Source organism: Lissotriton vulgaris, chromosome 7, assembly GCF_964263255.1.
Source record: "Lissotriton vulgaris chromosome 7, aLisVul1.2, whole genome shotgun sequence".
Classification (NCBI taxonomy): domain Eukaryota; kingdom Metazoa; phylum Chordata; class Amphibia; order Caudata; family Salamandridae; genus Lissotriton; species Lissotriton vulgaris.
Window position 1 is genome coordinate 947,266,644 of NC_141695.1, and position 72,089 is coordinate 947,338,732.

At 44.8% G+C, this 72,089-nt stretch overlaps 1 protein-coding gene across 1 annotated transcript; it reads left to right on the plus strand.

Annotated features, from left to right (window-relative positions):
* Positions 1-23,524: 23,524 nt before the first annotated feature.
* CD14 (CD14 molecule) lies at positions 23,525-50,175 on the plus strand. The gene is made up of 2 exons (XM_086931387.1): positions 23,525-23,728; positions 48,473-50,175. Exon 2 carries the CDS (start codon positions 48,486-48,488, stop codon positions 49,890-49,892), a length of 1,407 nt encoding a protein of 468 aa, XP_086787513.1. The 5' UTR covers positions 23,525-23,728; positions 48,473-48,485; the 3' UTR covers positions 49,893-50,175.
* The last annotated feature ends 21,914 nt before the right edge of the window (positions 50,176-72,089 follow it).

Here is a 72,089-nt window from a genome sequence, read left to right on the forward strand (position 1 = left end):
AATTAATGTAGCAACTAACTTGTTTATACTAATGGAGGCATATCCAGTGTTATTTCTGAAGCAGCGATTGATACTTGGCAGTGCACTTTGCTGACATCTTGGGTGCAACTTGCCAGACATTTGAGTACAGGGCTATTGTATCTATCCTTTTAGTATTTTTACACTCGGTAAAGTTATTGCCTTTGCTGACTGAAAATGCAAAACTTATTGTAAAAGCTTAACCTGTATGTCTCCAAAAGATGGAACATTTGTTGATGCTGCTGTTTAATGGGAAGGCAACATTTGGAGGCTGAAGATCCACCTCCCTAGAGACTGTCCAGATTTAACCACCATCAGAGAAAGTGCAAGCCAATGATTGTGGACTGAAATGAATAGGCTGTAGTCCTGTGAAACTGGGTTACAACATGACAACATATGTTGCACCACTGATTTCAGGTGCTCTCTGTGCCAGAGCGCCGCAATCACACAGACTGAAGCTTATGGCAATCTGGAACCACAAGTCAACTACAAAGGCTTCTCAAAGTCATCTCAATTTCACTAACCTGGAGGGTGGATACAAAACCCTTTCATCTGCAGTCTGGAATAGGAATCTGAGGAATTCCTTTTTCTGGCAGGGAACTGCTTTGGCATCTTGGAATACAGCCCCATCTGAACGAATAAAAGACAGGATAACTCCTTCAAGTAGGAAGTACTTTCAGATAGACCACTCATAGCAATGGACCATCTCCTAGACCCTTTGAAGACCAAAGGGCTCGCAGCCTGGCACTTGTTCAGTCCTGATTCACAGGCAGAGTCCTGTGTTGACATTTAGTGGGCTACCCTCTCCAGATTACAAGTGTAGGGGTATAATTTGCTCATGGATGGGACCCTGACAGGGGGCCACACTCAAGCAGTACATCTCACGGTTTCGAGGCAGGAACTCGAAACATATCTGATATTCTATATGAACCTGCAGAGCCTCAGACATGATGGATATCTGCTCAGATGTTCCTGGGCTGCCTCACTGCTCACTGGTCTTCCATCAAAGAGTAGGTAGAGGCCACCTCTGGGTTTACTGCCACTAAGGAGCAAAGTGGTGACCATGTTCATGGTAACATATAGAAGAGGTATCAATAACTTTGCAAGAATGTGTATAACCGTTAGGATGTGTTTGAGAGGTATCGATGAATTATGTGCTTTCTTGTAAAAGTGACATTTATGTTTAACCATCTGTTCTGTATGGTTCCCGAATATATACTGTGAGGGAATTAGGTTTATTATGGTATGATTGTGTGACCTTAACGTGTAATAAATTCACAAACTAGCCAGTCAGGATTGTTTTCAAGCCCCTCCCTGCGTAGCTGTGGCTTTGAACTGTCAGACTTTGTCAAATAAACAAGTGTAAGTTATTTAGAAGTACCAACACAGTTGAATAAGAAAAAACACAACACCAAGAAAATCCAACACCAATTTATAAAACAAATGTTATTTGTATGAATTTTTAGACACCAAAATGCACACAATCTACTGCAAGGTTCAGAGAATATTATGCAAATCATAAATCACTGCTTTTCATTCAGAATGCAAACAAGCATTGGCAATAACTGCGTTTGGTGGTTACTTTGAAAACTTTTGGAAAGTGGTGTTTGGTTACTCTAGCCCACTTTAGTCGAGAAACTCCATTGGGGAGCAAGTCAATGGGGCCAGTAAGGCTTAGAAGGACAGTTATCTTACAGTCAAATTAGTCTTCAGTCCAGTTCTAGGATGTATGGGCAACTCACCATAGACATCAATGGAGTGGTCCTGATGCAAGGGATACAGGATGCTGAAGATGCTGAAAGATGCTGTGGATGGCAATTTGATTGATGGGATTTTTCTGGGGCCACCCCTCGGTCCGCAAATATTCTGGGGTGACTTTGTCCGCAGAGATCGATGTCCCTCAAAGTCCAGGTGAAATCCAGCCCAAACACTGTTGCCACTGGTCTAATGGTCTCCAGGCAAAGTGAAACCAGAGGTTCCCTTTAACTGTTGCTAGTGCCTGTTTTGGTTGACCAAACTTCACTCCGACAACTCTCCCGGGCCCAGCAGACTCGAGTTCAGCTTTTGAGAATCAAGACTAGCAGTCAGTAGTGATCAAATGTTTGTGACTACCAAATCGCCCAGGCCGGATTCTTCAGCTTTTGTGGCCCTGGAGCTGTAATAGGAAGTCACTGACTCTTGGAGTTCATCTTTTCTGTCTGGGGCTTGGGATGAAGTTTCCATGAGCAGGGTACCACAGGCACAGTAATCTCTTTGCTAGCCCTGGAACAGGAGGTGCAGTTCAGCCTTTGGTGCAGCCTCTCTTTGCCAGGTCCAGGGAACAGCAGGACAGGCCTCCTTAAGTCCTCTTTCCAGTACAGATGTGATCTGAGGTCTGAGTGCCAGGGGTACCACTTTTATGCCCACAACTTGCCCTAGGGGAATATGGAGACTACTAGCCAATGGACTACTAGGTCCCCTCGCACCTGATGATGATCTACTGAAATCTGTGGCTTCTAGCTGTTCCAAAAGTGCAATATTTTGCCCACTACAAAGATGGCAGAACCCTTCCCTCGGTGTGTGGAGCTTGGTAGCCCACCTTAGAGCTGTGGCCACCTGAGATCTGCACGTCCATGGGAAAACTGGTGGGCATTTTAACACAAGAAAAACAACTCACAACCGTATGCCCCTTAATGAATACCACTGTTTTCATTTGACCTGATGACACATGTCAACAGTGAAGATTTGATTCAAAGACTGTTTGGGATGTAATCAGTTGTAAAACTGTAATATGTATTTACAAAGCCTATTCTGATTTATGATAGCCACATCCATTCCTGTATGCAGAATGTTTTTGGACCAAATTATGTGAAAAAAAGTCAATCAGATAAATAAAAATTAAAAAATAAAATAATTTGCTTGAAAAGTGGTCAGCGAGTACACCAAGATGTGAGGAATGGCTTACTTAAGCCATCGGTCCAGCTCTGTGCAAATCTGTGGTGTACCATCAGCACATTAATGATATCTTTACTCTTTTAACTTTCCTTCTTCCTACGGTCCATGCAGAGACCTGAACTAATTGTATTATGAAACTTAGGCCGCTTTATTTTTTCCAGTTGAAAGTTCTTATTCAATGATGCGTGTTCACATATTGTACATGCCCTTTCCTTGTTTTAAGCGATTCCCTCATTGCGTTTTATTTTCTCGCTAAGGGACAGGTGTTCCAAATGCAATAAAAAAATGAACACAATTCAAACCTTTTCATACCAGAATTTCAATGACACACATCAATCCTGTGACTGAATCTGCCCAAGCTTTACCTGCCAGAGGCCATATTATAGATGGGGCACAATCTTCCTGTTTGCGCCACATTGCACCTTTAAATAGGTGCGCCATGTGTAAAGAGGGAAAGTGTTCCCCTTTACAGTGAGTATGCTGCCACAAGTGAAATAGGGAGCCGCTGCTTCATGCATGAGTCTAAGTACCACCCTGGCGAACCACCATATTGACATGTACAATGTGCACATTTCCATGCCCTGTCATGCTAAACATACTTTATTTGTTCTTCCTCGATGGCAGTTTCTTTATTATTTTGTTGGTTTTGAAGTTTAGATGATACATGTCTTATTGGCACCTTCCTTTATCATTTTTCTTTTTTCTTCGCGCAACCCCATAGTGATGTACTGACATGGACACACATTTACAGCTCCTGTGTACGCTAATGCTATGCACGCCATGTAACGATTGACTGGTTTATACTAGCGGTGTTTGCATATTTCACAAGAGTTATTGTATGTAGATTGGGAAATGCAGTGCAGCAGTGTGAACAGGAAATAGCCTGCAACGATTTACCAGCAGAAGCCTATTGAAGAGGCATGTATGCATTACTGTGTATTGTAATTCCACTCCTGTAACACATTGCAGATATGCACAGTATTCTTAATAAGTTGATCTGTATACGTCTGGATAATGCCGCAGATAATTCTGAACTGTTATGCAATTTAAGAAGACAAAAAACAATAAAGATATTTAAACAAAAAATGGAGCCGCTGCTTCAAAGTTGCTCCGTGTTTTACAGTGCAGGCGGCAACCTGCCTGCACTTTAAAGAGGGATTAAAGATCCCTTTACAGTCGGGTGCAGTGAGTGACTGCACCTGCCTCAAAGCGGGTGTGTGGACGATCCATAGGATCCCCTCACTCCTCCAAACGGCTGCCATCAGGGGGCAGACTGAGAGTGCACCATCTTTTTGTGGCACTGTTAGACCGGGTATCATTGGCCTGAGTCTCCCTTCCATTTTTTACAGATTGCCTCCTCTGTGTTTTATATGTTTTGCTGGTTAGATTGGGCACTGTGCCACTGCTATTCAGTGCCACAGTGCAAGTGCTCCCTATGTTAAATTGATGTATTGATTAGTGACTCCATGATTGGGTTGTTTGATTTACTTGTCAGACCCTAGTACAGTGCACCATATGTGCCCATTTGTAAATCAAATGCTGCTGGCGGGCTTGCAGCACTGGTTGTGCCACCCACGGAAGCAGCTTGTAAAGTGTGTCTCAGGCCTGCCATTGCAGAGCCTGTGTGCAGTCTAGTACTGCCATGTCGACTTGGTAAGTGCACCCACTTGCCAGTCCCTAAACCTTCCCTTTTCTTCATATCAGACACCCCTAAGGTAGGCCCAAGGGCAGGGTGCATTATAAATATAAGGTAGGACATGTCCTGGTGTGTGTGGCATGTCATAATAGTAAATTACAGCCATTTTCGTTTTTCACTATTGCAAGGCTACCTGTTCCCCATAGTCCAGGATGGGCAGTTGGATTATAACATCTTATAATCCTAACTGACACAGGGAACTAAGTAGAAATTCTAGTTTAGTATGCCTGAACTCAGAATGATACAATACATATTTTAGTGAAGCTGGTTTTAACATTCTGTGTTTGAAAATTCCACTTTTAGAAAGTAGGTATTTTCTTGCTTAACTATCCAAGCCTGCCTCTGCTAGGTTGTGTATTCCTTGTCTGGAGTTTGACTGACAGGGGCTGGGGGATTCCAGGAGAGAGGGTGAGTCAGTAGAGGGCTGAATAGAGAGATCTGTATTTAGATGGGTGGGAGGAGTTGCACCTGGGACCTGAATAGGGATGTACCTTCGCTCCACAATGCTGGCTCTACCTCCTGTGGTGTTTGATGTCCCTGGCCTGCACTGTGAAAGGAAAGGAGTCTTGTCAACTCCAGGACTGACCAGAACTGATTTGGACTATGCAAAGGCCTCTCTGCCTTCAGAGAACAAAGAGATTATGAGTATAAATATGGGGACCCAGAACCCAAGACTTTAGATCACTTCTGGGAACAAGACCAACCTTTTGCCAAGGAGAAGAACCAAGGAAGCCGCAGGAGTTTGGACTGCCCCCCTGCCAGTGTGCTGTATTGCTGGGTTGGCCTGCAGTGGTTTCTTTATTGCCAAGGAAAGGAGAAGGAACTTTAAAAGAACTTTCATCATCTAGCAGAATATTTCTCCAAGGGCTTGAACTTGTGCTTGCCTCCTGCAGAAGTTTAAGGGACAAAAGACTTCACCACCAGCTCCCCTCTGAATTTCCTTGCTGGAAATTCTATCTGCAGAAGCCTGCATGTCGCTGGGAGCTGGAAGTGCGACGCATCGAGAAGAAGCACGTCGCAGTCAAAGCTGTTGCCGTTGCATCGCCGGAGAAGCATATCGCCACCGCAGAGGTTGCTGCCGAATCACTAGAGAAGCATGCCTTCGTCAAAGCTGTTACCCGACGCATCACCGGAGAAGCGTGTCGCCGCTGCAAGGTCGCCGTCGCATCAGCGGAGAAGCGTGTTGCAGGGCCTTTCACAGCTCCAAAGCTACAGAGTTTGCCTCACTGCCGCCGGGCATGCACGCATCGTCTTCATGTTGTCGCATCAAGGGTGCCATCTTATCGCATCGCACCGGATCGTCGCATTGCATCGAAGCGCCATCTTGTCACATCGCAACCGGAATGCATCACGAGAATCTACGCATCACCTCTTCTCCGGTAAGGACCGAGATGCATTCCCTACTCTGCGCAAGCATTGAGGCGCGACGCATTATCTCCCCCGAAGCAAGGAACCAATGCATCTCCCTTCCTGAAAACCTTTTGTTTGTTTTGCATTACGCATCCAGGTACTTTTGTGAGAACTTTGTCGCATTCAACATCAACTTGAATTAAGTAACTTCTACCATCTTTAAGTCTATTTTAAGTACAGAATTGTGGATTTTTGTCATTTGTGGTCGTGTGTTAAGTCTATATAAAGAATACTTAATTTTATAAAACCTATGTGGTGTCCTTCTGTAGTGTTTTCACTGTATTACTGTGTGTATTCACAAATGCTTAACACACTGCTTCTGAGATAAGCCTGTCTGCTCGTGCCAAGCTACCAAGGGGGTGAGCAGGGGTGATCTAATAGTGTAATCCCCTTTCCCTCACTTAGAAGCAAGGGTCCCTATTTGGTCAAAGGTGTATAACATTGCGAACTAGAGACCCCCAGTTCTAACAGGCACACTTTCAGTGCCCCTCCTGACAGCTTCTTTTCCTTTTTGCCCATGTCCATAATACGGTGCGGGTATAGAGGTAAAGTGATCCCCTCATTTGCATAGAGCCATATCCCCATGAAAATGAGGGCACACCCTCTAATAATAGCGCTACATGTGCACTAGAACTATCTGTATTTCACAAGGGGCGCAAAAGGGTCTGCGGCCCCTTCTGTAATACCCTGGGGACGCACATGACCAATTCCCTGACCCGTGAGTTGGATGCAGGTAACTCAGTAATGCTCGTGCTGTTAGAGCTCTCAGCAACCTTTGACACAGTCTCTCATACGAGGCTGTTGTATAGGCTGTAAGAGACCGGCATACAGTGCTTTGCACTAAAATGGTTCCAGCATTTTATGGAAGAGAGACATCAAATGGTCATCCTGGGCCCATATTCTTCTCGTAAGACAATCCTGGACAAGAGTGTCCCGCAAGGTTCCTGCCTGAGACCTACTCTTTTTAATGTTTACATGCCTCCCCTTGCCAGGAATGCCGAGTGTTCGGCTTTGAAATAATCGCATATGCGGATGACACCCAGCTGATGTTTACATTCGACCAGGACCTTATAGCGGCTAGAAAACATTTTACCCTTGGCATGCTAGCCATCTCTGATTGGATGAACAGAAATTATCTCCAATTAAACACAGATAAGATGGAGATTATGCCGTTTGGGAAAGCTGCCTATATTTGGACAGATGATTGGTGGCCCAACCAACTAGGCGTCACGCCTGTGCCTAATCAAGCCATAAAAAATCTGGGCATAAAAATTGACCAAGCTCTTACAATGAAAGAACCCCTCTTGGCCACCTCAGGAGTATGCTATTAGAACATGTGCCTTCTGCGCAGAATATTCCCCTATCTTCCAACCTCTGCCCGTAAGACTCTAGTACATGCCTTAGTAATAAGTAGATTGGACTACAGCAACACCCTTCTTGCGGATGTCAATGAGACTCTAGTTGCCAGATAGTTCAAAATACAGCAGCCAGACTTGTTCTTAACCACCCATCAGACATGTCCTCAGCTCCGTTGCTAAGAGAATTACACTGGCTTCCAGTGGAAAAAAGGTCTTGTTTTAAGACCTATAGTGCCCTAAAAGGAAAAGGCCCGTTATATTTGCAACACAAAATCAAAACTTACACCCTGGGACGCTCCCTAAGATCTTGTGACAAAGCCTTATTATGTGTGCCTCGCATTCGTCTGACGCGTAGTGGAGAAAAGGCTTTTTCCTATTTTGCTCCTTACTACTGGTACAAGCTGCCACTCCATGTTCGCACCCGAGCTACTGCCAATTTAGGAACCTCTCAAATCCTACCTATTCTAATCTCCTCCCTTCCTCTTCGATCCCTGCTTCTGCACAGCTCCGAGATGCCCCTGAGTGAGTTGCAAGCTATATTAAATACATATAACATAACATAACATAACAAAGCGAGCGCACATGCCCGTTGCACCCCCGGGGCACTCTCTGTAACAGGGCCACAGTTAGAGGCACAAGCCTAACACATTGCTGATTCTGGCTGACCCGGAACCAGCCTTTTAACCCCTTCCCTGCGGGGCTAACTCCCCCACTGTGCTGGGGGCGGGGGCGCGCACAGCGCCCCGGTGCTCGTGACGAGCTCAGCTCGTCACGTAGCACGGTGGCGTTGTGCTCATGACGAGGTGAACTCGTCACGGCCACACCCGTTTCTTTGAAACGCTCAGCACAGCGGGGTAATTAGCCCCGCATGTAAGCGTTGCAGCCGTTATGACGAGCTGAGCTCTTCATGAGCATGGGAGGGGTTAAAGGCACTTGCCTAACATTTCAATAACTTTGCTCCAATCCTGTTGACTTTCTGAAACGTATCTGTTATGACCCAACAGGATCTTAAAGTTTAAATGTTTTTATTGGTGCTTTGCATGTATAAAACAGGGATACAAATCAATGCTCATTACGGACAATGACAGCTATGTAAGATACCAGCAACTTGAATAATATGAAAATAGACAGAACTTGCAAACCCCACCCCCCATCCTAACCCACACCTCATCCATGCCAAATGGTATTCTTCAACTTCTACTGACCATGGCCAAGTTCAACTGGTATTGTGTCGGTCGATGTGCTCGCGAGTCGCAGCACCTGAATGAAGCAAGGGCACGACAGCTCCCGGAACACCTGAGATAAAAGGGAAATTAATGGTTTCCAGAGATCCTGGAAGGATTTCTCCCCTGCGTTAAGGACATTGCAACAGTTTTTCCATACCAAGGACAAACCAGAGGCGGTGGAGCCAACGCAGATGCGTCAGAATGTGTGTAGTACCCCAGTGTGAGAGTATATTCTGCAAGGCCGCCCCCAATGCAATGCTTATCTGCCCACCTCTCAATGATTTCAATGGGTATGTCAAAGGGTTGGTTAAACCTAGTCAAATGTACGCGGGAAACCTTGGGAGCTGCATCTCAAAATGTTTGTCTATCTCGTCTATAATTTGTGGCCAATAATTGCTAATCTGTGGACACTCCCATTATAGATGGGCTAGCGTTCCAGTCTTCCCGCAACCTCTCCAGCAATACGGGCTCTTAGAAATGTCTATCTTGTGTACTCACTCCGGGTGACATACCAGTATGTCACTACTTTCGTCAGTGATTCAGTCAGGGCTGTGTGACGGGATCTATAGCAAATACTCTCCAACTCTTTGTGTGTTAATGACCTCCCCAGTTCTCTCTCCCATCTAGTTTGATTAGCTTTGTGCGTATGAGCTGAACGCTGCACCAGACAGTAATAGAGTGTGGAGATCAGGCCCTTACTGGAAGTGTTTGTGACCAGCCATTTCTCGTGCACTGTGAGATGGCATTGCGTATTAGCTCTGTTGTCCGGGTGGCCAGTGTCTGAGCTGTAGGTATTGCAGGCGCTCTGACTCCCCTAGGTTAAAATTGGATTGCAGTTGCAGGAACTGTATTATCCCGTCGCTATCAATCATGTGGCCCATCGATCGAACCAAGAGGATCTTATAAGAAGTGTAGATGAGTGGACCTCAATGTTAATCAACACTCTCCACCAAATAAGAGCAATCTCTCTCTCTCTCTCTCTCTCTCTCTCTCTCTCTCTCTCTCTCTCTCTCTCCCTCTCCCCCTCCCCCCCCCTCTCTCTCTCGCTCCCTCCCCCCCCCCCCCCCTCTCTCTCTCCCCCTCTCTCCAGAACACTGGTGGTAATGCTCAGGCAAGAGAGACAGCAAGTCTGGATATAACAATTAGCACAGTCAGTTTGAGAGTGAAAATAAGTGTGTATTTTAAACAACACTGAACAAGCTTCATCCCCATATGTTTCACCTGATGCTCCAATAGGTAGGGCTCGTAACAAACCGAGGAAACACCTGGAGACTTTCCCCGAGCTTTGGAGCACTTGGAGACTCTGTTGGTGAGAGCAACGTCTGATTAAATCCAGGAGTAGAAGGCCAAAAGCTGACAAAGGTACCTTCTTCAGAGGAGATGCAGGTAGTGTGAAGAAGCAGGTAAGTGGGAAGAACAATAAAGAAGGTCAAGAAAAACAAAGCAAAGGTACAGGGGACACTAATACGATGAGCACACTGAGCATAGGGGAACAATAACACCATGGTGTTGCGAGGCAACTTGTTCCTGCTATACTGCTGCTTAATTTGCCTTTACCAGATTGTGCAGTGAGGGGTGGGGCAAGGGAGGAGGAGTGCTATGTGCACTCCCTAAGTGCGCAAATGTGTTTGACCAAAACACACATGCGCACTTAGGTTTCTCCAACCCGGCTGCATTGAACAGCCAGGCTGGAGACACACCCACAGACTCCCTGGTCTGAGCAGAGCGTCTTACCAGCCCACTCAGGCCAATCCCAACGCTGTTCTCATTGTATGAGAGCAGCACGGGGATTGCAAAGGGAGTTTGTGCCGCTGCTCCAGTGCTTGATGGGACCATGAAGGATGAGGCGCGACAAGGGAGGCGGGCGGCATCTCCAGGTAAGTCTATACTTTTTTTATATTATTAAACCCCCTCCCCAGTGAATTCATCCCCTCCCGCACTCCCCCACAGCCCCCTACACCCACCACACCACCACCTCCATATTGTATGCTGTAGCTAACTATGCCAATATTTAGAATAATTGATGCATTTCTTTCGGGGAGGCTGTAAATGCCTGCTGTATTCAATGGTTTCTTATTTAACTATCAACGATAAGTTTAAAAAAATTAAACATTTGTAAAAAAGAAAAATGTTGAATCTAGAACTTAACTCTGGAGGAAGAGGGGGTACAGTAGGCTTTCTACAGAGAAATTAAGGGGATATGCACTAGTCAGGGGGGATTTTCCATTGGGTGTACTCAATATGTGTTACCGTCTGAGGCGAGTCTATGACACTCTCTACAACGTACTGTATGGTTATGTCCTCGGGAACATGACCCCTCGCTCCCTCTGTTTGGCTGTAATTAGTTATCTTGGCATTTCCACTTCCCCACTCCCTTCGTCTTCACTATGTATCTGTGATGTGTGTTCCCAGTCAGTTAGCTGTTCCTTCCATTGGTCGCCTATGGGGTGGTGTCTTAGTCCCTGTGCATCTTGCCTTATTAAAGCTCTACTCTTGGCTCCAGCTCAATTAGTATGGTACTTGAAACATGTTTATTTACTTTTATATGGGCAACAGGATACACATAAAGGAGTTTGATCCAATTTATCAAAATGGGGGGAAGGCCAATTTGTTGGAGAATAGTAAAGAGATAGATCCATTCAATTGAATCAAAGGCTTTGGCTGTGTCCAATAGGACTGGCACTGCCTCTAGTCCCAGGTTCAGCTGATGTAGCAGTGCGAAGATTGTTCCAAATTATAGGCTGCTGATCTGGACGGTATATATAAATCCCGACTGGTCGGGCAATAAAATAGTGGTCATAAGTGGCTGCAGCCAGGTCGCAATTATCTTAGCCAAGATCTTTGCGTCCGTGTTTATCAATGAGAGCGGTCTGTAAGAGTCGGCCGTCTCCGGGTTCTTGTCTGGTTTTAACAAAGCCACTATGAGCGCTCCGCGGATGATCGGGGGCAATATTTTGGCATGATAGGCCTCGTCATACATGGCTAGTAAATATGGGCTAATTATTTCTGAATATGCGTTTGTAGAATTCCCCTGTGTAGCCATCTGGGCCTGGAGTTTTATTATTGGGAAGTGCCTTTATCGCTTCCTGCACTTCTTCTATTGTTATTGGTTGCGCCAGGAACTCGCGGTGCTCATCTGATAACCATACTAATACAATATCACTAAGATAATTCAGAATCTCTTGTTCATGCGCTGTGTCCCTGGAAGTATATAAGTTTGTCCATAAACGTTTGTAATATACCAGCTGTATCGTAGTGTTCCCTATGTGTTTCATCCACCATTCGCAAAACAATGTCTTGTTTGTGTTGCATGCATATTTTTTGCACAAGAAGCCGACCTGACCTGCCCCCTTCACCCATCTTACGTGCTGTGTGATGTCTTGTAATGTACTTTATCTCATCTTCTGCTAGCTCCTTGTACCTGCTTATTTAGTTTCCTATATCACTCAATACATCTGCGCTATGCGTGGTATCATATGTTGCCTCCAGGTTTTTAATGCGTGTTTCGCAGTGTGCTAGCTGGGTATGAATATCTTTAAGGATACTAACTGTGGTGCTAATACATACGCCTCATATTGTCACCTTAAAGGCTTCCCACAGGGTGCCCGCACTATCTACCAACGTCTTAGTAGTGGTGAAGTAATCATCTATCGCTGCGCGAAGTGTTTCTTTATATAATGGGTCTAGGAGTGCAGTCGCATTAAAGTGCCAAATAAAAGGTGGAGGAGTATACGTTGGGATATGCAGGATCAACAACACAGGTTTATGATCCTAGAGTGTTTTGGGAAGGTGTTTAACCTCTTGGGTCCACGTACATACAGCGTCCGTGAGAAGCCAATAATATATTCAGAACCAGCTATTGAAGGCGCTAGATGAGTGTGCACTATCATGGGCATGCGGGTTACGTAATCTCCGTATGTCTTGTAGTCCAAATTCCTGCATGCCATATTGGAGGGTTGCAACGGCTCGTGGATGTCGTTCGGTAGTGTTTATGGATCTGTCGCATGTGCTATCCAGGGTTACATTCATATACCCACCCCATATAAATTATATAGTAGGTAACTCTCTTATCACTGCATGAACCGTCAAGAAGAAATTAGGGTTGTCCACATTCGGACCATACGTGTTAATGATACCTACACAAGTGCCTTGCAGTATACCCACAAGTATTACATATCGGCCTTGTGTGTCTGACAGTGTATTTTCAAGGACAAATTGTGGACCTTTGCGTACCAGAGTCATCACTCCGCGTGCATATGCAGAATAGGATGATGAAACCACCAATTCTGCCCATTTCTTCCCAAACGTCTCTGCCTTTTGTTTCAGCAAGTATGTTTCTTGTATCAAGGCTATGTCTACGGTATGCCTATCGAGATAAGCAAAGACATTTCTGATCTTTCTCGGATTGTTAAGACCTCTCACATTCCAGGTTGCTAATTTTAGAGGCCCTACCGGGGTATTGGTGGTGCTAGCCGTGATTCTAGATGAGAGGTAATGCGCACATGGATACTATGGTCTTAGTAGTTGCAATTAGCGGTAGTTGTTGCTTAGGAAGAGACATAATGTAAGCATGTGACGTATCAATGATGTTTAACAGGCTTCTAGTGATGTTATAATGCAATTGAATAGCACTGAAAAGTCGTCCCATCCCTACCCCCACCCAACCCTCCCACTTCGTCAACCCAATTATGACGAAGGCAATCCCTACTAGCAATTGAATCCCCCACCCACTAACCCATCCTGAACAAAAGAAGAAAAATAAACTTTGGTCGTGGTATACACAAACGGGGGCAAGAGCTGCCAGCCGACTACCCTGACAACATCCGTCATCTAGGGGCTCACTGTAACATTACATAACGTATATCCTGACATCAATAACTCGCAAACATCGGGGTCAAGCAACACATTAATCGTACTAGGGGCATTCAACTATAGGAACAAGTTTCTCAAATAGAGCATATCACCCACTGCGTGTTACGCAGAGAAAGTCTACAGCACAAGCATCACACCCCAATAAACTTTAAAAGGATGGTCTCACAGTTTGTTGCTCTCAGCATGTCCTCGCAGATTTCATTGGTCAAACTTATAGTCACTCAACATCGGAAGTCTCAGTTCGTTCTTCTGGATAATTTCTTGGGGATCGTCGGCACGGGGCCGGTGTGCCTTTCTGTTTTAAGTATATAAGAACGTCTTTCGGGTCATTGTAGATCACAGTGCGCCCACCATCAGTGATTTTTAAGCGTGCTGGGTAAAGCATTGCATATGGGATGTTGTATTCTCTAAGTTTCTGTTTTACTGTTACAAACTTTTTCCGTGCCTCCTGGACCTGCGTGGTAAAATCTGGGTATATGGAAAGGTCTAGACCTTGATGATGTAGTTTACCCAGTTCACGTGCTTTACGGAGAGCGGCATCTCTGTCTCTGTAGTTCAGAATTTTTTCAATTATTGGTCGTGGTCTGCACCCGACTGGTGGCGCAGGGCCCAGAGATCTATGAGCCCTCTCAACAATAAATACCTCTGAGAAGGTTTCTCTACCCATAAGTGTAATTGTTCAACATAGCGATCCATGGGGCCCGTATTTGTCATCTCCGCCACTCCTAACAAGCGAATGTTGTTTCGGCGGGAACGCGCTTCAATATCCTCCGCTTTCGCCATCATCACTGTCATTGCTTTATCCAGTTTATATTGTTTAGTTTCCATTTGGCATTGAGTGTCTTCTGCATCTGTGGACGGTGCTCCACCATATCAATCTGCTCAGTCTGGCAGTCCAGGCGCTCAGACATGTGATCCACACGGTACGTGAGATTGTCAATTTTACCGTCTATGTTAGACAAGGCCGTTTGTATTGTGGAAAACATGGCCCGCACCTCTCCTGTAGCGTCCCCACCGGTAGCCAGTGGGGTCGTTGACAAACCACCATGATCTTCCCTGTCAGTGTCTGCCTGCTTCTTCTGCTGATCAAATGACGGTTTGGGCTGACTTTTGTCCGGTTTGCCCATGGTATTGCGAGTTGGTGTGCCCAGGGGCAGCAACTGCCCAGCCACAACACAACACCAAATCACCACTGCGCAAACAGCCACCAAGATGGCTGTATGATGTCCGATGTTGATAAGGAGTGAAGCACTAGGCAATATTACATGTACGACGCTATAAGGTTGACCTCTCAGGATGGGAGAGTGCTGTTAAGTTGGTACCGTCACAGGAGACCGGAGACAAGAGGAAGAAGGTTATCACATTGCTGTACGTCCCACTAATGGGACCGCAATGGCCTCTCAGTTGTTACCTCTGCAGCAGTCACACATGTGCCAGGGCGAACAGATCCAGACAGTGGCAGTACCGCACGGTCCAGTGGGCTTGCCTGTCAGCAGCTCAGTGCCCCGTACCTCGCATTAAAATATGGTGACGCATCGCCATCGGCCGGTATAGATCCAGAGAGTGCTGATGAAAGTGCCCCTGTCTACAGTCACCGCTCAGACGTGAGTCCCAGGCTCTCCACACCACTGGAGTCAAGCTATCCAGGCTGAAGAAGGCTGATAGCCAGAAACCGGTCCTTGGATGCTTGATTCCGGTCTGGGAAAGACATGGCTTGGTAGTTCGGGCTGGATTGTTCCCATGAGGCACAGGGTCGAGGCTGATTTGCATATAGCCATTGTCTGATTTAGGGTGGTGTGGAGTGTAAACAAACGATGGATTTAGGCTCAGATCTTTGTACTGGGGTGAATGTAAGACATTGTTCTGCATTCTGTCCATCAACTGTGTTTTGTGCAATTTTCACCCCGAGTGTGCTGGGTTTGCTCAGACGTGAGTCCCAGGCTCTCCACACCACTGGAGTCAAGCTATCCAGGCTGAAGAAGGCTGATAGCCAGAAACCGGTCCTTGGATGCTTGATTCTGGTCTGGGAAAGACATGGCTTGGTAGTTCGGGCTGGACTGTTCCCATGAGGCACAGGGTCGAGGCTGATTTGCATATAGCCATTGTCTGACCTAGGGTGGTATGGAGTGCAAAAAAACGATGGATTTAGGCCCAGATCTTTGTACTGGGGTGAATGTAAGACATTGTTCTGCATTCTGTCCATCAACTGTATTTTTTACAGTCACCGCTCAGCCAATATTATCCCTTTGCCTTTAGTAGTTCACAGTCCCCGATGTCGGGCTCCGTCAGGTTAAGCGGGCCCAACACGGACCGGGAGTGATGTCTTTGGCAGGGGGTCTGGCGCGCGTCTCACATGGGGCTGGGAAGGCACAGCGCATGAGGGCGGGCAGCCATACGATCCTCCACACTTCTTTCTGGCTAGCAGTGAGGAGGCTTCCCACACGGCCTACCCACCCAAGGGATCCAAAGTATTAGGAATGTTAGGACTGTACATGCGTTACAGGCCGCACCCACCGCCGGCTCCGCGGATGCTCATCGGGCGTACTAGGCGCTGCTCACCTGCAGAGACATTCACGTCAGACGGGCTTCTTGCCGCCACTACGCCACACAGTATTTTCTGCCAGCAATTATGGATGCAGGCATCCACCACAAGCGCAGTCCCGATCTCGTGCCCCCGGCCCAGTACTCCTCAATCAGGAGCTCGCCGGTCACGTCCCCACTGATTTTTTGCCGCCGCTCTTCTCTGGTACCGGAGCACCCTAACACACAGAAGTGCACTCCTCAAAATGCGTAGGGGTTCCGCTTTATGTTTTTTTATAGTTTTATCCCCAACAGCAGAGTCATGATGCAGGATAAATGCAGGATGGTCTGAGCGACTGAAGGAGCTCGCTCAACAAGCAGCCATCTTCAGGCATGGCTAGCCCCGCCCCCCCTCCTGCCCAATTAGTTACATCCTTTTTCCAGGTGTCTATTCTTGGTCCGGTACTGGATTTCCAGGACATTGCTAGCCGCCTTTTGCTAAGGCTAGAGCCAGATCTATAACTCCATTCCCAACTTCACTTTTTGGTGAGCGAGGAAAGAGTCCTAGTAAACATACCTCGATGGAGGCACTCAGCGTTTGCCCTAGTTTGGTGTTTATCTTTAATGTAACTTCATCCAAAAATGGGCGCAGTGTGGTACAGGCCCAAGTCATATGTAAAAAGTCTGCCTCTTCATTGTTACATCGTTACATGTGTCCCATCCATAGGCAATGTGGAGACAGTGAGGGGTCATGTAGGTCGATTGTAAAGTTGAACTGTGTGTATTTCAATCTTGTGTTGCGAGATATCTTCTTGGGGAAGGCCAATACCTTGCCCCATTCCGGGTCACTGAGTACTCTGTTTAGGGTTTGTTCCCATCTGTACTTGAGTGTACTCAGTGGTGTAAGAGATACCTCGATCAGGGCTGCGTAAAAACATTTTACCTGGTGTCCAGCCGCACTTAACGTAAGCAGTGTATTCAGTACTTTATGTTGACCGCTCATATGGACTAATCAGTGCGCAAGATTAGTAACTTGATCTACACACGCTCCACCTTGTTTTTACCTTTCCACATCTCCAAACGATTAAAGACTTTTTTTAACTGGAGACGTAGGTAACTTTAACTCACTTCACCTTAGCACTTTTTTCATCTCTGATCACTACTGTATTACCAGTTGGTCTACCTCCAGGTGGAGGATAGCATACCCACAACAAAACCCAATGATGATGCTGTCACGTTAAAAATAGGCGATAATCAAGATATACCACCCAATTACCTATGTACGTGAATGAGGGTTTTTCTTAAAAAGGGCCACTATTTTATCCCTCTAACTCATCGAGCCCAATCCTTTAATGTTCCATATTAAGAGCTTAAGTGGGTGCGGTGTTGATGTCATAATTAGTGATACGTTTCAGAATTCCTCCAGCATCCGCCACCCCACTGAGAGTATTCCCAGGCAATGCACATTTTCCCCATTCCTGCAGAGGGTGTAACATATTCTATAAAACCAACTTCCATAAACGACACCTCCCGAAACCCAGAGCAGTCCGGCAATGGCCAGCAGCCCAAATCATAGCCAAACTATCAGAATCCAGAACGGATCTAAACCTGTCTGGGTCTTGGTCCATCTAGCGGGAGTAGCCATCATTGAAAAAACCAGTCTCGTGCCATGGTCGCACCAGCCCGATTCTTAATAAAGCCCCAGCAAATCCCAGAGCAGACCAGCAAAATACAGTCCAGTCCAGGGGGGCCTGGTATTATATCTCAGTGTGCCATCTTCAGATAATATCGTCTGATGACCTCGGAGTCACAGGTGGCAGGACAGGACTGCTTCGCCAGGACATGTCTGACCCCCCAGTTCCTCTCACAGAATTGGAACCAGCTTCCGAAAGGGTACCTGTGGCCTGCATAATCTCTGCCACTGCCTGAAGGGCCACAGCTCTTTCCCTCTCAGTCTGGGATGGATTTGGCTTCTTCAGTTGGCCCCGTCAGGGCATCTCCTGTACCTCTTCCCAGGCTCCCCCTTCAGAGGCGCCACCAGTATTCTCTGCCCCGCAGGAGGTACCTCAGTTTTGTAGCTTTCGATCAACTTCCATGCCATCTTGGGGGCTTCACAGAAGTGTATTTCCACTTTTAACATTATGCAGAGGCGTGCAGGGAACATTAGAGAGTATTGTATGTCTTCTTCTCTCAGGGCTCTCTTCACGTCAAGAAAGGAGGCTCATTTCCTCAGGACTTCCAAGGTATAGTCAGGAAGTATGGAGACTTTACAATTCTCTACTGTGAAAGGACCATCTGATCGTGCCTTGCGCAATAACATGTCCCTGTCTTTGTAGTGCAAGAGGCTGCCCCCAACCGGGCATGGAGGGCAACCCGGTGCCTCCGGGACTCAGTGGGCCATTTTGAGTGTGTAGAAAAATGATAAGTCCTCTGGTGCAACCACTGTGAGGAGCCAAGGTTCAAGGTAAGCAATCATGTCCCTGCCTTCCACTCCTTCAGGCAAACCCACCACCCGAATTTTGTTTCTCCTCTTGTGGCCTTCCACATCTTCCGATCTGCCCTCCAGTGTACCGACTTTGTCTGAGAGGTCCGCCACTTGAAGTGTCAGCGCTTTCTGCACTGGGTTCAGTTCAGCTATTAAGGACTCTGCTGTTTTAACTCTTTCTGATAATTTTTGGTGCTGTGCCCTGAGAAGCCCCAGCCCTACTGACGAGGTACTGATGTCTTAATGCAATGTGGACTTAGTATCAGCTATGAACTCCAGGATTTTAGCCAGCTGTACTGGGTCGTCTGTAATCGACAAACTTAAAGCTCCCTGAGGATGCTCCTGGGGATCTTTCTCATGTTCTTGGGGTATCCACGTTGATTTCACTCTGGACTAGCCCATTTCCTCACTCCGTACTGCCCCAGCTCTTGTTGCGTTTCTGTGATGCTCCTTGCTGTGCTTTTTCAGTAGCTGGGGAGGCCCTCTGTTGTCGAAGGATGTGACTACCCTCCGATGCGTCCTCTTCGCTCTTCGAGACTTCATCCCAACGGGTATGATGCTCTCTGCAGTTAGCCCAGGGTGTGCCTAAAGATCTATCACAGCTGATCTGCCATTAGCGGGTCATCACAGAATGAGGGGAAGAGGAGGGAGGGGCTCTTCGTAGGCACCCCACTCAGGTCTGATTCGTACTCTGCCCCCAGCCGATCCAGCTGCAACCAACTAGGTGCCATCAGGTGTCCGCACCCGGGCAAGAACGGGCCTCTGTAATCTTACGCCGGGGAGAGACAAAAGTCTTATGGTACCAGACCACGGCAAGGTTCCAAGTGCATGCCGTTCCCCAGGTGAGTCACCACCATTCTCTTTTCCTCCAAGATATCGCCAGCCCCCGATTACACCCCCCCAAGGGGGCCACGCCCTCTGCCTCTAGTTTGGCTGGGTAGCTAATAGTCGCTGGGCCCAAGGCAACGTGCCAAACAATACTATAAGCCCTGGACTCCGGCAGCACGCATCCCTTGTTGGGCCAGGCTCAGCCCTCTTGTCTCGAATGCCGCCCTCCCCACACTGCCAGTGTAAGGCAAAGATGGGGCCCTGTTCAGGTCAGCTGGCCATCTGCAGGAAGTGCACCAGCTCCCAGCACCCGGGACCTCCCCGGTAATTCATCAGGCCCCAGCTTAGGCCCTGAGTTTCTACTGTTGCTTGGGGAGGGCGACCTCACTCACTGCATCTCTTCCACGTCCTTGGGTCCCGCTGATTGACTATTCAGGCCGCCGTTGTTGCCTTTCCTCAGTGGCTGTGGGCCCCTTTTAGGACAACTGGAGTTTCATCTGTGCTGCACGTGTGGGTCGGAGCAGGCCGTGCCCCAATCTGCGCCAGGCCTCAACCTACCCCCAAAGTTCAAGGTGCCCCAAGTGAGGAGCCACCCTGGCAACTCATGTTGCCTCCAGGGCCAGGTCACCCCCCACACCTCAGTGGAGCTCGCCGAAGCGCCGCTTTTCCTCAGTCCGGCCTTCCTGTCTCCAAGGCCCGCCTTTCTGTAATCAATCCAGGGCCACCACGGCACATGCTGCGGCTGCCTCCCCTAGCCGCTTCAACTCACAGGGGGATAGCGCAGCCCCCACTCTCATGGGGCTGTGTGTCACATACCTGGGGTGGCAAAATCTGCAATTGTTGAGCTTGAGTTCCGGCACAGCAAACTCAAACTTTCACAGTTTGCAGCTGAAAAATGTAGCACCATTAAATTGGTTATATAGCCAGATCTCAAAAAATGTAAATCTTCTTATGCAGCTATATCAATAAGATTCTGGCCAGTTGGTAGGGAAGGTGCATAGGTTATGACTGGAGGAAGGGTACTTCATCTCAATTTCCTTCCACAGAGAAGTACAACTAAATGTTAGCTCATCTTCGCTACTGAATGAGGAGGCTTAATTGCATTAGCTCAGAGATTTGGATATGACTAAATTAGTGGACTACACTTATGTCCTGAGTAAGAAAGGCCCCCCGTTTTAACCAACCAAAACATACCCCAAAACTTTTAAGTCTCAAAGAAGTATAAGATCCAGGGTGAGTCGCATTAATAAATCAATGGAGATTAACTATTTTGGAGGCTGAGAAAGTTTGTGAGACCTTTTGTTTGTTTGAAGGGAGATATGTCCAAGGAGGGGGATGCCCTTCACACAAAGGTGAGCTCAGATTTCAGTGTACTCCTATTTCTGTGGGCACTAGCAGAGAAGGTCCTGATTCAGGGGCGAGCCTTTCTTTAGGTCTCGCCTGACCCAGCACTTGCGCTAGTCTGGCAAGACTTTACGTAAGGGCTTCAAAAGATGCTACCTTCGGCTACAGCTTGCAGTGTATGTGCGCGGGCGCGCGCTTGAGCAGAGGCGCCTTATGGCATTCCATATGCTCATTAAGCCCATCCCTAGCCTTGCGCTTGATCGCAATTGCGATCACTTTCACTTTCGTCACTTTCATTCTGGCTCCTCTGCTCCTCGTATTCCCCCCTCCCTTTTCGTCAGTTTCATTCGGGCTCCTCGCATTCCCCCTCCCTTTTCATCAGTTTCATTCTGGCTCCTCTGCTCCTCGCATTCCCCCCTCCCTTTTCGTCAGTTTCATTCTGGCTCTTCTGCTCCTCGCATTCCCCCCTCCCTTTTCGTCCAGCCCTTTGATGCTCTGCTCGCATCTCCCTTCTCCCTTTTCCTCCTCTTTTTTCGTCACTTGTTTTTTTTGGTCTGCTTGCATCTCCCCCGTCCCATTTTTGTTAGTTTCATGAATGAAGCAGGTGCTGACCATCATTTTGGAGAAGAAATGTCTTCGTCAAACAAAAACCCCAATATTTTTCAGTTTATTAGCAAAGAAGGTTGCGTTTTTCAATGTCGAGTAAAGGGAAACATTTTGTAAATGTGTTCTGCTCTTGAACTAAGCAGGATAAATTATGTCTTCATGCTATTGAACTGACAACAATTATCCTTATAAATGTATTCCATGCATAGGCCTGTGACAAATTGTATCTGCCTGAAGGCTCTCTACCACAATTTAAATACATCGTACTTTCTGAATTAGGGATGCATTAGGGTTGTTTAGTTTGGGGGAAACTAAAATGACAAACTAGCTGTACCCCAGAAGGACCAATTCAAGGCGCACTAGCCTCCAGAATTATTCAGCCTCCAGAATTATTCTAGAATAGGGAAGGGTAATGAATTCCAAGTTATATGCTCATGGGGGCAATCTGGTGTGTTACCCGAAACACTATGTGGACTTATGGTGGTAGGAGGTCTGCTGCATCTGTTCTGAAGTTGTGTCTTTTCACTTGAACTCCTCCTGAAGAGACCAATTGAGGAGTTACAAACCACAGCTGAGGCATTTAACCAGTAGTATATAGCTTTCAGCTTTCGTCACCAGGTACAACTCAGTAGCTCAATCAGCTGCCCTAAATTGAGTTGACAAAATTCTGCCAGCAAAAAACAGACTTTCCCCTCACCGGTCTTCCATTGAAGGCCAGCACTTCCCACTTGGAGCTTTTTACACTGGACTTTCACATTTCACCCCCTCCCTTTTCCTCAGTTTCATTCTGGCTCCTCTGCTCCTCGCATTCCCCCCTCCTTTTCGCCCAGCCCTTTGATGCTCTGCTTGCATCGCCCTCCTCCCTTTTCCTCCTCTTTTTTCGTCACTTGTTTCTTTTGGCTCTGCTCGCATCTCCCCTCTTCCTTTTCGTTAGTTTCATTTACTTATTCAATAATTTGGTGGGACCCTAAAGCAATTCCTTAACGCTCATGAAGGAACTTTAGCCATGCATACCTCCTAATAGACTAAGAAATGCAACTCAAAGCTGGTGCTGGGAAAAATTGTGTTTTCCCTTCCTTTAAAATGTATAATTTCTGGTAAAATTACTCATGTTACGTGATTTACCCTTTGGCCATAATCTTCATGGAAACTGTGCGTGAGGTGTGCCCTCATGCTTAAAAAGTACTCAAGATGCCTGAGCGGTGTGTGTGGTCTATAATGGTTATATGTCAGTGTGAACGCTGCTAATGGAGCCCACAGCAACCGCCAACATTTTCTGCTCATACCAGTCTCCTGCAAGTGACAATTACTTGAAAAGCTTTAGCATTAGTTAAATACAAACTATGCAAGACACACAACACTCAATAATCCTGATTTGTGTGAGATTCCAATCAAATGACAAAAAAAAGTTGTGCAGATTTACTCACTAACACACACAATAGTTGAACCATACTATGGAAACCTCCTTCAAAACCTTCTCTGTAGGAATCCACTCACAACACAACACAGCAACCAATGTCATTGCACTAGGAGGAGAGAGCAAGACAGCTACACATCTAGCGCCGCTCTCTTCCTTAGCACTAGTGCTGTTTTAGACTGCCTTACACCTCATGCCTTTGGGACCTTATAAGTATTTAGCCATGCAACGGTTGGTGTTGTTACACCAAGGATATTGTGCTGCATAACTAAATACTTCTAAGGTCCCAAAAGCGAGACCTATTGGCTATGCCAATGCTTGTTTCATTAAGAAGCTTGTGCAAAACCTGACTGGATTTGGGATGCGAGATGGAGCCATACTGCACATACTTGTTAACACTAGAGAACTTCAGGCTGGTGGAGTGAAAGTGCAAACAGATAAACAGTGATTGGTGGCGCAGAACCATGCTCTCTGCTGCAAGGGAGTGGGCTCCCTGGCTGCTATAGGTATAAGAAAATACAGAGAGAATCTGTTGCACCGCTGATAGCTCCGCCCCTGAAAAGGGTGGCTATCAAACAGCATATTAACGCAGATGAGCGCGAGGCACGCAGCGCTGCTACAAAACCCCGCCCCCTCACGCCGCATCACTGCCTCCTTACCTGCAGGAGCAGCCACGGAATTTCCCAACAACAAGCTCTTTATTTCAAGTTTTTGAGTTTGTCTAAAAAAATCCTCCTGGAATTTCCACTTCCCCTAGTTACTTACCGCGCGCTGAGGGTGAGTCACTCGTTCTCTAGAGGGAAAACAGTTAGAGCGCAGAGGGAAAGCAGTTCCGTTCAGAAGTTGCGAAACAGGCCCTCGGCAGGAAGCCAGCCGTCAGTTTTGGGCAGCGATCTTAAAAGTTAAACAGTAAGGAGTACTGGAGCCCGTCGAATGCGCCATATAAAACCAGTCAGCGGGAAGGTTTCCTGAAAGACGGGAGCCTGGCTGCAGAACCCTGGGGGCTGGAAACAAGTGAGTGCACGGCTGCGCGAGGGGTTTATGATCCAGTGTTCAACTTGCCACCCAGGGAACAAGAACTAAAAATAAAAATACAATAAAAAAAAACTGTTTGGAGGGGGTGAAGGGGGCAGGTTTAAGAATTTGCATAAGCAATGCACAATGTCACCCTATGGAGTGACATCATGTGTAGTGATGTCCCAGTCCCATCAAACCTCCTTCTCTTTAAAGTTAATTGGCTATTTGTTCCTTCCTCGCTGCCACATTCACCACAAGTGACAGCTACCCAAGTATCATCCAGTAGAAGCCTGCAATTTCAGTGATTGCTCGCAACAATTTTGTCAATTTGAACAAGTGCAACATCAAGACTGGGAATGCATGGGGTACGTGCATTAAACCCTTTACCAACAGGTTGGCAGGTGTATGCCTCTCAAAGTCTCAATAGTTTCTAAATAGCCAATGTTGCTTAAAAACTAATATCTAGTGTTAATAGTTAACTCATTGCTGCATTGATTTAAGCTAACACACCTTCATAGGATTTACTCCACTGACATAATCAGCAATGCCTCTAGGCCATTATTGATTAATCGAGAGGTGCAGATCTGTTTTCACCAGTTATTGTCATATTGATAGGCAGAATAAGAAACCCAGTCAGATATGTGTCAGTGTGAGTGATAGAGAAAGCAAAACTGTATGTGAGAAAGAGGACTCAGAAAAATTGGCATGAAAGTAAGAAGGCGGGGCATGACTGCACTTAAGGCTTCTGGGAGAAGAGGGCGAATGAGTGTGTATAAAAAGGCTTACAAGGAAGATGGTAATTTAGGAATGGGTCAGGTGTGAGCAGGTGTAAGGGGGAGAGGGGGAAAACTTAGTTTTGAGAAAAGTATGAGGATGGTAGTAAGAATGAGGAAGTAAGTGGGAGGTGTGTGTAAAGAGAGCTGGAGGAAAGTGTGACGGAGAGCTAGAATAGGGTCAGGGTGCCAAAAGATGATGGGCAGAGATTGGGCCTGTGAGAAAAAAGCGTTCAGCGAGTTAGGTGAGAATATGTGAGTTAGAGAAAAAAGACTGTGTGAGAAAGACGAGGATATGGGGAGCCTGCAAGTAAGAAGGACAAAAGAGAGAAAAGGTGTGCGAAAGGGAGGATAATATGAGAGGCAGAGGAGAAGGAAGGCAGCATTTATGGGGAAGAGAATAACACGTAAATGTTGAGGTGTCATCTAGGAGGGGATGGTATGTCACCAACAAAAGCAGCTAACATTGTGCAATTATTAGAGTGGGGGTATAGAAAACGTGCCTTACCTCGGGTGGTAATAATTCTTGCACTTATGTTATTTCTGATACAGGCTACATCTATTGATGCCGATCTTGAAACTATATGGGGAGGCATCAGTCCTCAGGAATAAGTGGAGGAAGTTGGGAATCTTCCAGATTCAGGGCCCAAGCATTGCTGAATCTCTGGCCCTCCAAATAAACACACTGACACAGAGCTTTAAGTTCCCGGTCATTTATGTAGCCCTAGTCTCCGCACAATATTGGGAGCTCAATTTGGCCCTTTGTTTACCAAGCAGGGACAGGACCATTGAACACTGGGCACTTAAACTATAAACAACCTAGTCAGAGTAGAACTTTTTAAAATTATGTCCCTGTCAAGACTTGTATACATGATGCAGAATCATCCATATTTCACCCCAGCCCCATACGTCACAAAGATCAAATCCTTATCCAGACCTTTGTATGGGAAGGTAATAGACCCCATATATCATTGCTCAACTCCATACGGATCATTCATGATGGCGGTTTGGGTATAGCTAATGGCTATAATACTGGGCCTCTGGACTATTAATCATTAATGATTGGCTTATCGTTAATAAGGATGACTACTCGATCAGGAGTGAAGTAGAGCTACTCCATGACTCAACATTGGTTTATTGCCTATATGGTGCTCGCCACCCCAGATCACCTACTCTTACCCACTAGAGCTACACTTTTGTGCTGGCAGGAGGTGTGCAAGTAGATAGGATGGAAAAACAAACTATCTTGCAAGACATTGCTTTGTTTCTGTAGGATGTTGACTCAGGTGTCACAGTTTCAGGGGTTGTGCCAATGAGACTTAATAGGCATCTCTAATTTCAGATATGTTTGGAGACCTGGACATTTAAAGTCACTGGAGATCCTAACAGAATAATATTTGCTACACAAGTCCCATTACTAAAATATTTACGGCAGCGGCAGGCACTGGAGCAATGTTGCAACAAACTGTCGTCCTTGCCTGAACTCACCCCCTTGGAAGCAAAGGTGACTCTACAGCCTTTAGATAGATACATAATTATCAATATACGTAAATCACTAGTAATAAGCGCCACTAGTTACTTCACAGCATTTAAAGTCCAATGTGATCGGGATGTGGGTCATCTGAAAGATGAGGGGTAGGTGGAGCCAGAATGCAACCCCGAGAAGTTGTAATAGTGGTTCACCTGAGGCTCATCTAGATTAAATATCTGCATAGGCTTAATTATTCATCCGAAATATTATGGAGCGTTGGGTTGCCAACCACCTTAATTGGCCAAAGATGAAACCACATAGCTGCAGATTGCTTCCATGGCGTGTGAAAGTGCATAGGTATTCAGGAATATTGGAGGTATATCACCCGAGGTCTATCTATGTGAGGCATTTAACAATGAAGCCTAATCCAAAGCTATGTTTGCTTGGGACCTGTGGGGATTGTAATGGATCTGGGCACACACAGAAACTACTACATATGGGATATGCCATTGCCAAGCATAGATAACATTGGCCAATTCTGACTGTCCGTCAGAAACAATCCTAAATTGGAATGGCTGAGAGGTATGGATTATTGTGTAATGATGGAGAAGGTCGCTACCTATCTAGGGATCTCCAAAAAGACATCACAAAATGTGGGGTCGATTGGGGAAATACTATGATTTAGACAAGGGGCACACTGTACCCAAACTTACCCTGAAGAACCAGGATAGGCTTGGACTGTGATGTAATCTAAAGTACTGTGCGTCTCACCCACAAAACGTCTTATTTTTAAAAAATATTTATGTGATGTCTAAATAAATTGGGTGCTGCTACTTTCACACCTGTATATTCAAATTTCTGTTATTTAAAACCCACATCAAAAGTGCTCATAAAAATTATTCAACTTATCCTAGGGCGTGAAGATAGAGATAGAAGTAAAAGATAGGATGAAGTAAGGAGAGATGAATGTGAGAAAGATGAAAGTGATGGAGGAGAAGACATGAGAGAAGAGACTGTGTAAAGAGAGTAGGGTGGGAGTGACAAGAACAAGGATAAAGACTATGGGTTGAGAGTAAAGGCTGGAAACAGATGAAGGTGAAACAAGTGAAAACGCGGAGCAACAAAAATGACAAAGGGGTGAATATATGAGTGGAGGGGGAGAGGGGATACAAATGCTCCTTTCACACTCTGAATATTCTTTTTATATGTAAAGATATAACAAGGGACACAGCATGTCATATTTAGTGTAGATTGAAAAATGTACATTTGTGTGCGCCTCAGTACCAGAATAACTACTGAATGTCATGATTGAGGCACCGTATATGTATTCAGCAGATCTATATACAGGTCCTAGTACTGCTGCCTGATGGTCATCATAGGTCTGGGTTGAGGTAAGTTAATAAACCTGTCTGTACAATTACCACCCCCTTTTGTAAATCGATTTTGGCCACTATAGGTGTGGCAGGGTATACTCAGACATGAGTCCCTTTCTCACTGCTCCATCAGGATTCAAGCAAGCCGGGCCGAAGAGGCTGAAATGCCAGAAACCGGTCCCCGGTAGCTTGTCTCCTTTCTGGTAAAGAATTGGCTTGGTAGTTTAGTCTGCCCTGTTCCCATGATGCACTGGGCCAGGGACAGACTGATTTGCATATAGCCAGGTTCTGAGCTGGGATGGGGCAGTGAGATAAATAACGGTGATGGATCAAGCCCTGATCTTTGGACTGGGTAAGAGTGGTCTGCTCAATTCAGACACTCTGTTCATCACCACCCCCTTTTGTAAATCGATTTTGGCCACTATAGGTGTGGCAGGGTATACTCAGACATGAGTCCCTTTCTCACTGCTCCATCAGGATTCAAGCAAGCCGGGCCGAAGAGGCTGAAATGCCAGAAACCGGTCCCCGGTAGCTTGTCTCCTTTCTGGTAAAGAATTGGCTTGGTAGTTTAGTCTGCCCTGTTCCCATGATGCACTGGGCCAGGGACAGACTGATTTGCATATAGCCAGGTTCTGAGCTGGGATGGGGCAGTGAGATAAATAACGGTGATGGATCAAGCCCTGATCTTTGGACTGGGTAAGAGTGGTCTGCTCAATTCAGACACTCTGTTCATCACCACCCCCTTTTGTAAATCGTGTCTGTACAATTAGGCATTTGAATTTCAGAACAGTGGCAGATGTTAGTTAATGTAACTCTATTCTGACCTGCAGAATGAACTCTTACCACATTACTGAGACATTGGCACGCGTGACGTACACCCTGAACTTATATTCTAGTAGTGTCAGACACTTGTTTTGCATTGCCTTGGGTTTTATGAAGTGGAAGAGGAAACCAGAAGGCACCATAGCACTGTGGAAACATATAACATATCAAACCTGCAGGTCAGTTATTACTTCAGTAAGTCAGGATACAGACAGAAACCTAGAAGCGGTAAAGACCGGCGTGGCAGGTTTCATAAATTGTAACAGATTAGGTCTCTGATATAGTTACAACGGGAGACAGTGTCCTGTGTTGCTGGAACCACAGAGGACGCCCCGCCTCCAGTGTTTAGTTGCAGCACCGCCACTACACGCGTTGCACCGCAGGGGGTGTAACTCATCCACCCTCGCACTGTGCAAGAGTTGTTCACACAGCAGGACAGACACTAGGATGCCCTCAGCCTGTCCCTGCTGGGAGTCTCCAGATCAGAGACAGTTACCTGGGCATGTTCTCGTGAAGGTGCCCTGTGCATGAACTAAGTCTGCTGCAGGAAACCCCTGTTTATGTATCCTTGGAGCTGTGATGTCCTTGTGGACTCTCTCTGGCTTACTGTCAATCATAGGCTTAGGTGCTCCCTACTCCAATGAAGCCTGAGGGTGTGACAGACCTAGGAATGCCAGATGGGACAACAGAAAATGACTGCTTTGGAGGAATCCTACGACCAATTGAAAAACAAAACAATACATTGGTTAAATTGTAATAGGCCTAATCCGCGTGAAGCTAAATGTAAGGTCTTGTTCGCAAGGAGAGTGAGTTGGGTGGGAAATATCCGAAAAAATAAAGCTGGGGACAGTATTGTGGTGAATTTCAACGATCCTAGGGCAGCTCAGCATGTTACTACCCCCCAACAGAAAGGTATGCATACAAGCATAGAGGTGCAAGATCTTAGTTACTTTTATAAGCCTGATCAGCATGGGACCATGGGAGGGCCACGTGGAGATTGCGAGGGGTAGTCACAGTAGCCTAACAGAGGAAGGGGTTGGACACATAGAGTTAGGAACGAGAATCCGGCTTATCACACCAAGGGGCTACAAGCTTATGAGAGCTGGAAAGCTCAAAGAAGCGAAGGTTGTCCCCTATCGCTATATAATAAATATGCACCACTGAGCTGGGGTTCACACCTCAGCAAAGTAGACTGACTACCCAGCCAAGGAAAGTGATCCACAGTTGAGAAAACAAGTTGAAGAGATAATAAAGGGTGTATTCCCAAATAAGACACAGGAAGCATATGTCAACCCACCACGATCGAGAGCTACTGACATTAATATAGTTAATTGGCCCCCTTTGGCCACAGGATATTTATCTAGGAGCCAACGGAACACTTTAGAATTAATGTCCTGGAACGTGGCAGGGCTTTCAGCCAAATTTCAAAATATCGAGTGGCTGGAATATGTAAATAAATTGAATGTAATTTGTGCCCAAGAAACCTGAGAAGTCGCACTGACTAGTTTTAATCTGGTCGGGTATAAAGCGTTCGGAGTCCCAGCTGTTAAGATCAATGTCAGGTAGAGCTAAGGGGGGTCTCCTTTTGTGGGTCCATCTGAGTCTGGAAGGGACCTGGAAGGATCTTAATTGGAAGTCAGACTGTATGTTAGCGGTGCAGTATAAAACTAAGGAGGGGATTTTAATTGTCACTTGTGCCCACAGCTGATACCTTTCACGGAAAATTGGACTTCTTGTAGTATAGAGGAGGGAGCCCATTTTGACCATACAGTAGAAGGTGGAAAATAAGTAGGATGATGAAAAATGTTGACATGGAACATTCAATGGACCTGTTATCTTTTAAATCTAGTAGAGAGGTTAACCCTACTTTTAAAGGAAGAGGATACTGTTCCTGTATTGATTTTTTAATTGTATCTCACCTGCTAAAACAAATAATTCTGGGATTTAATATTGACTGTAGTGGTTTTAGTGACCATAATGCTCTAACAGTGACTGTGGCAGTGTCACTGGTTAGCAGTGAAATAAGGATGAGAATAGGAGATGTTAGGGAGACGGTCACGGACCAGGGGCGACGCCTAAAATGGGCTAAATTGGATGGAGATAGTTTTTAGAAATCATTATTGGTAGAGGGGAAACAGAACCTAGAGGTGTGTTTAAATTTAGAGATTAATGGGCCCCCGCTGGTCGAGGCATTTGAAGAGATAGGACGGCTAGTAGATAGCCTAATACATACGACAAGGAAAGGAAAGATAACAACTAAGTCCAAATGGCTTGACGGAGGGTGCTCCTTAGCCCAAAGGAATCTCAGAGCAGCCCTCAAACATAAGCCCAGAGATAGTCTAAGGGTCATTCACTGTAGACTACAGTATAAACAGGAAGTAAGGCGTCGGAAGAAAGCCCTCCAAATCCAAACGTGGGAAGATTTAAGAGGGGCAGCAGGAAGAAGAGATCTTTCCACTTTTTGGTCAATAATTAACAGACCCTGTTTCCAAGATGGAAACTGCCCCCAGATAGCATCAAATGTGCTCCCTGAACAGTGGGTGGAACACTTCAGTGGCCTATATAATAGAGGGACTCCGATGACTGGGTAGCAGGAGGTCAGCAGGGAGAGTGGGTCAGTGGTGCCAGTATTCACATTAAAAGAGATCGAGGGGGGTATTAAGGGCCTCACCCGAAACAAAGCCCCAGGCCCAGACGGGATCCCGCCGGACCTATTTTTAAGTAATGTGGAACTATGGGGACCGGTATTAACTAGAGTTATAAATGCGGCTACGGTTTCCGGTCTACCCCGATCATGGTCGACGGCCACAATAGTGCCTATATTTAAGAAGGGTAGCAGGGATAGCCCCCAATGTTATAGGCCCATCTCTTTGATAGATGTAACAGCTATAGTAATGGGTAGGGCTATCTTGAACTGTCTTATGAGCTGGGAAGAAGAAAACCATATCCTCACAGATGTCCAGTATGGTTTCCGGGCTGGCAGATCCACGACTGACCAATGTTTAAATTTATATTTATTGGTCACAAAATACACAGTAGCTAGTAATGAAAAAGTATATCTAGTTTTCATGGATCTGGCAGCAGCTTTCGATTGTGTGAATATGGTAAAGCTGTGGGCTATAATGTCTAGCTTAGGGGTTGATGTTGGTCTTATTAATATCTTGAGAGTCCTTCACCAAAACACAAGTGCAAAAGTGAGATACAACCTGGAGGGAGGGCAAACCGAGTCTTTTAAATGTACTAGTGGGGTCAGGCAAGGATGCATTTTGGCACCCTTCCTGTTCTCCATTTATATTAATGGCCTAGAACGTTTTTTTAACTAATTTAAAAGTGGACTCACCAAGAATTGGAAGCAGATCAGTCCCCTTCCTGCTATACGTGGACAACGCAGTCCTGTTGGCTCGTACACCATTAGGACTCCAGCGTCTGATAGATGGGTTTGTAGAGTTTATGAACAGTTTAGATTTATCTGCTAATCTGACTAAATCATATGTTATGGAGATGGGTCCAACACACACAGTAAAACATTTTAACTACAGAATAGGCTCAGCAAGCTTGGCAAAGGTACAGACCTTTTCATATTTGGGCATTTTATTTGATAGGAATTTACGTTTTAAACCGTTGATCGGGGAACGTTGTAATAAGCTGGTATCAAGCTCAGGAGCTGTAATGAATTTTGGCCGTAGATTGGGCCGATGGTCCCCTGAGCAAATGCTGATTATGTATAACTCGATCACTTATGCTAAAGTTGCATATGGGGCAGAACTGTGTAAATTACATGTAGAGGAAAAAAAATACCTGAGGAGGCTCCTCAAAGTCCCCCAATGTGTATCATCCCACATCGTACACGAGGAACTAGGCTGTAAGCACCTGGATGATAGGGTGAGGAACAGGCCCTTTGCCGCCTGGTTAAAGATATGGGTCAATCAGGAAGCCAATTTGACTCAGCAGATAATTATAGACTGTATGGGAAGGGAGAAAGGAATGTCTATCCCCTAGCTGAAATATGTGAAGGAAGGCCTTGAGAGTATTGGTTGTGTAAATCTTTTTTTAAATCCACTCTGTATTACTACACAGGACCAAGCTAGAGTAAATGAGACTCTCCTTAAACACAAAGCTATAGTACGGGAAGTAAAAGTGAGAAATAAACAGTCAGTTCAGGCATACGCTGTAGTGAGGTCTTGCAGCGGGTTGGAGCCTTACCTTGCCCTTGTATATAATCCCCATAACAGATTTTTATTAACACGTTTTAGGCTCAACCTTTTCCATCATTTATTAGCTGAGCCTGCGGGTTTCACTAAGTCAGTTGAGTCAAAGGGTCCCTGCGGCTGCGGACACCGATCTCTGCAGGATACCCTTCATTTAGTATTATTATGCCCATTTTATCAATTGCTCAGGCGTCGGTTTTTAGTAGATTTGTTTAAAAAGGCCAACCTTAGATTTGTGAAAGAAGCACTTATATTTTTACAAGTGGCTAGAGATCCCCTGACTTTATTCTGTGTGACAATTTTTTAAGAACCTCAGTTAAATTGAGGGCTACTGTAGGAATGGGTGGAGTGACACCATAACACTTCTGTTGGAGGGCGGAGAGAAATCACTGTTTTTATATATGACCTGATAAATTAAGTGGGATGTATTACAGTGGATGTTCCTGTTCCTTTTAAAAAAAAATGTCTGTATTCTTTTAATATTGTACTTTTATGGTGTTATTGAAATGGCGAATAAAGAATATGATGATGATGATTGACTGCTTCGTGAATGACGGGCAGAGAGGCAGGAGAAACACAAAGTGACAACATACCCGAAGAGAAACAGAACACACGAGAGCAGCGGGTGTTATATGAAGTAACGTCAGCAGTACTGGAAAGATCGGATAGCAGCGAGGGTTGCATGTGTTGACAGGTGTAGTCCCAACAGAATATAAGCGCTCTATGCGCTACATTCTGTGACAGCAGTAGATAGACTGTGGGTTATGGCAGCAGCAGGAGTTACCACAGCGGCAGCAGGACTCAGAGGGACCTTAAAAGGTCTTGCAGGATATGACCGAAGTACCTCTGATGGCAATCCAAGTGACGCGTGAAGTGAAAGAGTGGATGCAGGTGTGCGGATGAAATGTAACTTCAATTATAATAGCAGAAGCAGGTCACACATTTACTCATTCGTCCACCCATACTTATCTCAGTGGTGTAAGTACCTACGCCAGACATCTGGTGTAAACTACAAGGCACTAAGGCCTCTGTGATCAGTGGAAGATTACCCCACTGCTGGTGGACTTTGCAATGTGCAAACATGTTTTGCTCCTGTCACGTTGCACCTATTCTGTGAGGGAGTGAAGCTTGCACTACTGCTACCAAGTTAGTTATGCTCTATAAGTAGGGAAGCCGCACTACTGCCATGAGTGCCAGTTCTGTGAGGGTATGCTGAGGGTTGGGGCGTAGGTTGGTTGGGCACGGGGCAGTTTGTCGAATTGAAACTATTCCTGAATTATTTTACTTGTCATATAGAGATGGGAAGCTTTTATTGCTGCTGCTCAAGGTGTACCTATTTTGTGAGGTAGAGACGCTTGTATCAATGAATGAATGGAAGGGTTTTTGTATAACGCAACGTTTACTCCAAGGAGCATCTTGGTGCTTAGCGGAAAAAAGGACATCTAGCAGATTTTCATAGAGGAGAGGGTGACTGAGTGAAGCATTTAATTAAAGAGATAGCACCAGGTGGTCTGGGGTAGCAAAGATCCATGTTTGAGGAGCTTCCTGAAGGTGGGTTCTGTTTGTGTGTGCCTCAGCTGAGTGGGTAGGGCATTCCAGGCTTTTGTCCCTTGTACTGCTATAGTCTTCTCACCACAGGTTTTCAATTTGAAAACGGGTACTGTTAGCAGGTTCTTTGAAGTAGACCACAGAGTACGTTTGGTGGTATATGGCTTGATTCTGCATAATAGATATTCTGGTCCAGTTTCGCTTATGGCCTTTTAAGTAATGGTCAAGATTTTAAAAAGAATCCTCTTATGGACCGGTAGCCAGTGAAGCGCTTTAAGTGTAGCTGCTGAGGTAGAGTCCCTGGGAAGTTTCAGTACCAGTCTTTCCGCACCATTCTGGACCACCTGCAATCTTTTCACGACCGTCTTTTTCCTTCCTGCATAAAGACTGTTGCTGTAGTCCAAGCGAGATAAAATTAGGGCCACTGCAACCGTCTTCCTGGCAGGCAGCGGGAGTAGGTCGAAACATTTTCGGAGGGTTTTTATAGTTTGGAAACACATGCCTGCGATAGCAAGTTCTTGCTTAGGGAAAGATAGTTTGGGGTCGAATTTTATTCCTAAATTTCTGACTGTATCTACTGTTGTGGGTGGGGCATCTGAAACTGAGGGCCACCACTGGTTGGGTCTAAATACATTGGACTTTCCAAACAGCATACTTTTTGTTTTGGAGCTATTATATTTAAGATGATTCAGTTTCATCCAATCCATCACTGCGGTGAGACAGTGGTGGAACTTCTCTTCCACCCCTGTGGAATTTGTGTCAAGAGTGAGGATCAGCTGAGTGTCATCAGCGTATTCAATAGATTCAACATCAAAAGTGGCTATCAGAGAGAGAAGTAGTGTCATATACACATTAAAGATGATGCTTGAGTTTTACCTCTGCCGTGAGAAGGGCAGACATGTACTCTTGATATGTGTTCCTGTTTTGAGTGTGCATAGAAACCTTGTGCTACTCCTCCTGTTGCTGATGCCTCTTCTGTGCCTATTCTGTGTGTCAAAGAAGCTTGCATTGCTCGCATTGAAGCTTGGTATTAGTCTTTTCATTGTTCAACATTTGCTATTGTGAATGCTTTTCTTCAGGACTGTGCTCCTGGTCTGTGAAATGCCTTACCCCCATTCGATGATGATTCCAGGGTTTTGACTCAATTGAGATGCCAAAGAGTGGAGCTGGTCTTGTTAACTTTGCTTTCGAGAGCGCAAGTGTGGTTACCAGTTTTTCTGGAGATTACTTGTGCCTGTCCAATTCTAATTCCTTTCCATTGAAATCTCCTTATGGATCCAGGGGTCTCCCACACCCATTAATCCTGTCACAATACCTCTCTCTAGTGGCATAGAAAGTTTCAGGGACAGATGGAGTCTCATGGGACTTTCACAGGAGGCAATTACTTGCATCGGTGAAGCTTGGTCCTCGGGCACTCAAAAATAGTATCTCTCCAACTTCGAGACACTGGAGTAGCTGGTGGTGTGAGTGGGGTGCAGAGCCTGTTAGAGTGGATTGAAGTTTGGTCATACATTTTTTGTCCTCTTTGGCCTGTGCAGGCTTGGCGTAAAGGTCTGTTAACAATTTCTGGTCTGCCATTTTGTTACCTGTTGATGGTGTGGCGAGCACTATAGTGTGTATATATTTGAGGGGTATCTGGATGGTGAAGCCCCCTCTTCTTAGGTATTCTGTTTTATAGGATGTTATCATAGACCTGACATTTTTAGATTCTTGGCCTGATAATAAGTATCTATTACAGAAGCAATTATTGGCTAAGTTGACCATACTCTGATGTTTAATTTATTGTAAACTTGTGTTTGATGTATGGGCTCTAGATCTAGCAGGGAGGATTTTTTGTCTCGATTTCTCGTTGCGCCAAATGTTATTCCACCTCAGTCTCTTATCTAACATTTCCAGATAATGCTAAGCTTTGCGTGGTGCAATGTCTGAAGTCTTATGAGGTGAGTACAGCTGAGTTTATAATTGATCTGAGGGGACTATTTTTGATTGCCTTGCAAAAGCCTTTTCGCCCAGTGGCTTCGACCACTCTTGCCAGATGGATGTGTTGGCTTATGGGTGAGGCTGGTTTTGATACATCAGTGTTTAGAGCACATTCCGCTTGTGAGACAAAGGCTCCCAAATCCTTTGCTTTGGGTTCCAGTTTAACTGATATTCTTGAGGTGGCTGATTGGTCAGCAGAATCTACATTCCATTCATGTTACTATAAACTTATTGTTGCTATTGCTTCTCGTGGTGGTGACTCAGCTTTAAACAAGCGTAATCGAAGCTTCCGGCCCTGGCATAGAATAGACATGTTTCTAATATTCCCTACAAGAATTTTCAATTCTATTAAGGGCACAGAGGAGAGGATTATCCTACCCATTTATTCATCTTTATCTGCATAAAGTAATTTGCATATTTGTCTATTGTAACAAATTGTACATCTGTTTCTGTTTTTCCATTCCTGAAGATATTGTAATGGATGGGTTATATTTTTGGTGAACACAGTATGTACGGCCTTGTTTTTTTACTTGCTTGCTAGGAATCGGAGATGAGTGAGATGTAGTCGATAACGTTCCGAAATTGTGGAAGTTGCCTGATTGTTCCGGAGTTCGTTTTTGGAGGAGGCTTTCTTGAGGTTTCGGAACAAAGACGTCGGGTCCAATTGAGCATGTATCTCCACTTCATGCTCCAGTTGGAGCTATTTTGTTTGTGGTTTGAAGTCCTTTTATTACAGGGTCTCGAACTGCTAGTAGTGGTTCCTGTCTTTGCAGGGTCGTGGACTGTTTATTTATTTATTTATTAATCTTGTAGAGCGCGAACAGCTACCCGTGAGGGTTTCCCGGCGCTAATTGACATTATAGCATAGTGGTCCAGTAGGAGATAAAGCACAGAAAGCAAGATCTTGACAGCTATCAGAAGGGAATTATTGGGCAAAAAGCCAGGTCTTAACGGCTTTGCGGAAGCGAAGATGGCAGTGCTCCACTCGTAGATCTAAAGGAAGGGAATTCCAAAGTCTGGGTCCCAGTACAGAAAAAGAACGACCGCCCGCTCTAGTGAGCCTAAACTTAGGCACACAGAAAAGATGTTGGGAAGAAGAACGGAGGGAACGTGCGGGAACATAAGGTATAACGAGAGATTGGAGATAGGTGGGGGCAGCTTCAATCTTTAACTTATGCATAAAGCATAGTGTTTTGAATTTAACTCGTTTGTCGAGGTTAAGCCAATGGAGTTGTTTGATGCGTTCGGAAATTGGGTCATATTTCCGACAACCGCACAGAAGCCGAGCAGCGGCATTCTGGACTAGTTGGAGACGGCGCATAACTGACCTGGTCGCCCCCAGATAGAGCACATTACTGTAGTCCAATCTGGAGGTCACCAGCGCAGTTACAACAGATCTCTGGGTGTCAGAAGGTAGGATCCAAAAGATTTTTCGCAGCCACCTAAGAATAGTAAAACAGGTGGCTGCAACCTTATTGGCCTGATCCTTCATCGATAGCTCCCTATCGATAATGACCCCGAGATTTCTCGCTCGTTCCGATGGAATGGGTAGGTCTCCTATAGTTGATGGCCAATGTCTCGAACTCCATAGGTCAGGCTTATTACCGAAGACAAGCACCTCCGTCTTATCGCTGTTGAGCTTAAGAAAATTACAGCTCATCCAGCGGGAGATGTCCCTAAGACCAGATTGTAAAGAAGAAAGTGATGAAGGGTCAGCTTGGGATAGGGAAAACACAATCTGTGAATCATCAGCGTAAGTAAAGAGTTTAAGACCCGAGTGAGCAGCAACATGTGCTAGAGGGACAACATAAAGATTGAAAAGAAGAGGACTTAGAATAGAACCCTGGGGAACACCATAAGGAGAGAGATAAGTGTTGGAAGTGGAAGTGTTGGAGAAAATTTGAAAAGTTCGATCAGTAAGAAAGGACGAAAGCCAGTGCAAGGCTTTGTCACATATACCAAAGGAGGCAAGACTACTGAGAAGGATACTGTGCGAGACAGTATCGAAGGCTGCACTGAGATCGAGCAATATCAGTGCAGCCGTTTCCCCTCGATCGAGAAGTTGGCGAATGTTCTCAGTTACTCCTAAAAGAGTGGATTCAGTGGAGAAGCCTTGACGGAAGCCTGACTGGGAGGGATGAAGGAGATTGTTTGTGACAACAAAGCGAGATAAATGTAGATGAATATGCCGTTCCAAGATTTTCGAAAAGGCCGGCAACAACGAGATTGGACGGAAGTTAGCAGCAACATTTGGGTCCGCACTGGGTTTCTTAAGAAGTGGGGTCACCATTGCATGCTTCCATCTCTGAGGGACCACAGCTGAATCAAGAGAGGCATTTAACAAAGTGCAAATTGTATCAAGTTGAGGAAGCTCAAGTTGGCGTAAAACCGAAATGGGTAAAGGATCCATCGGTGAGCCAGACTTAACATTGTTTAAAATTTCCAGGAGGGTAGCGGGTACAAGATTAGGCCAAGTCTTCAGTGAGGCCAAAGGGCAAGGGGCGGTGAGGGGTAGAGGTACACTATCAACGGATTTCTCCTGGGCTGCTATATCTTTATACATTTTATCAATTTTTGATGTGAAGTACTGGGCCAGTTCATCACATTTCGTATTAGAGAGAGGAGGGGGTGTAGCAATAGTCTGTGAACCAGCAAGGTCTTTTACCACCTTAAATATAACGTTGGACTTATTCATGGCTACTGTGATCATGTTGTTAACATAGGTGGCTCTGGTGAGAGCACAGGCCTTATGATAAAGTTTCAGTTCAGCTTTATACGTAAGCCCAGCAGTGATAGTATAGTCTTTCCTCCAAATTCTCTCAAGCTTTTTGCATTGAGATTTATGGACACGAAGGGTTTCATTGTACCATGGAGCAGGTATTCCTTGGACTGGAGCAAAGAAAGAGGAAACTGTGTTGCTGAAGGAGTGTTATATAGGGCTGGGGCTCTACACTTCGTCAGGTGACTGTGAAGGAGTCATGGGAAATATAGTGTTTTTAAAACTTTTAATTTGATTGGCTGCTGTAAAGAAAGAGAAGCAGAAGCCTAGCCTCCGTTTCCTTAATAGGATTGAAAATACTTGTTGCGAATGCTATAACTTTTTTTATCCCCCTGCAGGCATGTGTGGTAAGTGATGTGGGACACGCTTGTGACTGTTGCTGGAGGGTTAGACTAGGATTATTGGTGGCTTGGTGGGCAGAGTCTGCTGCCTCAGCGCCATCAGGTGCATAAAGCAGCCCCCAGTGTATCACAGCACACGATGGATGGCTAAAACAGAAGTCAAAGCATCCTTGGTTGTTTGGGGGGGTTGAGTCTATTGCCTCTGCACCATAATGGAGAAGTGTGGCTCACTGGTTAGAGCGGCAGACTCTGAAGCAGAGATCAGGCCCGGGACCAGGGTTCAAGTCCCAACGCTGCAGGGTCTTGGGCTCAATGTCCGCAGACTCAATAATCCTCGCCTCAGCGCCTACTCTAATCATGGGTCTCACGCTGCAACTCTGGGCAATAGCTTGCTTACTCTCCACAACGGCCCCAACAACACTGGGATGCCTGGCTTCACCTTGGGGGTGCCCAGGAGGGGCATCTCACAGGGAGAGCCAGGAAGGGTTCCACAGCGTTATACAGCGCCGGGACGCCCCGTTGCTTGGGCAGCTGTGCGCTTTACAAGTATACTACATTTACATTTACATTTACATAATGCACATAAAGCAAGCCCCAGTCAACCGCGGCACGGGACATGCTTGTGACTGTGGCTGGAGGGCTAAATCACAAGCCCCAGGATCCTTGGTTGTTTAGGGGCGGAGTCTGTTGCCTCAGAGCCATCAGGTGCAGAAAGCAAGCCCCAGTATACCGCTGCACATGATACACTTGGAACTGCCTACACTTGGGCCTCAAGAAGGCACTTTCCGGGGCCTTGTTTCTTGCCCTGTACTAGAGGAACAACTCAGGTGGGGCTTACACTGCTGCAGAGATACCAGAACTCATAAGGTGAGCCAGGGGGGGGCACCAACAGCACTTGTAGCACACACCTACAAAGTAGGGCGACATCTTGGACATATAAGGACATCGTGGGTGGGCCTCTGGCCCCTCCCCTTACTCCACAACTGCTGATCGGTAAGTCAACGGGCCGAAGCAGAGCAGGACAAGGTGACCTAGGGGGCGTGTCGGCGACACAGCTACACATCTGGTTGTGGATGACTGGCTACTGGGCATTCCATTATTGCCCCATGACACCCCGTGACTCTCCTGAGAGCAGACCAACACAACCTGTCAGACTGTGTGGACAATCCAATACCTCCATAAGGCCAATGATACAGGAACTACAGATACAATTGACTGTCATGAAAGAAGAGGTGGCCTTGCTGCACCGCAGAGTGAAGGACGCTGAAGGGTGCATGTGGCGCAACAATATACACTTTCTAGGCTTCCCTGAACGATCGAAAGACCTCAGTGCTGAACTCTTCATTGAAACCTATGCTGATAACCACTGTACTGGAAAACAAAGTTCCAAAGCTATTCTCTGTGGAGCAGGAGCACTGCATATTTAGCAGGCCATCACCCTCTGGGGCGCTACCGCGACCAATCATTGCCTGTCTCCTTAATTATCGGAACCAAGATATAGTCCCGCAATGGTTTAGAATGAAGGGCCCTTGGCCTTATGAAACGTGGAGATTACAGCATACTCTGATTTCACGGCTAAGGTACAGTAGCTTTGTGTCTCCTACACAAAAGTCAAGCAACATCATTGGGAGCTACAGCAAAAGTTCCCATTTCACTCTTGTTCCCAGCAAAGCTAAAAGTAATGGATGATGAATCCTCTCACATCTTCTCAACCTCAGAGGATGTTTGGACCTGGCCCCACAGAGAACCAGGCGGATGGACTGGGTGATCCCCCAACCAAAACGTAGGAAGCACAGGAATATTAGAATTTGTCCTACTCAGGGCTAGGTGGCCACAGAACGGGCACAAGCGGTGGCATGTTTCACAGCATAGCACAAATCCTTTTGCTCCTCTACAACCCGTGCATGCATCGGACTCCAGCTCAGACACAGGCGACTCAGGGACCTCGAAAAGCAGAGGACCCATGCCCCACACGGATTCCAAGGTGGACAACTTTTACTAAGTTTATTTAGTTATTATTCGTATTTTGAGGATTTATGGCTGGAAATGCAAGAGTCACCTGACCCTGGAGGGGAACAGCCATTCAGGCTCTTTGATCTTAATGTTATTCCTAATGCTTTATTGGAGTCATATCGAGGTGCTGTTGCATATCAACACAACATCACAGTACATGGTCGGCTGTAAGAGTGGGAGTGCACCCGCAGTAGGGTGCAGTACACATGGGGAATCACAATACGGGCTCAACACCCGCAGCACATACCATCGGCACGCGCTATGGGAACCTGCACGGATAGTAACACCCCACAATACAATGTCCTAACATGGAATGTGTGTGACATGGCTACTCTCACCAAGCGCTCAAATGCCTCCAAACACTCATTGCAATGCTGTAAGAGAAAGAGACACACCTCACAATAGCAGAACTGCATGAGGTCCCCACGAAATGGAGGGGACAAGTGTACAGCACATCTGCATCCGCCTTTGCACGACGAGTACTTATTTGGGCCCAGATGTAAGAGACAATTATAGGGTGTTAACTGGGGGGCAATATGTAACAACAGAGGGACACCGCAATGGGACTACCCTCACACTGGTGGGAGTATATGCACCCAACACCAACCAATCAGGCTTCCTGGACACACTTACCCCTGCAGTGTTCTGTTAACCACACTCTCGAGGGATGTGGGGTGGCCACTTCAGCCATGTGTTGGGCACGAACACTCTGTCGTCCCCCGAGTAACGCTGCATGTATGCATCCGCATGATACAACACTTCAACAACTGGCTCGCCCGGAGACACTTGCGCGATGTGCTTTGGCTACGGTATCCGCTAGATCACAAATTTTTGGTCTACACCCTAGTCCACGACATTCACACCAGGCTAGTACACTTCCTATGCAATGTAGAATTTGGTGTGCAGATAATCCCGTCAGAGTACATGGCACGCACCCTCTTGGATCTCTACCCCTTCAAATAGTCCTACAGTGGGGTAGGCCATGCCCCAGGATACCTACCTGGAGGCTGCAGACAGAATTGCTTCTAGACTCCTCATTTAGGGAAAACCTGGTGAAGTGCCTCACCTAATACTTTGACCTTAATAAAGGATGTACCCCATCCAGGGTACTGGAGCCGGATGCACACAAAGTGGTATCTGCATGACCGCTACCTGGAGGATATGCCGACACTTGCAGGGGGAAGTAAGGCCCTCAAATGGCAGCTGTGACTGTCAGAAACAGAGGTGGCCAGCCGGATTGTGAAGGTTGAGCAAATCCAGCAGCTGCGTAAACAGTGCAGTGAAGTGGAAGCGTGCCTGGGGAAGCACGATTAAAAGTGGCGCCTGACCACTCTTCACCTAGAGGGAGATCGCTTAGGGAGGCTGTTGGCATGGGTGGTACAAAAGGACAAATGCGCCCAGCGATGGGGGCTTTTAGAGCAGACAATGACACACAGGCCACTATACAGATAGCCATTAACTCTGCATTCCAGGATTACTACTAATCACTGAATAGGGCAGCGGGCTCTCCACCTCTGGAGCAAACTCATGGGTTCTTGCAAGAACTACTGCTGACCAAACTATCCTAGCTTCAGTGAGCCAACTTGAATGAGCCTCTCCAACTCGAAGAAATACATGCAGCTGTTGCCCAAATTGCTGGGAACAAAACACCATGCACAGTTGGGCTGCCAACTGAATATTATGCCACGTTTTTTTCCAAATTAGCCAACATCTATTAGAGATGTTCAAAGAGGCTAGAGCAACAGGAAAACTCCTGGACTCACTTTGGGAGGCCCTGATCATGGTTTTACCTAAGTCAGGATGAGACCCACAAGACGTCCGCCCCTAACGACCCTTATCTCTCCTGATCCTAGATTATAACATTCTAGGCATGGTGTTTGCAAACAGATTACTCCTCATAATCGGTCACCTTGTGCATGAAGATCAATCAGGGTTTATAGCCGGGCACAACACAGCACCTTCCCAAACATCCAATGCCTATTAGGCCTCATACAGGACACCCCATCCATGGCTCATGGCCGGGTGGCGGTGTCACTGGACATTGAAAAGCCTTTCGATACCCTGAGCTTTGACTTTTTACTGCTGACCCTAGAATACATGGGGTTGTGACCTTGGTTGGATCCGCACACTCAAGGTCAGTTGATCTCATACAGTTTTACAATCCAGAGAGGCAACAGGTGGGGGTGGCCACACACTCTGCTGATGTTTGTCCTAGTAATGGAGCCAGTTGTTTGCCTACTGCGCTAACATGTGCACCGATAGGATTGTCTCACATGGTCTGAGAATGCTGATGGTACAAGTGGTCTGGCATGAGGTCACACATATTGTTGATGAACTCGCTGGAAAAAAACCTCACACTAACACTTGAGTCCTGTCTGTTGGGTATCCGCCCCAAAGCTAAAGGTGACAAACATTTGCACAGGTTCATTGACCCAGCTTTTGTCTTGTTTAAGAGACAAATAGCGATGTCATGGAAGACCCCCAGGGCCCAGGACCCCTAACGCTGGCAGCCACATTATTGACATGGGTGCGAGCAGAAAAAACTACCCTCAAGCTGCTACATATGGGGAGACAATACAACCGGCTGTGAATGCTCGGAGACTTATCTTACCAACATTGAAGTGAAAAATGACCCTCCACACCCCCACACTGAAGCAAACACTGCTCTGAGCAGCTGGGGTTCACACCCACACAACATGACGAACACAGCTCGATCCTGGGGGCGTAGGCACATTAAAAAACAACACACTGGAAGGAAGCTACCCACCTGACCCAGAGCCCCTCTCATGGAGCTAAAGCCACAGGGACCAAGGGGAAGCCCCAGAGACAAGAGGCAACACAGTTGCTAGACGCAAACCTCCAAGCAGTGCCCGCCTTGCACAGCCCTCCCCGGCGCTAAACCCATCATCGACCCACATGCAATACTGCTCACCACCCAGGAGTGCCCCACGACACCTGTGACACACCTTTGCATTGACGCCTAAGCCATAGATCCACCAGCATGCTCCATCGATATCACACAGAACGCATTACTTATATCTCCACAGACTCCACCGTTACTGTTGTTTTAGTTTGGTTTATTTTGCCTTCTTCACGTATTCGTTGTATGACGATGAATCGAGAAGCGACGTCCTTTCCAAAGTACTATGTTACAGTTAAACTGTCCTGACCGTGACCTTTCATTGTCCTACTTCTTGTAAAAACTAAAAAAAAAAAATTTAAAAAAAGGTAGCATTGTGCTTGGATGCTCTGGGTGCTTGCCATTCCTTTTCTCATTTCTTCAATCTGTGCATGCAATGTCCCGACTCTCGGGGCATTGTCCTTGGTTAATTATCTAAAATACTGAGTCTCCGTGAACAGGCCTTGTCCAGATAGAGTGACAAGAGTGAGGAGCATGGCTGTCACAAGTGAAGGCAGATGGGGCATCATGCCCCCAGCCCCGTTCTTTCACGGTCCCACGCTGATTCAGCATAAGTTATTAATAGATTTTTTATGAAAGGAAGAGCCCTCTTTATTAAAGATGATCAAAAAAACAGTGAGCAACCCAAAATACCCTTGAGGGCTTGGGTAATTAGATAAAGGGGTATAGATGCCTTCAAGGGAATTCGTTTGAATAGTGTTTGTTAATTTAAATTGATTTGAGAGGATAACTTAATGATCCCTATATGTAATTAATACATCACAGAAGGATAACTTAGCTATTTAGTTGACCTCAACAAGGTTTTGACACATAAACAACATATAAACAACAAGCACAAAGGTGTATTTAGAAAAATAGAATTTATCAAAAAAATCAAGAGGTAAATAATATCATATACAGATGAAAACAATTCACATAACAATTAGGACTGCAGGTACATGAGGAAATAAAATTGGTAAGTGACACAGCAGAACCTAAAAAACCAACTATCCCAGGTCAGAATCAATAAGACAATACAGGGATAAGATGAATGTCGACGTTTCGGTCTCCTAAAGAACACTTTTCGAGACGATCCTCAGGACTGATGTCAATTACGTACTGTATAGGACCAACTGTAATCTGAAATATAAATATTTACAATTACAAACACATTATAAATTTATAAATTTACTACACCCTTGTGACAAAACAAAACAACAATAAAACTCATACCTAAAGACAAAAACATTTGCATTATAGACAAACACAGAAAAATGGCAAATCTTTGTTAGCCAAACGAATGGTATTTCCATTGTTTATTTAAAACAATTAGTAGGTGCTCTATTCACTATCTGCACGTAAGCAATTCATCAAGAATGATTGGTCTGTTGTTAAGAAAAATATATCAAATAGCATTTACTTACTACAAAGAAAATTCTCAGACAAAGACATTCGATCAAAAAAGGTCTGTAAACCTTGACTTTGTTACATATAGTTTTGACCACGATGATAAATTACGTTTTTTATTAATTCAAACCTTAACAAAAAATCGATTTTGTAGTACATAAAAAACATTGTACTCGACATTTTGAATACGTTAGCCTATTATATAGCTACATATTATCACAGGATTTTGTAAGCAAGCAGTTGGAGGGATGCTACTTAAGAAAAGAGTAATTTCATAATTCATGCGAAACTCGCATGAATTATGAAATTGCTCTTTTCTTAAGTAGCATCCCTCCAACTGCTTGTTTACAAAATCCTGTGATAATATGTAGCTATATAATAGGCTAACGTATTCAAAATGTCGAGTACAATGTTTTTTATGTACTACAAAATCGATTTTTTGTTAAGGTTTGAATTAATAAAAAACGTAATTTATCATTGTGGTCAAAACTATATGTAACAAAGTCAAGGTTTACAGACCTTTTTTGATCGAATGTCTTTGTCTGAGAATTTTCTTTGTAGTAAGTAAATGCTATTTGATATATTTTTCTTAACAACAGACCAATCATTCTTGATGAATTGCTTACGTGCAGATAGTGAATAGAGCACCTAGTAATTGTTTTAAATAAACAATGGAAATACCATTTGTTTGGCTAACAAAGATTTGCCATTTTTCTGTGTTTGTCTATAATGCAAATGTTTTTGTCTTTAGGTATGAGTTTTATTGTTGTTTTGTTTTGTCACAAGGGTGTAGTAAATTTATAAATTTATAATGTGTTTGTAATTGTAAATATTTATATTTCAGATTACAGTTGGTCCTATACAGTACGTAATTGACATCAGTCCTGAGGATGGTCTCGAAAAGTGTTCTTTAGGAGACCGAAACGTCGACATTCATCTTATCCCTGTATTGTCTTATTGATTCTGACCTGGGATAGTTGATTTTTTAGGTTCTGTTGTGTCACTTACCAATTTTATTTCCTCATGTACCTGCAGTCCTAATTGTTATGTGAATTGTTTTCCTCTGTATATGATATTATTTACCTCTTGATTTTTTTGATAAATTCTATTTTTCTAAATACACCTTTGTGCTTGTTGTTTATATGTTGTTTATGTGTCAAAACCTTGTTGAGGTCAACTAAATAGCTAAGTTATCCTTCTGTGATGTATTAATTACATATAGGGATCATTAAGTTATCCTCTCAAATCAATTTAAATTAACAAACACTATTCAAACGAATTCCCTTGAAGGCATCTATACCCCTTTATTAAAGGGGCAGCTTGTATAGCCACATCGCTAGACATACCATGTTTTCTTTTTGTATAATTTTAATCAAACAGGTGCTTCTGTCATATCACTAAACAACCACAGGCATCCAGAGGGACCTCTGTTCATTTTTGTCCCGGCCTCACACAATCCTGGTAAGGAGAGTGGAAAAAGAAGAGAAAGCCTATGAAACAACAAATATGTATTTGGCGGAAATACCTATACAGAGTTGCAGAAATTTGGAGAATACAAAAATATAATGTTGCTGAAAATGTGTCACACCACTAGTATTGACTGCAGCAAACACAATTAGGCAGAACCAGCTGAATAAATAAAAACATCTTTATTCAAGCAATTTACGAAAGACATTACAGGATAAGAAAAAGCTGTGAAACCAATAAGTTAAAAAAACACTAGGCGTCTCAGACCCACCATAATGTATCAAGTACAGGGGGTAACAACAGTTCTTAAAAGATATTGTCTTTCAAAAACAACACATCTTTCTCAGAGCATTTACCACATGAATTCGTGGCTGGATATTTTGGCTTTGCCAATGCATACTTTATCTGGAGATAATTTTTACTGTTGACACATCTAGGAATTAGAGCTATTCTGTTAAATGCAAGCGAGAAGGTGATACCAAAGAGAAGGACAAAGCAGTGTAGGCTATACGGAGGTTGCACTAGTGAAAGTACATGCGTTTTGGAACAACAAATGTTAGGGGTCAACTGTTTATGGACCCACTGCTAAGAGATAAGAAACAAGAGATAAGAAACAAACTAATTTTGGAGTGCTTATATTCCCACGATATCCAATCCTATTAGTGGGATATTAGAAAGGAATAATACATACAGTATTTCTTCTCTATTTTGCAAAATCAGTTAGTGTGACATTCAGACCGTATTTATAGTATCACATTAACTCACGTATTTGTGTAGAAATTTCTTCTTTTATTACTCTTCAAAAACATAAATCAGTCATTCCAGCTAACGCGTTTCGTCCTTAAGGACTTCATCAGGGTTTATTAGGATTAGATGGACATCACCATCCATAAAAGAGTGTCACGCCAATATAAATGTTCATAGGGTTTGTATCAAAGAACGGAAACGTTATCCAACATGGCAAACGAGAAGGTGCCCATACGGTCAGGAGTTATCATACATCAAAAATGAATCCACTGGTGTTATGTTGGGCTAAGCACCTTGTGTAGTGTGTTCTCAATAGGGTACTGGGTTTGCTTAGGTCCCTATGATGGTGTTGCACACATCATAAATGTACTCTAATAACCTGCAGTCACTTGAATTGGACATATTGTAAACTTGCACCACCATCACTTCGAAACGTATTCTGCAAGAGGAAGGCTGTAGGGCTGCAAATCAATCACTAGCCCTGAGCCACTGTCTAGTGCGATTATCCAACAGAGCTCAAAAGGTCACATATCATCTTCTTGCAGCCAGGTTTCAATCCTGTATGTTAATTTCAAACAAAAAGGAGATGTTTCGAAACTCAACTGAGAAACACAGATTTAAAATATTTCCTCATGAGTCTACCTTTTGAAATAAAACGGTTTTGCAGCTCTCAGTGTGAAGACCAAAACGTTTTTCTCTATTGTTCAGACACCTAAAAAAAAGTTCATAACTATTCGAAATATGTTCTTTATTTCAATATATGTCCTACTATGCTCAGGTCTCACATACTGGAGTGGCATGTTGTTAAAACAAAACAAAAAAATTGGAAATATTTAACTGTTAAAAGCAGCAACCTGGTCATTGCAGAGGGAATCACTGTTTAACCTTGCCTTTCTCCCTTCTTCTATTGCAGGACAGGTGTTAGGATGCCATCCATTCTGTCCGTGTTTGCGCTTCTGACCATCGGGATCGGTCAGTCCAGCGTGGAAGGTGACTGCGTTTTTAACTCTCTCCAGACATATTGCAGATGCTCGTTGAGTAACCCGTATGCATTGGTCAGCATTTTCGCCTGCACATCAGCCAACAATTTTGAGTTTCGGGACGGAAGCTTAGATGAACGGTTTATCGTATTGCCAGAGTCCATGGAAAGGCTTGCACCTTTAATGAATCTGCCTCTGATCAAGGTCACCTTTGCAAACAGCGTCCTGTCAGAGGGCTTCTTGGTAGAGTTTGTGAAGGCAGCCTATAGAATCCACATTAAGGAGCTGGTGTTTGAGAACTGTGCCTTTGTCGGCAATGCGAGCTGGCAAGCCATAGTGGGCTCACCTCCACAGCTGGTCTCTTTGCAGTTCAAGAACGTGTCTTCCACCCCCTTGTCCGGAAGGACCACTGATATTTCTAGCCTGCGCAACTGGATGGGAAAGATGAAAGAGCTGACTCTTGCCAAGTGCCAAGTAAGCCACATTCCAAGCGACATCGGCACGCACTTCCAAGCCCTGTTTTACCTTGATTTGTCCAACAACCCACTCCAGGAAAAAGGAATCTCACAAACCTTTTGCAATGGTCTTTATCCCACACTTGAAGTGCTAAGGCTCAGGAGCAGCCATCTGACGTCTCTCGGAGAAATCTGCAATACACTTGCTCAGCTGGACAATTTAACAGATTTAGATCTAAGTCAAAACAACTTTTTCCAACTTAGTTCCTCCTACGCTGCCTGTGAGGGGCTCTCTTCTCTTCGCATTCTGAACCTGTCTGACACAGGGATGACGTGTGTGAACATCTCCTTTCCATCAAATATCGAGATACTAGATTTGAGCAGGAACAGGCTTCAAGCTCTGGACATTTCTCTCCATCGTCTGAAGACAGTAGTTCTCTCCAGCAATGCACTGAATGCTTTGCCCTCTCCTGAGATCTTTCCAAGTTTAGAAGTCCTCTCTGTGGACGGAAATATGATTGACCAGATTCACAAGTACCAGCTACAGGCTTTCAAGCACTTGACAGTTCTTGGTGCTGGTCAAAACCCTTACACTTGTTCCTGTTCTTCTCTTATGGAGATGAAGGACTTAGTGAAGTCAGAACTTGAGATGCTGGGGTGGCCAGCTGGCTACATTTGTGACACTCCTGCTGTACACAAGGGGACCCCCATGAATGATGTTAATCTTTCAGCATTTGAATGTCACAAGCCCCTCCTGGTGGGCTTGATTTGTGTCCTGATCTTTGTGGTCAGCATTGCTGGGATCCTTTGCTGGGTCAAGACTCGCTGTGGTCTAAAACCGCCTCCCAGTGATTCAGGCGTTGGGGACCAGAATGTACATTTATCACACAATGGGTGAGCACAGGTGGACATATTGGTATTGATAAAGCTGAACAATTTACACATATTTCACTACGCAATAATATTGAAATGCATTAAATATTAACATGAAAAGATACAACTTTAGCTAAATTATAGAAAATGTGCCATAATTTAACATGCAGACATGAAAATGTTATTCATTTTCTCCAAAATGCTTTCAATCCTATCGTTCTTCACTTACTAGGCCGCACTGCTCATTTATTCTACACTGTTCCTTTAAGTTAATAAATGCTTTAAATAAAATAAGTGATTTAACGTTATAACTGAACTCTAGGCATGGCTTTTTGTGAAATGTGCTGTGTACTGAAAAAATGTATTCTTTCTTTCCTCACACCATATGACTTCATTGTACTTCGATTGTTTTCTTTGCCACATATGCATAATGAACAAGTATTCTAATGAAAAGAAAATGCTTGCTATAGGGCAGTCGTCCTCGAATCTGGGGAATTGGGTTCGGGTCTCAGCAACAACGCTGACCATCCTGTGATTCTGGGCAAATCACTTAATCTCCCTGGCCTAACAAAAAATGAATGTGTCCTCATGTAACGAAACTGGTGCTATGTAAAGCGCTCTGCTACCTGATACCTTTGGGTCAAGTTCGCGCTATATAAAACTCTGTAAATATAAAATAAATTTAAAAAATAAACCAGCACATACTATAATTTCAAATGTTTCATTTCATAGAACAGCTCGTTGATGTTCGATGAGACACCCGACAGCTAGCAGAGTAGGCTTGTAGATGTAACTCGTAGATGTAACTACTTGTAATACGTTGAAGCCATTTCTAATTGACTTCATGCTGCCATGGACATTTACAGTGGGAATTGAGGGTGAAGACAACAAGCCATCGGAAGACCTCTCACCATTGGATGATGATAATGACATTCTTCTGGTTTGCAACGTTTTAGCAACTTTCTATATAGTACATGTTCATAGCTAGAGAGTTCATTCATTCATTCCATGCATCCCTACCCTGCCATGCCCTTGGCACATTGCTGTGCTAGCCTGACTTGCCCTAAGCTACTTCTTACTGTGATTTTCTTAGATTTCCTTACCTTTTTATACTTATCATAGCTACTGCTATGATTCTTTCCTTCTCGCACTTTTAGATGGTGGCTTCTACAATTGCCCCGAAAACAACTTCCCTTTATGGGGAGTTCATTCTTCTTCTTAGTTATTTGAATCTGCTCCTCGATCTATATGCTCTTATCCAGAAAGGAGTCTTGATGGGTTCCTGTTCGAATAGGATAGGTCCTTTAGCTTAGAACCAGGATTATACTTCGAATGGAACACACTGTTTTAGTTCTTTATTCTTGTTCTAACCAACTTTATTTTTTATTATTTCTGAAATTGATTTATCACCAATTTGAATAAAAATAACAAAATATTAACTAATCTTAAAACTTCATCAACCCTCTCTTTATTGACAGAATGTCAAACCTAATTATTGATGTCTTTGCTGTGTGATGCTCCATTTGAAAACGGTGGCAAAGATTATTCGGTCGAAAAAGGCACAGATTTCTAGGGTCTCGAGGTAAATTTTATGGTGACATCATTTGTGGAATATTTGAGAGATTTCCACACTGGCAAATCTGATAGAAGAAGATAGGTTTTACACCTGAATGGAGCTACAAAAATAGTACCCAGACGATAATTATAAAATTCCCAACTTCTGAATCCAATGTCCAGAACTTGAAGATGCGGCAAAGCGGTACTCAAAGGCGGTGTGGTTTAAAGGTGTGATTATTAATAAGACAAATGTGTTGTGGATGTGATTGTGGTTGAAAAAGGTGTTTGAAGATTCCATATTCATTGTTTTTGAAAAATCCCAGGATACAATAACTATTGAAAATGTGTTTGCAGAGATTTGAGGTGTGGTGTGTTAGGTACCATCACCGGTAGCATAGGGTTATTGCATTGTTGTGCTTGATTAATATTGATCAGTGTTATTTGAACCTAATTGCGCAAAAGGTGGAAGCTTCATTTCACCCTGGTCGAGATTTCACTAACGAATGCTGAGCCGATTCTTGTGTGTATGCAAATCTTTGTTTTATTAGTGAGAGCAAACAAAGTTGGAAGAGTTAAGAAAATTACCTGTGTAGGTACAGAGAAAATGAAAATGGAGGGAGAGTGCTGTGAGGAGTGAGGTTGTGCATCGTACTGTTTCGAGCTGGGATTGATCGGTTGGTGTGCCTTCGGTTGGAGACATAGCAGTGTTGCACTGGGAGTGGAGAATTAAAAGGGAATCTTGAATTTGGATTTGTTATAAAAAGATTGTGGAAATAATAGCCATAATTTGATTGGGTGAGCAGAAATGTGACGTATTCAGAAACAAATCATAACATTTGACAATCATGTTATTTCAGATTTAAATTGTCATCATAAAAAGTTTTAAAGAATTTGAAAGTTTGGTGGGAGGGGATGTTACTATTCTGGTACGCAAAGGTGAAGAGGCGGCCACTTAGGCTACGCCTGCATACATTCTGACTACTGAGCATGGATTGGCTTCACCAATGGAGAAGGATTACTGAGAATAAGGGTGGTTTGAGTTTTCCTAGATATGAGACAGTTAACACCAGAATTCTTGATCATTTGAAGGGAAAAGTGTACAAAATTAAGCCACCACCTAGACTCTTTCAGTATGAAGCATTTAATGCATGGGAGTGAGTGGCAAGGGAAAAAGAGGGGAAAATACCAGAGGAGGACTAGTAGGGCAGTGAAGAATGATGCTAATGCTCAATAGAACAAACAACAGGTTACATGGAGGAAAGCTATCATAGAAGGGACTAGATGATATCCAGTTCTTACTTCAGAGACTGCTGAGAGAGGACAGATAAAGACTCCAGTATGAAGAAGGAGGGCAAGTCAGATACCGATTCAAGGGATGAAATACTAAGACAGATTGTAAGTTTGAGACCTCCACCACACATGATCTCAGCAGAGCCGAGTGATTCAGGTGCTAGTGCTAGTTCTATTATGTCAACCACTCCAATATAGCAGACTGCATCCCAAATTGAATTACTCCTGCATATATTGTGAATTGCCTCGCCTAAAGTAGCTCGACCACAAGCTGCTTTTCCAGCAGTGACTTCTATCGCCATGGTGCCCAAAGTAGCCCCAGTACCTGTTATTAGTTCTTCATTTGTAACTCAGATAATTCCCAGTGCTCCTCCACCTGTAAAAACTAGACCTGAGACTCAAATAATCACTGGAGGTGAATCATTTACGAACAATTTTCCTAAATTGAGAGACAAACCCGTGCAGTGGTATGCAAAAGTGGAAAGGTTCATAACAATTTCAAAGTACTCTGAACAGATTCAAATACATTCTTTGACAATGCTGATGTATGGGCTGAATATAAAACTGCAGTGCAGTGGCTTGTAGAGGAACCAGCAAGAGTGGCAAGGACAAATATGACGTCTCCTACAGTGATGGAGAAATGTTAAGCTGTTAATACCATTTTAAAGGGCAGAGTACCTCCGAAAGATTTGGATTGGCTCAAAATTAAAAGAAATACCTAAGAGCCAAAGGAGACTGTAGATGAATATTTTGAGACATTGTTGCTGGTTAAGCAGCGTAGTGGACATGAGTCTACTGAGGAAAAGAATATGGGGATTTTAGTGTCCCAGTTTGAAACTATGGCTGAAGACAGAAATCAGTTTGCACATAACCCACAGCATGATTTGCTGGCAGAATAAATCACTTGACAAAATCCTGAAATATACTTGTGGCAATGAGCTGGACATGAAGCAGAAAATGATAACAAAGAAGTTCATGTTGGCACAGACAAGGCTGGCTCAGAAGGGCTTTCAAATCCCCTCCTTTGTGGGGAATCAAGGACATATGCAGGGAGTTGTGATGCCACAAACAGGTTCCCAAGGAAATCAGGGAGTAATGTCCATAACACAGGGAAGAGGATGAGGTGTTCCTGTGGTTGCTGGATCTGGATCAGATATTGCAGCATAAAACGATTACCGCTTGTCACAGTGTCACAAAATTCGACATTGGAAGAAGAAATATTGATATAATTCTGAACATTCTGGAGAAAAAATCAAATGCCACAAGGTATGCAAATGCCAAAATGTGTCTGTTTAGAGAACCTCAACACAGGTACAGATCTCAATGAAGCCAATTACACCTGCACAGATGGGTAATCCTATATTTAATTTGATCCAGAACGCCAAAAAAGAACATGAATCCATTTCAAAACGACATGCCACAGTTCCAGAACCCAAGCATGGTCTTAGAGGTAGGACAGAGTGGCCCATATATAGATGCAGAGGTTTATGGCTACCCCATATACTTTGTTATTTATACTGGTGCAACCTGGTCCACTGTTGGGACAGTGGGAGTCCCAAACATTTTTTTAACCCCTTAGCTGCGGCGGCTATTCTGCCGCAGCGCTAGGGGGAGGGGGGGCCGCGCGGTGCTCCCGTACTCGTGACGGAACCGCTCCATCACGAGTCACGATTCAGAAAAGGGGGTGGTGATGAACAGAGTGTCTGAATTAAGCAGACCACTCTTACCCAGTCCAAAGATCAGGGCTTGATCCATCACCGTTATTTAGCTCACTGCACCATCCCAGCTCAGAACCTGGCTATATGCAAATCAGTCTGTCCCTGGCCCAGTGCATCATGGGAACAGGGCAGACTAAACTACCAAGCCAATTCTTCACCAGGAAGGAGACAAGCTACCGGGGACCGGTTTCTGGCATTTCAGCCGTCGTCGGCCCGGCTTGCTTGAATCCTGATGGTGCAGTGAGCAAGGGACTCATGTCTGAGTATACCCTGCCACACCTATAGTGGCCAAAAACGATTCAGAAAAGGGGGTGGTGATGAACAGAGTGTCTGAATTAAGCAGACCACTCTTACCCAGTCCAAAGATCAGGGCTTGATCCATCACCGTTATTTAGCTCACTGCACCATCCCAGCTCAGAACCTAGCTATATGCAAATCAGTCTGTCCCTGGCCCAGTGCATCATGGGAACAGGGCAGATTAAATTACCAAGCCAATTCTTCACCAGAAAGGAGACAAGCTACCGGGGACCGGTTTCTGGCATTTCAGCTGTCGTCGGCCCGGCTTGCTTGAATCCTGATGGTGCAGTGAGCAAGGGACTCATGTCTGAGTATACCCTGCCACACCTATAGGGGCCAAAAACGATTCAGAAAAGGGGGTGGTGATGAACAGAGTGTCTGAATCAAGCAGACCACTCTTACCCAGTCCAAAGATCAGGGCTTGATCCATCACCGTTATTTAGCTCACTGCACCATCCCAGCTCAGAACCTGGCTATATGCAAATCAGTCTGTCCCTGGCCCAGTGCATCATGGGAACAGGGCAGACTAAACTACCAAGCCAATTCTTCACCAGAAAGGAGACAAGCTACCGGGGACCGGTTTCTGGCATTTCAGCCGTCGTCGGCCCGGCTTGCTTGAATCCTGATGGTGCAGTGAGCAAGGGACTCATGTCTGAGTATACCCTGCCACACCTATAGTGGCCAAAAACGATTCAGAAAAGGGGGTGGTGATGAACAGAGTGTCTGAATCAAGCAGACCACTCTTACCCAGTCCAAAGATCAGGGCTTGATCCATCACCGGTATTTAGCTCACTGCACCATCCCAGCTCAGAACCTGGCTATATGCAAATCAGTCTGTCCCTGGCCCAGTGCATCGTGGGAACAGGGCAGATTAAATTACCAAGCCAATTCTTCACCAGAAAGGAGACAAGCTACCGGGGACCGGTTTCTGGCATTTCAGCCGTCGTCGGCCCAGCTTGCTTGAATCCTGATGGTGCAGTGAGCAAGGGACTCATGTCTGAGTATACCCTGCCACACCTATAGTGGCCAAAAACGATTCAGAAAAGGGGGTGGTGATGAACAGAGTGTCTGAATCAAGCAGACCACTCTTACCCAGTCCAAAGATCAGGGCTTGATCCATCACCGTTATTTAGCTCACTGCACCATCCCAGCTCAGAACCTGGCTATATGCAAATCAGTCTGTCCCTGGCCCAGTGCATCATGGGAACAGGGCAGACTAAACTACCAAGCCAATTCTTCACCAGAAAGGAGACAAGCTACCGGGGACCGGTTTCTGGCATTTCAGCCGTCGTCGGCCCGGCTTGCTTGAATCCTGATGGTGCAGTGAGCAAGGGACTCATGTCTGAGTATACCCTGCCACACCTATAGTGGCCAAAAACGATTCAGAAAAGGGGGTGGTGATGAACAGAGTGTCTGAATTAAGCAGACCACTCTTACCCAGTCCAAAGATCAGGGCTTGATCCATCACCGTTATTTAGCTCACTGCACCATCTCCCCATCTGGGTATGAATGAAAGCTCTTGTGTCCCTAATGATGCCAAGTGCTGCATTATCCCCATACCCAACCTTTCCGATCCAGACCTGGAATCTTACCCTAATGAGTACCTGCATGTGCCCCACTTGTCCCATAGTTTCTCGTGTTTATTGGGGCACTTGTTCTGCTTGTTGACACAATCTAAATCTTTGTCCCAGTTGCAGACAGCCGGGGGTCTACCAGAGCCCCTAGACCTGGCAACATTTTGCTTCATCAGGCCTGCAGCTAATGTTAGCCAAGTTCTGGTGTGCCTGGGCCAAGTGTCCTCTTGGAGTCCCAAACTTACCTCTCTCAGGGAAAACAATCCAAGTTGTAGGAGTAACAAGTAAACAAATAAAAAATCCAGCTTCTGAAAAGGTACTCGTAAAAATAGGATCTTTTGAAGAAAAGTACCAATTTGTTGTTTGTGATTTGAGTCCTGCAAATCTGTTAGGGAGAAATTTATTGTACAAGTAAAACTGCATGATTTACTGCACACTGGATGGTGATCAGACAGCATACCAAGCCAGGCCTATTTTCTTTGTTAACGGTTGATGAACTTCCTGAAGATCTAAGAGAAACAGTGAATGCAAAAGTTTTGGATTTTACAGGGTAAGACCTTGAACTAATTAAAAGGTCTAGAACCAGTCTATTTTACAGTGAAACCAGATGATGTTTACCCTACGACACCACCGCACCATTTGACCCCAGGAATTATCGGTGGTACACAGCCCATGATAGATGGAATCCTGAGAGAACTAATTGGATGTCCATGTAACTCAACAATTATCTTCAATGCAGCGCGGTCACAACACTCTGAAAGTAGTCCTATCGCTGCAACGTCTTCCTGTAGCAACCAGACGGCGAAACGCTAGAAACTGTAGACAGGTCCAAGGAACAGGCTCAGCAGGCAGTTTGTCAAGCCCCGTTACTAGAGTAGGCGGGGCTTAAGTAGGGGTTTGCTTCTTCCTCCTTCCGGTGAATGCCCCTTAGCTTTGTGGGACATGTAGTTCCATGCCGATGTCTTCCTTTACACATTCGTGCCATTCGAAACCGTGAAAGGTGAGGGATGCCTGCACTGTATGTACCCATAATCGTGACAATAATACTGTAATAGCATGGTCTGTTGCTATGACATAAATGAAAATACATACATAAATAACACAGGCTAAAATACTCAACTGGTGCTTCTAAAATAATCCTACCCCAGTGTACCTAACCTAAGTCTAGTACGAGGGAAGAAGTAGGTGCTGTTTTAGCTATAGTCTATTTCAGTTTAGTTTTGCCAAGAATTGCCAAAAGTTTCTCTAGGTTCTAATCAGCTCCATTCCTTAGAATGAGAGAGGTTGGTATCTCTTTCCCGGGACTTGATTTTCTAACACCTAGCCAGGGGAATCAGAAACACTGGAGCTGGATTCTCTGCAAGGAGGATGACAGCTTCTGATCAGTGCATCAGTTGGGGAGATGACTTCCTTCGGGACTTGCTGTGGCAAGCCGCGTCGTGCAAATAGGTACCCGAACCGCACCGTGCCTTTACATAGCGAGTGAAGGTATATTTATACCTTGAAGGTGTTTAGGAAGTCAGGCATATGAACATCTTATGCCTTGTCTTTTCCCCTAGGTCACCCCTGCTCCTTTAACCAGTCCAAAACTCAGCGCTGGGACGTCCCCGGGTAGCCATGCGCTCTACAAATCCAATTCCATTCCATTCCATCATGAATGAAACCCTAAGGAATAGATGTTCATGCATAATAAATGAGTTCTTGGAGACATCAATATCCAAGCAAGGGGCAGTCCTAAAGGCTTAAGAGTCTGGTTTTCCAGGACCTCATTGTGACATAGATGAACGGATGTAAGTAGCCATGCGTGTATTTGGGTTGCATGGACTATACCTAAATAAGGACTGGATTTCTATGCCTATATAAGGGCAATGTAAAATATACCTATATAAGGGCATGAATCAGGAAATTCATACGGAATCGATACACAACACCTCTGATTGAGCCCGATCATGTGTTACTTGCAGATGGCTCATGTTTGAGAAGTAATGGCAGCACACTCAAAGCAGCATATGGCATATGCACCAGCATCACGGCTCCAAAAAGTGTTGTCTGCCCAAGTTGCTGAATTAATTGCTCCTACTAGAGCCTGCAGTTTAACTGCTCAAATGAGAGTCACCATATTTACCTACAGACAATACAGATTGTAGTCCATGATTCTAGACAGTTATGTTCACAGCGAGGTTTTTTCACTTCTCCAGGAACACCCATCAAGAACTCAGTACACGTCAAGAACCTATTACAAGCATAATAGTTGTCTGGAGAAATTGCTGTGGTTAAGTGCTTATCACGTCCAGGAGGAAGCAGATACATTGCTATGGGCAAACAATATGCTGACTCAGTAGCTAGATACTCTGCTCTGTTAGCTTTTTCATTTAGTTGAGGTTTCTCATGTGAGACTGAGGGGTATAATTCTTTTGCCATGTTGATGCAATTCACTGATACATTGGATTAACTAAAGAGGGTGCAGGAAAATGTGTCAGAAGCAGAATAGTGGTTAAAAGCAGGTTGTGCGAAAAATGTAAATGACATCTGGATGTCAACAGATCGGAGAGCGGTATTACCAGACAGCCTGTTGTTTCCAATGGCACAATATTACCATGGATACAACCATTTGGGGTGAGACACCATGGTGAGACTTTTCAGGCAAAGTTGGTATAACCCTACATTCAGAAGTCCACAGATTAAGCATCACTTTTCGCCCTAGGCGGGATGGACATGTCCAGACGTGTGTCCTTTGCTTGCTGTGCCACTGGATTCAAGCTAGTTTGGCTGATGAGGGGTGATACCCCAAAACTGGTCCTAGAATGCTTGTTTACGGTCCAGGAAGGACCCGGATTGGCAGTTCACACTGGATTGCTCCCATGAGGAGCAGAGTCAAGACTGATTTGCTTAAGGCTGGGTCCAAACGGGGATGGCGTATTGAGCAAAATAATGATGGATTTAACCCATATCTCTTGACTAGGGTGAATGTTTGATTTATTCAGCATTCCATCCATCATCTGTGGCCGCAACAGAAGAGGTATGGCACAGGTGCCTAACTTGCCAACAGCTAAACCTAGGGTACAATCACATGTCACACAAATACACTTAGGGAGATCAGGTAGTCCATTCAACAGGATGCAGATAGATTTTATTGAGATGCTTGCCCATAATGGGCTGAGATATATCCTGGTGATAGTGTGTGTCTTCTTAAGATGGGTGGAAGCCTACGCAACTAGAAGAAATGACGGCCTAACTGTAGCTAAATTGTATCACATGAATTGATCCCCAGGTTCGGAGTGCTGATTTCTCTTAAATTAGATAGAAGAACACACTTCAACAATCAAATCATGAAAATGCAGTTACAGACTAGAAGCCTCTGATATCGTTGAGCAAAGATACTGTACCATCAAGTCTAGATTGGCTAATGTCTGTGCATCCACCTCTCTGAAATGGCCAGATGCTTTACCATTGGGGCTGATAAATATTTGAAGTATACCGGACAGGAAGACAGGGTTATCCTCTCATGAAACACTGATGGGCAAGGAAATGAGATTACTTGCTGTTCCCACAAATGCTCTATGAACATTACTGATTACATTATTGTGGACTATTGTAAAGAACTGGCTGACGTAGTCCGTTTTGTCTCACATCAGGTCTCAGCTTCCTCACAAATCCACATCAAGAACAGTGCCACAACCTCAATCAAAAATCACGTTCGAAAGACTTGCCTTGAACCCAGATGGAAAAGCCACTTTCAAGTGATCCTTAGTACACACACAACTGTTAAGTGTGCTGGAGTCCTGAACAGGATTCATGCCTCATAAACGAAAAGAGGGAACAATCCAGAAGAAACGCCTTTGGTCTTTGATCCTGAGCAAAGGGCATTGGTGATTGCACCACCAATTGAAAGTCTACCCAGACCAACAGCATCACTGGCAGTCTAACAAGACGGCGACGAAAGGGGTGAAGAGCGGCAAACAGCGCAAGTGCAAGTGCAAGTACAAGAAATAACCCAGAGTGGTGTACAGATCTCTAAAGAAAAAGCAGAGATCAAATCATCAAGAGGAGGTGCTTCAAGTGTGGTTTTGAGAGATGAAGATTCAGGCAAAGGAACCAGCACCGGAACAGGAAGAAGCAATCGACAAGCTAAATGGCCACAAGGCTTTGAAAATAGAAATCCGAGGAGAAGGGATTTAATAGCACCAGAAGTGATACCTGAAGAAACTGCGTCAGGTGACAAAAACTGCGTAGACCCAGACGAGAAGATCAATAAGAGCATGGGCACCTTGTCACGGATATTAAGCACCTAAATGGTCATACTTTGTGAACACTGCTTTAATTGTTACATTGAAACACGTGTTATGTAAACCCTGAATTAATTGAACCTCCCTGAAAGGAAAATTCAACAGAACAAGGGAAAATAATGGTTAAAATTTGAGACTGAACAGAAGAAGAAAGAAACCTGAACTGTGCCTATTAGAAATCGTTATTTTAGTTTGTTATTTTACAGAAGACTAACCTAGGTCCGAGCTGAAAGTTACAGAAGCATTGGGATTACATTTTACATGAAGACAGAGTCAGTTTAGGAATTGTCTGGATAGGAGCTTAATTGAAAGTCGAAAATAAATACAAATAAAATAAATGACCACATTATGAAAATATTCACTAAATTTCACCACCAACTATTAACCGAGTGCTTGGAACTGACTTAGAGAATGTGTTGCATTAGAAATAAACGTAACTATATAATGGGTTCAATTGTTGTAATAACAATAATTAATTATCACACTAGTAATAATAAGATTTTACCTAACAGCAGAGTCTGAACTAAGAGACAAAAATTTAACTAATTCGCACATTTATAGCACTAGAGAAGATCCTTTACTTACTCATTTGTAAGCTGCAGGAAAGATGACTATTCTAAAAATGTCTATTCTAGATTAGTACAAGAATACATTAATGCAATGAACGCGAAAGACTGTTATGTCTGTGCACACTTGCCTGTAGCAGTGTCAGAAGAGGTTACCTACTAAAGCATGCCTTTATCCTATGCAATTCCCAGTAGTATTTTGTTATCATTCATTTATAGGAGAGAACATTTTGAGCACTTTTATTCCCATTATGATCTAATTCTTTCCCAAGTACCTTTACTAGAAAGCATGAACTCACACTTACAAGCAAAGGAAATGGATACAACCTGGTACTATTTCTTTCGGCATAGTCCTAAGATAGTATGAGAGCTTATAAAAACAATCTAACCTGTTTAAAGAGACCTTTAGAAAAGGCTTATATAATGGCTTTAGAAGAAAGGTAGACTAACTTGACATGTACTGTTGATAAAAAGAGTGATGTTCTGGAGAATGCATGGAGAAAGGAGGAAAACAAATTTAGAAAGAAGAAGGTGTACTCTAAACTGAGACTTGACAGCCAAAACAAAGGGAAAATTGGTGTGTACAGAAGACGGACGGACACCTAAAAGAACTAGACATGTAGGAATTAGTAGCTGTGAACACACTTTCAAACTGACGGGTTAATCTTGGCAAATGCTGCAGGGAAACGACAATGCTATTTCAGGAGTTTATTACACATGTGGACAGAGTGCTTACTTTTTATTGCCAGTTGACTGGTAAGGGATCTGATATTAGGCATAATAATACCAAAAATGTATCATGCAACAAGTATAGCTGCACTGGCACTAACACCCGCACATAGGCAGAAACGTAGTACAGAAACAGGAGCTGTGTTAGCAGGAGACGTATTTGATGCTGTCATTTCACCTTTAGGAGTCGTTTTAATTGGCGAAAAGATTAGAAAGCTGTCAACCTTTGTCGACAAAATGGCAACCAGCACATCCAGAGCTTTGCTTGCAATAAATGCAGAACTAATAGCTATACTATTGATGGGCTTGCATGACCGTCTTGCTTTAGATATTTTACGTGCTGAAAAGGGTGAGCCTGCCGGATGCTGAAATTAACTTACTGTTGCCCATACATACCTGACGAGAGCAAGGAAATTGAAGGATCTGCAAAGAACATTTCTGGTTTAGAACCTGAATTACATAAATTGGAAACACCAAGCCAGTATGAAAATTTTGGGAAAGGAATTGTCACAGTTGGGAACTGGTTTTCAACAGCCGAGAAGGGTATAGTGAATGTTATATTATTGCCCATATTAATAACAGACCTTTGTCTTATCTTTCTTTACGCTCTAATCCTCAACTGCAAATCCATACTCTGAAAGAGACCAAAAAAATTCCAAAACAAATTATATGAAAGGGACATGGAATTACATGGCATCATCAATGGCAATTACATGAATTCACGAAAATAGAGGGGGCTGAAAAGAAAAAGACGAGACACAACTGATGACCAAAGGGCACCCTGAAACATACTCACATGAGAAACCTAGATGTGTGATGATTTTACAAATCATCAGATGGAGAAATTGATAAAGCTGAAAAATGTATGCAAATTTCACTATACAATAATATAGAAATGTCTAAATATTAACAGAAAAAATACAACTTTAGCTAAATTATAGAAAATGTGCCATTATTTAACATGCAGACATGAAAATGTTGTTTATTCTCTCCAGAATGCTGTCAATCCTATCATTCTTCAATTACTAGGCTGCACTGCTCATTCCACACTATTCAAGAAAAGAAATGCTTTTAATAAAATAGGTGATTTAACATTATGACTGAACTCCAGGGCTTGGCTTTCTGCAAAATGTACTTTGTCTTGAGAAAATGTATTCCTTCTTTCCTTTCACCATATTTTGTCAATGTACTTAGATTGTTTTCATTGCCACGTGTGCATAATGAATAAGTGTTTTAATGAAAAGAAAATACTTGCTGTATCTTACAAGTCGTGACCTAACCAGGACATACCAGAATTCAAATGTTTGATTTCATAGAACAGCTCATTTTTATACGACGAGACACCAGACCACTAACAAAGTATCGATAAGTGATCCTTTAAAGAAAAAGCAATTGGTTTTAGCTAGGGATAAAAATTAGATAGAACATAGCTGAATATATTCCAAAAAGTTGCTTTTATATAGATTCAAAATTGTTCAATTTGTAGGGTACATATAAAACAAACAACACAATGTAGCCGGAAGCCAGAATTAACATATGTTCAAGTTTTCTTCTCAGTTCCAATTGTGGACTCGAGCGTGAACTCTTCTGAACAAGAAACGCCAGAACAAAGATTTGTTCTTTCCTTCAACACCCGGGAGCCTTTAAAACAATACAGCCCCAACAACTACTGACGGTTATCAATCCATGATCCATCTCATAATTTGATGCCGCCTCATAAATAACTTCTGAAATACCACAAGGAAACATCACCGATTGTGAAATAAGGGTCCTTCTTTAACAATAGTTTCAAAGTCCTGAAGATGGTCTAATGGACAGTGACAAAAATAGACCGAAACATCGACTATTACACCTTTTCATCAATTGAATGTACTATAGGCAATGTTTGTTTTAAACAAATTCTTCGAATTGCCTTAAAAAACTCCTTTTGTAAAGGTGTCCACAATTGTAACTGAGAAGAATACCCGATCATATGTTAATTCTGGCTTCCCGCTACATTGTGTTGTTTCTTTTATATGTACCCTACCAAATTGAACTATTTTGAAACTATATAAAAGCAACTTTTTTGGAATATATACACCCATGTTCTATCTAATTTTCGTCTCTTGAGGATACTAATTGCTTTTTATTTACAGGATCCTTTATTGATATTTTGATAAAAATTGTTGTTTGAATAAGCTGATAGTAAGTTACTTACAGAGAACTTACCTTAATGCATTATCATCCCTAAACAAAATCGCTTTTAAACTAAATCTCCTGTAGGCACACGCACCTGCTCATACAAAGCAGCCCAAGCCTTCAAGGGTTTATTTGGTATCCCGTTATTTACGATATCTCTAACAAGGTAGGCTTGCAAAGGTTCTCATGAGAACTTTCGCAGATGTAACTATTTGTAATACGTTGAAGCCATTTCTAACTGACTTCATTCTGCCACAGATGTTTACCATGGGAATCGAGAGTGAAGACGACAAACCATTGGAGGACATCTCACCATTGGATGATGATGATGACATTCACCTGCTTTGCAACATGTTTTAGCAATTTTCTATGAAGTACGTGTTCCTAGCTAGAGAGTTCATTCATTCATTCCATGCATCCCTACCCTGCTATGCCCTTGGTACTTTTTTGTGCTAGTATGACTTGCTATAAGTTACTGCTTATGGTGATTTTCTTGGATTTTCTTACCCTTTTATACTTATCATAGCTACTCCTTTGATTCTTTCATTCTCACCCTTTTAGACTGTTGCTTCTGAAATTGTCTGAAGAACTCAGCTGAGTCTCCAGAACTACCCTTAAAGGGGAGTTCATTCTTCCTCCAAAGATCTATATGCTCTTTTCCCATAAGGACTCTTTATGGTTTCCTGTAAGGTTAGGATAGGTCCATTAGCTTAGAACAGGGATTATACATCAAATGGAACTTGCTGTTTTAATTCTTTATGCATGTTCTGACCTATTTTAATATTTCTGTAATTGACTTGTCACTAATTTGAAAAAAAAGAACAAAACATTGACTAATCTACTAAGGATGAGAAAATAAACTTTTAACCCCTTAGGGCTAAGGTACAATTACTCTTTTGCTGTAATTTCCATTGAAATCAATGGAAAGTCCATGACGAGTTACCCTTGTCATTAGCAGCCAAGAGGTTAAAACTTCACCAACCCTCTCTTTATTGACTGAACGTCAAATGTAATTATTGATTTCTTTGCTGTGTGATGCTCCATTTGAAACCGGTGGCAAAGATTCATTGGACGAAAAAGTAGCCAAACTTCTAGGGTCTCTAAGTAAGTTTTAAGGTGGCATAATTTGTGGAAGATTTGAGAGATTTCCACGCTAGCAGTATCATGGATCAAATGGTGACTGAATGTGTCCGCACACGGTTACTGTAGCTTTATTGGAGAAGTAGAGAGTGTGTATTCCCTGAAATATTAAAATTGTATTTGTTTGGACAAATATCCGTTCTTTCAAATTGTCATATAGAGGACAGAACTACTTCAAGTTGACGTGTGACATCTTTATTATTTCAACCCATACACCAACCCGTATACTGAGAGCCGCGAGCAGGGACCGAACTGCACTCGTCAGCCTTTGAAAATTTACAGAAGAATGTTGCTCTACGAGTATTGAAACTCTTGTCTTTTGGATTCTGACAATTTGGAAACAGTAACAATGTACGCTGTATATGTGTAAATAGCCTTGAGAAAGCCCCGGCGCAACTCGCCAATAGGGGGCGAAACACGTGTCGGCTGTCCATGTCTCACAACAAAATAATAAAGATGTCACACGTCAACTTGAAGTAGTTCTGTCCTCTATATGACAATTTGAAAGAACGGATATTTATCCAAACAAATACAATTTTGATCTTTCATGGAATACACACTCTCTACTTCTCAAACTTGTCTTCCTTTATGAAGCTCAAGAGGTCCAGAGCTTTGAGTGTGTCTCCATCCACTTATAAAAGCAGCTTATTAAGCGTTGTTTAGCCTTGGAATCCTTGGACCTTCCTTGTCCTGTTGGAAACTGTAGCTTTGTTGCTTTATGGAGGGTCCAAGTCTGATCCACGTCATTGGTGAAAAAAATTGACTACACTCAAGTTGTTGGTCAAGAAATAAGGTCATGTTCCCATTGAAGTTCCTAAAATGTCAAAATCAGTACAACTTGATACTCACGTTGGCTGTTTCAGCAGAAATGTCCTGGAAAGTATGCACATGAAGTATGACTCTGCCCCTGAAAGAGGGTGTCTTCTAGCTAGTGCCGTGCTTAATTTGTACAACAAATAAGTGCCATGGCTCTCATCAGAAATCCACTGCAGCTTGCACCACCCACCGCTCCTGCAAGCTGCCAATGACAGTACCAACACAACTATTAACCATCACACTCTTACAAGTGGGAAAAGCCAAACTATTTCAGGCCCGCTAAGCTATAAGAATTGCTTGGGCACAGGCATTAGTTGTTTTAATGTATATTGTAATAATAAACAACTGTTGTTCTGCTCACCTCTAAATTACACAAACAGTGCCACTATGTGGCAGACTGTCATATGTGTCAGTGTTGACAATTATGTGCCGGTGCTGAGCACCAGAAAACACTGGCTCATATTAAGCACTGAGCTCGTGGACAATGTGTGCGGAAGCCACACTGTTATGGATGGTAATACGCCAGGGCCCACATTATTATATTATGCACAACGGTGGACTGGGATAAAAAATGGGGTCGGCTCCCCGAAAAAGTGGCCACATTCATGGATAGTGACTTTAATGCGAACCATTGATTGTTTAATACTGGGGCTTATTTGTTCATAGACATGGTAAATGACAGATCCTTTCTACAACCCTTCCACCTTCCGCTCTTATTCCTACTAATTCCTACACCTACCTTTACACCAGCCCCTCACCCCTATTCTAATTCCTTCTATTCATCTTCCCTCAGCTCTTCAGATCTGCTTTTAATCTTCTCAGCTGAAAAAATAGCTTTTAAAATTGCTCCGCTCACCTGTTTTTTTTACTGTGCTGCCCTGGTCCATCGCGGCAAGTGCTGTGTGTGTGGAGGGTAATAGCACCACCATTTTTAGCACACAGTATCTCTGAGCACTAGAGGTCAGCGCTCAACACGCTCCACACGCTGCCGCAGTCCCGCCCACTTCCTGTCACGCATAAGGAAGTGCGCAGAGAGAATGCACGCCGCGGCGCGCCAAAGGCAAGCCTGTCTGCGCCTGTCCACGCCTGACCGCTGCCAGCCGTCAGCCATTCTGCCCGTTTTGCCACCGACCATCCTCACAGCCCCTCTATGGCTATATTACTGTACTCTAGTCAAGAGCTCCACTCACTCAATAAAATATCCTCCCCTGGGGAAGGTATTATCCCCATTCAAGCGACCAATGGTCCGAAAGTCATCATAAACATTCCTCATTTAATGGCCAACCTCTCGCAACAGTTAGTCTATGCCTCAGAAAACCCGCTAATAGTACTGCAACATCTAATCAAAACAAATTAACAGGCTTATACTGCAACGCCCACTCTCTCCCCAAACATGCTCTGGAAATCTGGTCTCTACTGGACTCAGAGAAACCAGCCCTTTTTTTATCACTGAGCAATGGTTTCACAAGGCCTCGCAACCTCATATCTCCTTAGCCCTCCCCCATGACTATCAGTTGATCCAAACCCTAATCTGACTCCCAGGAACAAAAGAACCCCCTATTCTCTCTGCACCACCGCCAATAGATCTCTCCTCCCCCGAACCCGACAACTATCTAGCACAGATGCACCGACCTCAGAAACGGAAGGCGCATCACCCCACTCGCACCACCACAACTGGGGTCATGTCCCCGCGCTAGGCTGAGTACATACGTTTAGAAAGAGCAATAAACCCATCCCCAAATCTTACCTAGACATGGAGAGGGCTACCTACCCCCAACTCCCTCGAGTCGTATCCTTTCAGACCAATTGACTGAACACAGCTCGGTACAACCACCCACCCTCCCAACCAAGACAAAATGTCACCTCACAACTCATCACCACCCCGTCCCCCACTACTAACGTACTGAAATCACACGGCCCCTACTCCTTCTCCATCATTTTTCCTACTAACCTCACACCAAAAGGAAAAAGAAACCACAAACACAGACTGATTAGACAACACTCAGAAACTCTATCCGCGGACATATACCACTGCTCTTCCAAAGGTCAGTTAAAAATGGATCTCATGAGGGAGGAGCTACGCGGGCATCCAAGATGGTCGCGTGAGCAGAGAGCTCCTGAGAACCACGCCACCCTTCTTGATTTATCCTGCAGTTATCCTGGTCACTTCGACGGGCGTTTGAAGTGCTACTCTCACTGATACCATAGATCCTTTTTTGGCCGAGATCGGACCTCGGGGACCATTTTTGCATCGTCTCCAACTTTCTGGCCTAACCCCCGACGAGACCGGGGTCTCTGCTGCCTAGTATGGCCGAGCTGTAATGCAACAACAACGGCTGCCTGGCATCTGCCCCACCAGTGGTGTGCCACTTTCACTTTCGGTTTCCAGCCCTCTCATCTCTGACTCCTTGGGACCTGCTACTTCACCCTGGTCTGCTGCTCTCACTGTGAATGCTTTCTCTCACGGTGCCGGCTAGGTGGCCCGCGACACTTTCTCGTGAAATTAGACTTTTGGGGTTCGAGACTCGTCACCACTCAGCGGCACCCGAATGTCCCTGGCCAGTGCTGAATACAACATGGCGACGAAACCCGATGCGGAGAAACGCAGGAAGACCAATACTCGCGGGGGGTCGATCCAGTCCAACATGATCGAGCGCTATACCCAGCCGAGAGGTTCCCCCGGCGCTGCCAGTCGTGGCCTGGAGGACCCGAGGACAAACACGCCGTCTTCCTCAGATGTGTCCCTTCAAGACCTGTTGGCCGCCATTGCAGGCCTCAAGGCCGATATGAGTCAAAAATACGAGGCCATCGTGTCCAAGATAGACATGGTGGCGGTGGATGTTACTCTTATTCGTGCCGATTTGGCCAAGACGAACGAGAGGGTCAAGGCACTGGACTTAAAGGCATCGAGTTTGGTGACGGACATGGCGGAGGCACAGTCTGAGATAGGGAATTTGCGTTCCTCGCACGACCTTTTGCTCAAACGTATGGAAGACTACGATAATAGGGCCCGGCGGAACAACATACGCTTGGTCGGAGTGCCGGAAGACAATGGTGCCGCCTCGATCGATCTACTGGTCGAGGAACTCATTGTCGCTAAACTCGCTCCCGCAGGTCTCAGCAAGTTTTTTGCGGTCCAGCGTGCCTATCGCTTCCCAGGTGGTCAGGTGAAGCCAGGGGGCCCTCCGAGGCCTATCATCGCTAGACTGTTTCACTTTCGGGACAGAGACGCTATCCTTCAGGCCGCTCGTAAACACGGCCCGTTGAAGTACGATAATAACTCTGTCTCGATTTATCCTGATTTCACCCCCCAAGTGCAACGGCAACGTTCTGGTTTCCTTGGAGTGAAGCGTCGCCTGAGGGATTTGGGACTGAAATACGCAATGCTGTTTCCTGCCCGCTTGCGGATTGAATACAGAGAACGTGCCTATTACTTCGATCAGCCGGATCGTGCTAGCGACTGGTTGGACTCGTTGCCAAAAGATAACACCGAGAGCGGAGGCCCCGGCGGCGCGGAAGGTGGTGCGACGGCCCAGGTTTAACTTGGGGGCCCAGAGGTCCGACTTGAGACTGTGAACTTTACAGAGTAACCTATATTGTATGCTTTATGATTGTGCCCGTGGTGGTGCGGGTACGGGTGGTTTCTCCCTTCCTCCTCTGGGGTTTCTTTGTGTAGATCAGATGGGGCGACAGGCACACTGCAGTTTGGGGTGGCTTTCTAGTCAGCAGGGGTGCAGGGTGGGGGGTGTTGTAACGGGTTCTTGGTTGGGGGGTGGTTGGTGGGGTCTTGGTTGTGTTCTGTGTTTTCTGTTCTCTCTCTCTTTTCATGGTATAGTACTGATTGCAAGCATTCTGGATCTGTGGTTATGGGAGGGGGTTGGGTTGGGTCGTTCTTCCTGGGATGGGGGGGGGGGGTGAGATGCAGGTTCTTTCTTGGAACGTCAATGGTTTGGGTGACAGGATTAAACGCGGCATTGTGTTACAATTTATAAGGCGTCATGCCCCTGATGTTGTGTTCCTCCAAGAAACCCACTTGATTGGTAATGCCTGTAAAGCTCTTGACCGTCGGGGCTACCGACTGGCCGCCCACGCTGGTTTCACCTCCGGCTCCCGGGGAGTGGGTATAATGGTTAAATCCTCCCTGGCCCTTGAGATTGATGATGTTGTCCTAGATGATCGGGGACGATATGCTGCTGTCTCGGGTAGGTGGGAGGGGAAGCCAATTGTGTTAGTGGTTGTTTATATCCCCCCGGGGCTGCAGACCACCACGTACGCCGATCTTGGCAAGACTCTTCTTGGTCTCCCCGATGGCTTGCTGATCATGGGTGGAGACTTTAACTCTGTGATGTCTGGCGAATGTGATCGACTGCCCCCTAGAGTTCTGCCGCAGTCCCAGATGTGGCTCTATGATATGATTGAAACTTTTGGTCTGGTGGATGTTTGGCGTTCGCTGCACCCCACCCAGACGCAGTATACCTTCCACTCTGGTGCGCATGGTAGCCTCTCTCGGATAGACTACTTCTTTATGCTGGCTTCTACCCTGTCCTTGGTACGGGAAGTTCGTCATCTCCCCCGGGGTATCTCGGAATATTCCCCCTTGCTGATTAAGATCTCTGTGGGTGGTCTTTTTGGTAACAGAGTTCCCCCTGTTCCCCCCTGGCACTTTCGGAACCCCCGGCTCCGCTCAGACTTGGTGAAGGCTATTGACTGTTATTTCGATGAAAATGTGGGTTCGGTGACCTCCCCTACGGTTCTCTGGGAGGCCTTTAAAACGGTCATTCGGGGATCCGCACTGTCTCTTATTGCTGCTGAATGGAGGGCTAAGAGGGAGGCCGTGCTGGCCCTTGAGACTGAAATTACAGCACTTGAAAGTGAGCCGGGTGGGGATGACACGCCTGCGCTTTTACATACTCTGGAGTTGAAACAGGCGGACTACAAGGCTTGTGTGACCGATGCTGCTAAGTTGATGCGAGCGAATCAGTTGGGCCGGCTGTATGATGTGGGTGACAAGGCTAGCAAACTCCTAGCGTGGCTGGATAAGGCTGAAAGAGCGAATCGTGTTGTACCCGTCATTGTTCGTGAGTCTGGTGAATGTGTGTCTGACCCCGGTGAGATTGTTGACTGTTTTGTTGATCATTTCCGGAAGGTTTATACCCCGGTGAGTGATCGTGATGAGGCTGATTCCCGTCTATTGTTGCGTGACATAGCTCTTCCTTGTGTCTCGGAGGAGGAGGGTCTGGCTCTGGAGGCTCCCTTTACGGTGGATGAGATTGCCCTTGCTATCAGATCCCTGCGCTCGGGTAAGGCGATGGGGCCCAATGGTTTGCCTATCGAGCTTTACAAACTTCGTCCAGACAAGATGGCTGCCCATCTGCGCAACATGTTTCTAGACGCGTTCGAGGCGGGAGTCCTTCCGCTTGAGCAGCGCCTAGCCACAATAGTGGTCATTTATAAGGATGGCAAGCCTCGGGATCGCTGTACCTCCTACCGCCCCATTTCCCTGCTAAACGCAGAACCTAAAATCCTTGCCAAGGTTCTGGCCAATCGGTTGTTGACGGTGATTTGTGACCTGATCCATCCGGATCAATCCGGCTTCATACCACACAGGAATACGGCTCTTAATCTGCGCAGGCTTCATGGTGTTCTCGCGAGAGCTGCAACTCTCACGGAGCCTGCGGTGGTGGCCTCCCTGGACGCTACGATGGCTTTCGATACCATTGAATGGCCTTATCTTTGGGCGGCCCTCTCCAAGTTCGAGTTTGGCCCTAACTTTATTGCGTGGGTCAGGCTTCTTTATGAACAACCGCTGGCCCAGATCGTGGTAAATGGCAGTAGTTCTGACCCCTTCCCATTGGGACGCGGCACCCGTCAGGGATGTCCGCTTTCCCCGCTTCTGTTTGCGCTGGCGCTTGAACCTCTTGCGGCATGGCTCCGGTGGGAACCCTCGATTAAAGGGATCCGGTGGGCGCCAGATCTGGAAGATCGCGTCTCAATGTATGCCGACGACATCCTCCTCTATTTCACTTCCCCTCAAAAGTCCTTGAACGTGCTCTTCGACGTTCTTACATCCT

What these genes read in the sequence shown, in the direction of transcription:
- CD14 (XM_086931387.1), top strand. Translation starts at nt 48,486, where the DNA reads ATGCCATCCATTCTGTCCGTGTTTGCGCTTCTGACCATCGGGATCGGT.